The 72089-nt window shown below is 36.1% G+C and overlaps 1 protein-coding gene across 1 annotated transcript; it reads left to right on the top strand.

Moving 5' to 3' along the window:
- The first annotated feature begins 15706 nt into the window (after positions 1–15706).
- Positions 15707–51498, top strand: LOC124890529 (ctenidin-3-like). Its single transcript, XM_047402351.1, has 4 exons — positions 15707–15756; positions 16027–16176; positions 50312–50637; positions 51404–51498. The coding sequence occupies exons 1-4, from the start codon at positions 15707–15709 to the stop codon at positions 51496–51498; spliced, it is 621 nt and encodes a 206-aa protein (XP_047258307.1).
- The last annotated feature ends 20591 nt before the right edge of the window (positions 51499–72089 follow it).

Here is a 72089-nt window from a genome sequence, read left to right as displayed (position 1 = left end):
ACATGAAAAATAACTAACTGAGTAATATATATGCAACTGAATAAGAGTACATGTATATCTTAAACTATTGTAAATACTGATTATGCAATACTATGCACGTAACTACGTATACTGTAACTGAGATTATATTAACACTGGATACTGAGTTCTGATAACTAATGACTGATATCTGAGTTTATTGATAACTGTATTATTGTTAACTAGGTGACTATTTCTGATAGTCTTGATTCTGTAGAACTAAACTGAGTTGGGTAACTGTGTCTAACAGTCCTAGTTCTATATAATAGAATTGAGTTCTCTATTGATTTTGAAACTGAAACTATAACTGTGGGAGTGTTCATCTAACCGACATACCCCAATTATAAACTGAGTTGGGGTCCAACCTGTGACCCTAGTTGGAGGGGTGTTTGCACCTTGCTAAGGGATACTAACAATGACTGTGAGTTAACATTATCTGGCAGGAAGATATTTCATCAACCCTTACTAGCAAGAAAACTCGTATGAGATATATCAACCCTTATTTGGTAGGAAGATATCTCAACTGACGCTGGTTATGTATTTCTATAACACAGGGATTGCTGCTAACGGTCAAACCCGTCAATGATAGGAATGCCCCCATCCCTGGGTTTGCTTGGTGCTGAATCCTACTCCTAACTAAATACACACTAAACTAATTACTGGACTATACCAGGATTGACTGAACTATTATTCATCATGCTGTCTAATTGAACTGGACTAAGTTTACTTAGTTCTGTTAACTAACTGAATACACTAAGTTCCATGACTGACTGAGTACTAATGTATGTGACATCACTAAGACTATTCTGTAGCTACTATAAATCTAGGTAAACAACTAGATTGTCAGGTATTAGATACCCCCAGGACTCAATAGCATAAATAGTAAGACATAGCACAATCTTCAAAGCATGATAACTAGACACTTTTTCACAATTCATTCATTGAGACATTTTATCAAACACTTGCATAGAATGAACTTGTGCACATACTATTATGTAATGATTTCACCATTCAACTCACATGAACATTCCATCATACACTTGGAGAGTATAATTCATGCACAAAATAATGAACAACATGTAGGCATCAAGATTACAGTCCGAACTTACAAATTCAAGGGGTTTTTAACATGAAACTACAACACACTACACACATGTCATTTAGATCACATAAAACTTGTAATTAATCATGCATTAGAAACCCAAATAGCACCATAATCATAAATACAATCCACTTCAATCATGTAATTCATGAAATCCTTCTACTTGTAGATTTAAAAGAGGTTCTTGAACTCCAAGGGTGAAAGGAAACCCTTGGATGAACACCTAATATACTTTGGTAATCAAATTCATGAATATTAATGGTGTGTTCTTGAAGCTAGAATTTGAAATTGGATGCCCTAGGCTTTGTTCTTGAGAAAATTTGAGAGAGAATGAGTGATTAAGCCTTTATAAAGGCTTAATATCGTATTTTTGGGGATGACATAAGGTGGGAAAATAACCCAAATATCTCTCTGGATACGAACTTTTAATTACTGAAAACGTGCCTAGTGATGCGCATACTGATGCACCGCATTGATGGTATAGATGCGATGACCTACACATTGCGTCGAGTTTGTGTTGGTTCACTAGAATTTGTACTAAAAGTTGAGAAAAATATTATTCGACGTGATGGACGACACGACGTGTCAAGATTGCACCAACCCACTATTTTGGTCATCAAAATATGATCCAAATGAGGTCCAAAAAATCCAAAACTCACTCAAAGTGACCTATTAACACACCTAATCATGTTTCATTCCAAGGATCAACATAGTAAGGTCATAAGAATCATAAAATAAGATCGCCAACTTATGAAGGCTAAAATAATTTTAAGTATAAAGACTTTGCTGAAATTTCTAAGTTTGGGACCTCTTTTCATCCTCTAAAGGACTGAGTTAAGCTTAGGATTTTGTGGTGTCTTACATTATCTCCCCCTTGGGAACATTCATCCTCAAATGAGACTAACTAAGCTGAGAAAACTTATAGATTGAATTTCCATACTGAACATGCACAACTGAAGTATGATTTCATGACTAAAACTACTAATATATTGAGTTTTCATACTGAACATGCATAACTAAATCATGAATGAATTCTGAAGGCATGACACATTATGGATTTGTTTCATAAAGGTATGCATGACATGAGAATCTTATGCAACTGGTATCGATACAGACTTTGTAAAGGTAATCTGAGCATGGAACTGAGTAAATTTAAGAAAAACGGTTACCTTGAGCTGAGTCTGAGTTTTTGGAGAAAAGGTAGGGATACTTGGTCCGCATAACTACTTTTGCTTCCTAAGCATCTCTCTAATCAGACTAATGCAACCAAAGAAATTTCACTAGAGAAACTTCTTTGATCCTCAGTCTACGAACCCGATGATCGAGGATTTCAACTGGGATTTCTTTATAAGAGAGACTGCTCTAAATATTTATACTTTTATAGGGACTACAACTATTGGGTCACCTATGTACTTCTTTAGCAAGGAGACATGAAACACTATATGCATTGAAGCTAAGTCTGAAGGCAACTCAAGCTCATAAGCTACCTTTCCAAAATGGATGAGAATTTGGTAAGGACCAACATATCAGGGACTGAGCTTCTCTTTCTTAACAAACCTCTTCACTCCCTTCATAATAGAGATTTTCAAATACACATAATCACCAATCTTAAACTCAAGATCCTTTCTTCACATATCTGTAATCAACTAAACTTTTTTTAAGATATCAAATACCAATCAGGCCCTATCACTGTTGCCTCACCCACTTCAAAACAATCGATAGGATATTTACATCTCCTCCCATAGAGCACCTCAAATGAAGCCATCTAAATACTAGAATGATAACTGTTGTTATACGCAAACTCAATCAAAGGTAAGTGGTCATCCTAACTACCCTTAAAGTCAATGACACAAACTCTTAACATATCTTCTAGAGTCTTAATGGTCCTTTCTACTTGACCATCTTTCTGAGGGTGAAAGGTTGTACTGAGGTAAACTTGGGTATTAGACCTTTCTAGAAGGCTTTCTAAAAATAAGAGGTGAATTGCGTACCCCTATCTAAAATTATGGACAATGGAACTTCATACTATATGACCAACTCTCTAACATAGAGCTCGGCATAATCCTCAGCTGAATAAGAGGTATGAACTGGTAATAAATGAGTTGATTTGGTCATCCTATCTACAATGACCCTAATCAAATCATGATGACGATGAGTATGGGGCAATCTTATCATAAAATTGATGTTTACCTCCTCCCACTTCCAAGTCAGATTACTAAATTCCTGCATAGATCCACTAGGCTTTTATGCTCGGTCATAACCTGCTAATATGTCAAGCACTTAGCTATAAACTCTACAATGTCTCTCTTTATCCCACTACAATAATAACTTTCCTGCAAGTCGTGGTACATCTTCGTGGTCCCTAGGTGAATTAAGTATCATGCCTCATGCGCTTCTGCAAGAATCCACTATCTCACACCATCCATTTATGGCACACATAGTCTTCCTTGGCAGCGTAACAGACCATCTCTCACTTGGGAGAAAACCTCTACATTCTGATCTCTGACTGGCTCCTTTAGTTTAACTAAACAGGGATTCGTTTCCTACTTTTCTTTTACTTTGGAACCTAGAGATGATTCCAAACTATTTGGCACCCATGTGCTACCCTCTGCTAATTCGACTAAGCGGACACCTAGTTGGGCAAGCTGATGAACTTCCTGAACTAACTTCTTTTTACAATCCTCCACGTAAGCAAAACTACCCATAGACATCCTACTGAGAGCATCAACCACTACATTAGCCCTGTCTGGATAATAAAGAACACTCATGTCATAGTCTTTCAACAACTCTAACCACCTTTTCTGACACAGGTTTAGGTCTTTTTGAGAAAACACATACTGCAGACTTTTATGATCTGTGAACACATCAACATATACTTCATACTAATAATGCCTCTAAATCTTTAAGGCAAAAATGACACCTGCTAACTCAAGAGAATGGGTGGGTAATTCTTTTCATGGCTTAAGCTTTCTAGAGGCATAGGCTATAACCTTATCTCTCTGCATCAAAACACACCCCAAACCAACTCTGGAAGCATCAAAATATACCACAAACCCATCTAAACCATCGGGTAAAGTCAAACTGGGTGTATTGAGTCGAGTCTTAAAATCCTTAAAACTATTCTCACATGAATTCAACCACTGGAACTTGACTTTCTTTTGAGTCAATCTAGAATTGGGGGATGCAATAGATAAAAATCCCTTAACAAACCATCGGTAATAGCCATCCAAACTTGAGAAACTCGTTATATCTAATAGAGTACGGGTATGGGCTAGTTCTTCACTGGTTTGGTCTTTTGGGGATCAATTCTAATGTCATCAATGGATACTATATGACCAAGGAAAGATACGAACCTTATCAAAAAGTCACACTTACTGAATTTGGTGAACAACTGATCAGTCCTGAGAGTTTGTAATGCTATTATAGGATGGTCTACATTATCATGTTCACTGTAGGAGTAGACAAGAATGTCATCAATAAAGACTATGATAAACATGTCCAAGTACTGTTTGAACACACGGTTTATCAACTCTATGAAAGCTGTTGGGGCTTTGGTAAGACCAACTGACATGACTAAGAATTTGAAGTGACCATACTAAGTTCTGAAAGCTATTTTTGGAATGTCACATTCTCTAACTCTAAGCTGATAATAGTGTGATCTAAGGTCTATTTTAGAAAAGTAACTAGCACCCTGAAGTTGGTCAAACAATTCATCAATTTTGGAAAGTGGACACTTGTTCTTGATCGTGACTTTGTTCATCTGATGGTAGTCAATAGACATTCTAAGAGAACTGTCTTTATTAAGCACGAATAGAACTGGTGCATCCCAAGGGGATATGCTGGGTCTGATAAATCCCTTATCTAGGAGATTCTTCAACTGTTCTTTTAACTCTTTGAGTTCTGCTGGAGTCATTCTGTATGGTGGAATAGAGATGGGATGAGTATCTAGAAGAAGGTCTATTCCGAAGTCAATTTTCCACTTGGAAGGGAATCCAAGAATATCTTTGGGAAACACATTTAGAAATTCACATACTACTGGAACTGACTCAAAACTGGGAGTTTCGAAACTAGAATCCTTAACTTGAACAAGATGATAGACACACCCCTTGGATATTATTTTCCTTGCCCTTAGGTAGGAAACAAGTTGATCACTCAGTGCCAAAGTACTATCCCTCCATTCTTGGACCGGTTCCTTCAAAAACTAAAAATAGACAATTTTGTTTCTGCAGTCAACTGAAGCATAGAATGAATAAACCTAAACATGTTGAGAATGATATCAAAATCTGTCATCTCTAACTTTACTAAGTCTACTAAAGTAACTTTTTAAGATACCGTAACCAAACAGTTACTATATACCTATCGGGCTATGATAGATTTACCTACTGGGGTAGAGACTGAGAAGGCTCTGCTAGGATTTTCAGACTGACTCCGAAGTCAACAGCTATATAAGGAGTTATAAAGGACAAAGAAACTCTTGGATCTAGCAAAGTATAAATATGTAAATGATAAACTTGTAACGTACTAGTGACCACATAATGAGAACTTTCCTGATTCTGTCGGGACTGAAGTGCATAGAGTTTGTTTGGGCATTGCCTACTGGTGGCACTGGAAGCAACACCCAACTGATTTGGGCAATTGGACTGAGCTGGGGGACGATTATGCTGACTCTGCTAACCCACATGAGGAAACTCTCTGACCCTATGGCCTTCTTTGCCATATTTAAAACATACATCACTGCCAGCTCTATAGACATCCTGGTGTTTTTTTCCATACTTCTGGCAAAGAGGATTTGTTAGAGTACTGCTAACACTAACATAGGGTTTAGGCCTGGTGCCCTATCTTTATTGTTATCTCTAAATTTTGGCACTGGAGCACTGGCTGAGGATGGAGCTGGAACTGAGGATTTTGAGTGAAATTGAGAATTATTACCACCATTTGACTTAGGGTGAGTAAAGTTGAAGCTACCTGTTTTAGCTTTCTTATTCTTCCTCTCCTTCTTCTTATTCTTAGCCTCCTCTATTGCTGAGCATAGACTATAAGCATGTATATATCCTTCTCTTTAATCAGCATTGTGGTCTTACACTCCTTGACTATAATGTTGGACACACCCAACATAAACTTACTCATGTTAGATCTGCTATCTGCTACCACATGAGGGGCATATCTTGCTAATAAAGTAAACTTGAGAGAATAATCTTTCACTATCATGTTGCGCTATTTTAGATTAATAAAATCCAAAAATTTAGTTTTTCTCAACTCCAATGGGAAGCACCTATCATGGAAAGAAGTAGCAAACTCCTATTATGATATGGGCCCTACATCTTCGCCCTTATCTGCTTTTCACTACTTAAACCATGTATGAGCCAAATCATGTAACTGATATGCAGCTAACTCTACACTCTCACTGGAAGAGACTCTATGATATTTATGATTTTCTGCACTATGTTAAGAAATTCCTGTGGGTCCTCCTTAGGATTTGACCCTATAAATAATAGAGGATTCATTTGGGTGAAGTCCCAAATTCTAGCTGTAGCAGTACTGATACTAGGTTGGACTAAACGGTAGCTAGGCATTCATTTCAGGCTACCACAAAATGAGATAGAGTAGTGAAAGCTGCTCTGAATTTGATGTTCCAGCTTTTGATGGAATATTTTTGCATCTTTTTTTGGGAAAATTGGATGTTTTCAAGAAACCAAGGTTGCATTTGATGTGGGTTTTTAGTGTTTCAGGGAAATGAGTTAGCTAAAGGAAAAGACTCTAGAAAGTGGCAGAAAAGTGCTTCTAATGATTTAAATGGTGGATCGTTACACCTTCGAAGGACCACTAACCTTACCATCAAGTCTTATGCATAATCTGAGGTTTCAGAACTCTCAGCAACGGACCAAATGGTGGACCGTCAGATCTATGACAGACCACCAGCTTGGTTGTCAGTTTTATCCAGAGCATTGCCTCCTGAAAGATTCAGCGATGGACCACTATCTTGGCCGTTAGTCTTATCCAGAACATTGCCTCCTGAAAGACTCAGCAACGGACCAATTAGTGGACAGTCAATCTTTCGATGGACCCCCAGATTGGCCATCAGCCTTATCCAGAATGTGACTATCCATGATCAGCAGCGATGGACCAAATGGTAAATCGTCAACCCCTTGACGAACCACCAATTTGGCTGTCAGTTTTTATGCGGTTCTCTGAATTCAAATTTTAGATTCTTTTTTACCATGGAATATATAAATACCAGTTTTAGGTTTTATTATTAGGATCTGTCTTTCATTTTTCATTTGTTATCATAGTCTCCATATCTAGAAACTCTTTGTAACCTAGTATTTTGGGGGATTTAAGCAAATCTTGGGGATCTAATCATTTCATCTCTATTGAAGATTTAACAACAAATTCTTGTAACCTTTGTAAGTAAATCTTGAATTAATTTATGAATAACATAATGATTTCTTCTCTTTCTATTATGGAGATATGTGGATAAGCTCGCATAACTAGGGTTATGGGAGCCTTGATGTGAAAAGATGAATTGGGTTGTGAATTTAGTAGATTCCCATGATTAGTTGATATTGCATAAATCGTTCTTCACTTTAATGACTTTTCGTGGTTGCAGACTTGAAAAGTGAACCGAAAAACATCACTTGTTCAAATGGAAAAGTGTTTGTTGGGAAAAGAAAGGGTTTACACAAATCTTTAACCTTTGGATAGAGGGTAGATGCCTTAACCGGATCAACTCATGTGAGAATGCAGTTGAATAAATAATATATTCCTTATGTGTGAAAGAATTATGGAATAAAATTACTCATTTAGGTTGAGAAACTAATGGGTAAACCATAGAATTCAATTACTCGTGTAATTAGAATTATTCATAGGGAATTCAAAATAGTTCACTGCCATAGCTATTTAACTATCTTGGTAATCATAACCCTAGTTTGACTACTCTTACTGAATTGCTATTTTTTTATACAATTAACAAGTGGATTACTTTCTATGACAAGAATTTTTATTCAATTGATAAATCAAAAACCCCCTTTTTCTTCAAGAACCTTCGACCAACAGTCTAATAACAATCACAATACTTAGTAAACATAGTGTTCCCTATGGGATTCGACACCCGACCTAGTTGGGTTTTATATTTGTCAGCGACTGCTTACACTTTCATAAGAAGATTGTAATTTAGGTGTATCAAATTTTCGCATTGTTGCCGGGGAATACGGTTGTCAATTAAGTATATGATTGCTAATCGACCCTTTGGTCAAAGTGTCCTAAAACTTTACTTTTATTTGTTTTTTTTGTTTGTGCAGGTTGATAATTATGTATGCACAATACACGGAGATCAGGTGGACTATTATTACCAATTCATCCAGAGCCTTAATTGATTGGTATAATGCTGATCCATAAGAGGCAGAATGATTAGCCGCGTTGGATAATGCTCAAGTAAATTAGGAAAATATTGATAACCCAGGTCGGGTGACAAATCCTGATGATGAGAACCTAGGGGATGATGACTTATTGGATCTTGTAAACCCAAGGCATGCTGGGAATATTGTTGCACATATGAATCACAATGCATATTGGAATCTCCCTTTCAAGGAAATACAGGATCACCAACCTGTTCAGTATGATCTCAATGACAATGATGATGGAATGGATAGAGAAAGAGCGACTGGAGCTATTATTCCTTAACCTCTAGCACCTAGAGCAAAATTCAATATCATCAGTATGATGATCCAACTCCTGCATCTAAAGAGGTTATTCAGCGGTCTGCCAGGAGATAATCCTAACATGTATTTGGTGAATTTTGTCACCATTTGCAAATCTTTTGCTAATCCTGGAGTAGATCAGATGTTATTCGCTTGAGGTTATTTCTATTATCTCTGCCTGGGAAGGAAACATTGTGGCTTAACGAATAATGCCTAATTCTATAACCAACTAGAGGCAGTTGAAGGAGGATTTCCAAAAAAGGTTCTTTTCACCCTCGAGGAGAGTATAGTTGAGGGATGAGATTAGTAATTTTAGACAGCTCCTAACTGAAGATCTTCACAAAACTTGGGAGAGGTTTAAAAAGAAGTTGATCCAGTGCCCAAACCACAATATGATGGATATTCATATGATGAAGACTCTTTATCAGGCTTTGAATTGTATTACAAAACTAGTTATTGATAATGCTGCGGGGGGATCATTTATGGATCTTAGTTTTCAAGAGGCCTCAGAGATGCTTGATTGGATAACCAAACAAAGTAGAGCTTGGCATACCATGGATTTTGTGGTAACAAGCCCTACTATTTCTGTTGGTATGACTACAGAACAATGTAAGAAAGAGGAAGAATGCAATCAATATATGAAATATTTGAATACGCAAATGGACTTGTTGACCAAGCAATTATTATCTGCAAAGACTGAAAAAGTAAAGGCTTTTGCATCCCATGGTTGAGATAATTCTGATTTAGAAGAAGAGGCAAATTATTTGAATAACCAGGGGGTTTCTAAGGCAATAGCCAAGGAAATCAAGGTTGGAATTATTACGAGAAGGATTGATATAAGGAGCGGGATCAAGGAAACTGGAAAAGCAAGAATGATAGAAGTAGGCTGTACCTACCTCTCGAAAGTAGAGATAATGCTGCAACTAGCACTGGAAAGATGTCCATAAAGAACATGATGGTGAAACTGTTAAAAGGAGTTTAGGCTACCAACTGTGGGTTGACTACTATAAAGACTGATTTTTCCTCTATGAGTCAGTTGGTAAACTCACACTCTACTTCGATCAAACAGTTGGAATAGAAAATAAGCCAACTCTCTACAGCATTAAATTAAAGAAAAAGTGGAATGCTACTAAGTGATACAATTTAGAACCCTCAGAATGACGGTTCATGCATGGGTATTACCACACAGAGTGGTAAGGTTTTATCAGGCCTATATTTGGGCAAATCTATAAACAATGAGGTGGTTGAAGAAGATGTAAAGCTTATAGAAGGTAATCTAGTAGAGTCTGAGAAGCTGGATGACATTGATATCCTTTGTAATCATCAACAGGTTGATGAGTTTGAAAAAAAAAAGAAAAGAGAAAGGAAGTAGTGATTAATACTCTACCAAAATGACCACCTCTCTTTCCTCAGAGATTGAAAAAGAAGGTTGATATATGAAGTTTAGTAAATTTATGAAAATATTGAGGCAGCTGACTGTGAATGTTTCTTTGGTAGAGGCACTTAAACAAATACGAGGATATGCTAAATTTATGAAGGATCTTGTGATGAAGAAAAGAGAAGTAAGTTACAAACCAGCGGATAATCTCTATCATTGCAGTGCTATTTCTATAAGGTTTTTGGTACAGAAGAAAGAAGATCTAGGAGCATTCACTATTCCTTGTACGATTGGGTCTCTGGAAATTGCTAAGGCCTTATATGATCTGGGAGCGAGCATCAATCTGATACCGGTAGCTATTTATAAAAATTTGGGTTTGGGAGATCCCACACCCACCAATATGCAATTTATGATAGCAGATAGGTTGGTAATATAACCTATTGGTATTTTGTATGATGTATTGGTGAAGGTGGATAGCTTCATATTTTTTGAGGATTTCGTAATTCTAGATTGCGAGGTAGACTTCGAAGTGCCCATAATCTTGGGTCGACCTTTCCTCATAACCAGAAGTATACTGATTGACTTACAAGCTAATGAGCTCTTATTTAGGATGAATGATGAAGTGGTACGCTTTGATATATGCCAATCGATGAAGTAGCATATGTAAATGAGTGTGTTCTCAATTGTTGACATATATTATCAGGATGAATAGGAAGTGCCAATAGAGGAAAAGTTTGTTGTCGAGCCTTTTGTTGCAGTGCTTATGAATTTTGATCATGAAGTCATTGAGAAGTATGAAGAGACTGGTTGTGCTCTAACAGGAATGTGTTCATACTTTTATACTTCTAAAAATTTAGATCTTGATCTTTCTAATTAACCAACACCACTAGCTAAGCCATCTGTTGAAGATCCACCAATGTTGGAATTAAAAAAACTACCAGGGCATTTGAGGTATGTATTTTTAGGAAATGGAAACACGCTACCCATTATTATTGCAGTTGATTTGGGCGAGCAGCAGATGGAAGCACTTATTTTGGTACTTTTGTGGTACAGGAGAGCAATAGGGTGGACTATTGCAGATATTATTAGCATTCCCCCTGGTATTTGCACTCATAAGATACAACTTGAAAAAGATTGTACTCCGACCATCGAGCACCAACATCGTCTTAACCTACCAATGCAAGAGGTGGTTAATAAGGAAATTATTAAGTGGTTAGATGCAGGAGTGGTTTATCCTATTTTTGATAGTAAATGGGTGAGCCCAATTCAATGTGTGCCTAAGAAAGGGGGTGTGACTGTTGTTGCAAATGAATGGAATGAGTTGATTCCACTCAGGCCTGTGACTGGGTGGAGAGTTTGCATGGACTACCGCAAACTAAATTTATGGACTTTTAAAGACCACTTCCTGATGCCCTTCATGGATTAAATGCTTGATCGATTGGCAGTAAGGGGTGGTATTGCTTCTTGGATAGTTATTGTGGATATAATTAAATATGCGTTGCTCCTGAAGATCAGGAGAAAAAAATGTTTACATGGCCTTTTGGAAATTTCGCATTTAAGAGAATGCCATTTGGGTTATGTAATGCCCCTGCTACCTTCCAATAGTGTATGATGTCTATTTTCTCAGATATGGTTGAAGACACCCTGGAGGTGTTCATGGATAGCTTTTCTATGGTAGGAGGTTCGTTTGAGTTGTGTTTAGTGAACCTGAGTAGAGCCTTACAGCGACGTGTAGAATTCAACCTTGTGCTTAATTGGAAAAAATATCACTTCATGGTGAAGAAGGGCATTATTCTCAAGCATAAAATTTCAGCAAAAGAGATTGAATTTGATCGAGCCAAGGTTGAGGTTATGGAGAAGCTACCACCCCCCATTTCAGTGAAGGGAGTGCATAGTTTCCTTGGATATGCTGGCTTTTATCGGAGGTTTATAAAGGAATTCTCCAAGATTACAAAAACACTTGGCAAAATCTTAGAGAAGGAGGATAAGTTTGTCTTTGATAATGGTTGCATGAAGGCATTCAAATCCCTTAAAGAGAAGCTGGTTGAGGCCTCTATTATTGTCACACCAGATTAGTCAAAACCATTTGAGATCATGTGTGATGCAAGAAGTGTTGCCCTTGGAGCAGTGTTGGGATTGAAGAAGGACAAATTGTTTCACCCAATTTATTATGCCAGCAAAGCACTGAATGGAGCCCGAAAGAACTAAACTATCACCGAACAGGATCTCCTTACTGTAGTCTATGCTTTTGGGAAATTTTGAGCTTATCTGCTAGGGACCAAGGTGGTGTTCCACACTAACCACACAGCCTTGAGTTATTTGATGGCTAAGAAAAACGCAAAACCAAGGTTAATTAGATGGGTGTTGTTGCTCCAAGAATTTGACTTTGAAGTCATACATAGGAAGGCTTGCGAAAACTAAGTTGTAGATCATCTGTCTAGGATGGAAGGTGAGCAAGTAGTTTGTGAGGATGTTGAGATAAATGATGCATTTCTTGATGAGGAGATCTTATCTACTTCTATGGAGAGAGTGCCTTGGTATGCTGATTTTGTAAACTATGTGGTGAGTAAGGTCATTCTAGAAAATCTTTCTTTCCATCAAAGAAAGAAATTCCTTCATGATATGACACACTACTTCTGGGATAAGTTGTATCTTTTTCAGCGATATGCTGACAACATTATAAGGAGATGTGTGACAAAAGTGGATGTATTGTGCATATTGGAAGCATGTCATGCTTCCCCAGTTGGAGGTCACCATGTAGGTGACCAAACTTCTAGAAAGGTGTTGCAGAGTGGTTACTATTAGCCAACGTTATTCAAGGATGCTCATGAGTTTATGATAAAGTGTAACCAATGTCAGAGGTAGGGGTCGATCTCTAAGAGGCATGAGATGCCTTTGACTAAGATGCTTGAAGTAGAATTATTTGACGTCTGAGGCATCGATTTCATAGGCCCTTTTGTAAGCTCGTATGGAATGAATTACATTTTAGTTACTGTGGATTATGTGTCAAAATGGGTTGAATTCATTGCCTTGTCTGATAATGAAGGGAAGAAAGTTGTTGCATTTCTCAAGAAGAACATCTTCTCTCGCTATGGAGTACCATGTACTATTATAAGTAACAGAGGATCTCATTTCTGCAACAATGTGTTCCAGGCAGCTTTGGTAAAATATAGGGTGAAACAACATAGAGTAGCAACTCTATACACCCCACAAACTAGTGGGGAAGTGGCGGTGTCAAATCAGGAGATTAAAGCCATCCTAGCCAAAACAGTGAACGCTAATAGGCAAGATTGGTCTCAAAAGTTAGATGATGCTTTGTGGGCTTATCGAACTACTTTTAAGACACCAATTGGTATGTTACTATATCAGTTAGTCTATGGAAAAGCATTTCATTTACCAATCTATCTAGAACACAAGGCTTTATAGGCTCTCAAAAGGGTAATCCTGAATTGAAAGGAGGCAGCAGAGCTAAGATTGGGGCAACTGAATGAGATTGATGAATTTTATCTCGGGGCTTATGAAAGGGAGATCTTTACAAAGAGAAGATGAAGAAGTACCATGATCGAAAGATTGAAATAAGAGTTTTCTGGAAAGGAGATGGTGCTTCTATTCAACTCCAGACTCAAATTATTTCTGGGTAAACTTAAGTCCCAGTGGTCAGGACCGTTTAAAGTAAGTCAAGTCTACTCATCTGGAGTAGTTGAACTTGAAAATGAAGACAAAACCATCTTCAAAGTTAACGGGCAATGAATCAAGCTTTATATCAGTCCAAAAGACTTGATAAAAAGTATTGATACCTTCTATCTTGATGAAGTCTAAGCAATCGAGATATCTGAGTCATGCCGCGACGATAAATCAGGCGCTAGTGGGAGGCAACCCACAAATTGTTATTGTAACCATAGTTAGAGTTCATATTATGTGTTTGTGCATTTTTTATGTATTTGTGAAGTGTGCAGGACAAAAAATGCACTAAAAAGGGGGAAGGAGGGATATAGTTGAAGATAGGACACAAATCTAAGCTACTGGAACAAAATTGATGGTTGATTTGGCGGACCACCAGTCATCTAACGAACCAACATTTCAACCATCAGAAAAAGGCAAGAAAGTTCATTTATTGGATTGAGTTGATGATATAAGTGGTGGGATGTCACAATCTTGGTGGGCCATGAAATCAACCGTCAAAATCAAGGTGGGTAACCTACGTTCTAGTAAGGTATGGCAATCAAATTAGCAAACCATCAAAATCTTGGTGGTCTATCCCATTGACCGTCACAATGAAGCAGAATCACCAAAATATTGGTAAAGAGCGACGGCCGGGGTGGTAGCCCATCGTACTTATGACGGACCATCAGTATCTCCTTTGTCTTAACCCTAATTCTAAATTGGATCAGTTTAAATCTATACTTTTATTAAGTGATCCGTATTTGACCCAAACGAGTGTTTAGGAAAAATTGAACAGTTCCATTCATTGTAACTATTTTGTATCCTTTGACTATTCCTCTACCTTAGGATTTAAAGAATCTGAAGGGAGTTCTTCCATCTAAGACTCCCCATCTCCTTCAAGTTCCCTTATTTAATCAAGCTTAATCTCTCCCTCTCTTTATCATAAACAAAGAGTGAAAGAAGTGCTAAAGTTCTAAGCTAATTTTTTCCCCTGAAGTTCCACGCAAGTAGATTACTACAAAACCAAGGTGTGCACATAACCTTCTCTTTTTGTTCTCTATAAGAAATATAAAAGCATGATTTCTTTTCTTGGAGTGCTTTTTTGTGTTGAGTATTGATGCTTTGATTTGAAACTTTAATGTATCCTTTTGGGTGAAGTTTGAATAAATTAAATTGCTTAAAATGAGAAGAATGGTGCTTCAAATGTGAATTTCATGTTGTTGCTATAGCTAAAAATTGATCTGGCATATGAGTTGCTCGACGTAAAGTCGAATCAAAAGCTGTAGCTGAAGATGGAGTGGCAACGGCCAAACTAGTGGATCGTCTACTTTATGACGAACCACCAAATGGACTGTCAAAGGACTCATTGAAATAACACTTACTAGATAAGCCACGACGAACAAGCTGGTGGATCATCAACTTTGTGACAGACCACCAAATTGACCATTGTAGGGCTCTAAAATTTTTTTGCACACTGGTTAAGGCTTGACGACCAAACTAGTGGACCATCCCATCACTTTTGAACCACCACTTTGACCTTCAAGACATAAAATGCAATGATTTGACTATTTTTGAGCTTTGAATTAATTTCTTACTTCTTTTTTAGGCATTATGGCTCCCAAACTTCCACAAATCAGAGGCAGAAGGTTTCAAAGGAGAAGAAATAAATCCGCACCTGGCTACAACCCCAGAAAATATGAAATAGAAGATTTCGTTCTCTCCCAATTTGAGGACAAGAGTGAGAGTAGCACTAGCAGCACTAGTTTAAGCCCTGATGAAACAATGGTTGCTAAAGCTCAAACATAGCCTGTAAAGGGTGAAACTGAAGCTGCTAACTTGGGAGAACAAATGGAAGTTCCATATGTGGAAGCTGAACTAGAGGATGCTAATATTATCAGGCGAAAGGATCCCCAAATTTGAGATATAATTAGGTGGTAGATTGAAGGAGTGCAAAAAGAATTCTATGATGGGTTGACACCCACAGTAAGAGGGATCACAAGGTTATTCTTGGAAGAACATCAGATTATGAAGATGGAGCTTCTTAAATAGACTGAGTTGAAATGTCATTTCAATGAGTATAGACTAGCATAGATGAGCAGTCCACCAGGAGAATATCAACAAAACTGGGTAAGATAATTCTTTGCTAATTATCTTTTTATGGTGAAAAGGGACTGCTCAAAGGGGACGCCAATCCCAAACAGACCAGACAGAGAGTCTGTATTGGTTCGAGGGGTCATTGTTGATATCTCAGGCCGAACAATCAATAGAATGTTGTTTGGGCCTGGATACGAGGCTCCACCCGCTGTCCCTGATTTTGAGTAAAGAAAGAGAAGTGCATCCACTTAGAGACCTTGGGTAGCTTTATTGTTGACTGATGACGATAACCCTTCTTGGTTGATGAACTCATGAGAGCACATTCAAAAATCAACCCTTAGCTTCAAGGCTAAGTTTTTGTTGGTTGTTGTTCATTTGAGGTTAATGCCAATAAAAAGGGATGGGAACTTGGATCATCACAGAACTGTGTTGGTAGCTATCTTGGTTTCAGGGCTGCCAATGGATTTTGGCCAGTTAATTGTAGATGATTTGTTCATGAGGTCACATAAAATAACGAGTTCAGTGCCTTTCCCATGTTTAATCACTGAGTTATGCAAGTGTAATATCCGTTCTTTTTCTTAACTTAAAAATCATCTCAAGGATGTTAAAACTTTCTTTGAAATAAGAATTCATTCTTATACATTGGTATTTCCATAATTTTCACTCCCTATCACGTGAGAAATTGAATAAGATTTCCATCGATATATAATTCGCCCAAATTCGACACCCGAGCGAAGAGTTAGAGCCTTTTTAGTGAGACAGTGTTTGACCTGAGCCTTCAGCGCATCGTAAATATAGCTCTAATGGCAATTGTCAAATTCCAGTGTTGCTCTGTGATACTGGAGCGTCGTGCCAAACTTCCAGGTCATAGAAGAGGTTGCAACACTATAGCTCTGCATCACTCCACCATGTAATTTCTCATTTGACAATTTTCATTGACACGGCACGATAACGCCGCGTCACGCCAAGGGCCCAACTCAGGAAATTTTATTGAAAATTTAATGACGTGTCCAGGGTTAAAAGGGTTAACTTTCTACTACTATATAATCCCTTTAACACGTTATTCAGCCATTTTTCACAAAAAATATATTAGTTTCTCTCAAGTTTATCTCAAGAACAAACTAGGGTTTCTATTGAGGATTCAAATTCAAGATGGTTTCACCATCAGTATTTACGAAATCACGAACTAAGGTATGCATAGTGTTCATTCATGGACTCCTTTCATTCATGAAGTCCAAGAATCCTTTTTAACTACAAGTTATGGATTTTCTTCATGTTTTCATGCTTTGTATGTTCTCTTTTATGTGATAAATGAGGAATTGATTTCTATTCCATGATTTGATGATAAATTCCACGTGGGTTGATTACTATAGATAAATATTGATGAAATCTCATGAATAAAACCTTGTATGATGGAACTGGAATTGAAGCATGATGTTTAATTGTTGTATAATGTGCTTTACATGTACTATGCCTAAAATATGTTTGATTAAATGCCTAGATGAAGGAAATTTTCCTAACTAGCATGATATCATGGAAATCCCCATGTATGTACAAGATTATGCCTATTAGTGATTTGATGAAATGTTTCAATAAATGTATTGTGGTGATTATCATGTATTCAAGAATATCCAGTCATGTCAGTTTTCTTCCATCGAGTCCTGAGGGTACTTGTACCTGAAATATTAGCTGTGTGCCTAAAGCCATGTCATGTTTTTCATGATACTCTGAATCAAGCTATGAAATCTTAGACTTTAGATAGTCTTATGACTTACGAAAACTCTCCATGATCTCATGACTCAGTCAGTTGTCAGATATAAGTAGTATTTTGTCAGTCACGGAAATTCAGTAACTCGGTCCATGCTTTAGTTGAGTTCAGTAAATCATGTTCAGTATCCATTCAGATGGGAGTAAGAATTAGCACCGACTAAACCCAAGAATGGGGACTCACCTGTTATACGAGGGTATGATTCCTAGAAGAAATCCTTGCATTCCAAAACTATGTAGCCAGCATAGGTTGAAACATCATAGCCTGCTATATAAAGGTAGATGAGGTGGCTTAACTTGTTATGTGACGGTTCCCACCATTCTCGCTAGATTTACCTATTATATGAGGGTTACTCATATGTTGTCCTTACCAGTGGCGCAGTATTAACACCCTTCCAATCAGCGCATAGATCAAAACCTAGCCCAGCTATTATAGCATATTTGGGGCATGTCAGTTAGATAATAATTTTCATAGTTTCATGTTATAAAATCAGGACTGTCAGATACAGTCAATCAATCTCACTAATATAACTCAGATAGTTCTTTGTATTTCAAAACTGTTAGATACAGTTAACTCAGTTACAGTATGGAACTCAGATAGTTCCATCAGATTCAAGACGGTCAGCTACAGTCACCCACATTATTAGTTACACTCAGATATAGTCACCCATGTTATCAACATTATTCATATATAGTCCTTCATGTTATCAGTCATATTAGTTACTAGAATGTCACGTTATCTATGTATACAAACTTAGAAATCATGAAATCACGTTGTCAGTTACAGTTACGTATTTAGGCATGTATTCTCACATTCATGTTAGATAGTTAGTTTGCATTATTCATGCATGTAAATCCTTGCATATAGCCTACCTTACATGTATACTCGGTACATATGTACTGACGCATTCACGCTATAGTGCTTTCTTTTTATGTTACACCATGGTTTAGAGACACTAGTTCTAGATAAGTAGTAGATTCCAGATTCAGCAGTCATAGTAGAATTGAGTCCTTATCCTTTGAGGAAATAATGATTTTCTATTATCTTATTGATTAGCTTATTAGTTGGAGTTAGTTGGGGACATGTCCCATCAACTCCTTATTTAGATTCTTCAGACAGTAGAGGCTTTTAGACTATATACAGACTAGATATAGACTATCATATTTTAGAATTCAATTTTATTTTGAGTATTCTATTATCCCACACAAATGTTCTGTTATTCAGTTATGTTCATGATTAAACCCTATGGACTTTCAGTGCATGTTTCCACATTATTATGTTATATTATGCAGTATACAGGTATAGATATCAGTCATGGGTTAGCTTGTGGTCCTTCGAGGTCATAAGCATCGTGTAGTATTCCGATTCAGCAAATTGGGTTGTTACAAACTTGGTATCAGAGTCTAAGGTTCAATAGAGTCCTAGGAAGTCTGAAAGCTGCATCTAGTAGAGTCTTGTACATAGGTGTATTGCATGCCACATTTATGTGTAAGATGCTATGAGATGTTTAAGAACAGTTTCCCTTCTTTTAGTATTGATGTCGTGCCAGTGAGCATAATCATAAGTTAGTCTCTCAGTCTAATCTGCTTCTTCTCTTTATTTCAGAACATGCCTCCTAAGAGAAGAAATTAGTCAGCCCCTTAGCCCGAAGAACCTTTGGGCGATCATGTTTCTCATGTAGAGTTCAGGACCGCATTTACCACTCTTGCTCAATCAGTCGTTGTTAGTAATGAACAACCAACAGTTATTTTGGCCAACCCAGTGACCAACTCAGCTACAATGGGGATTCAAGACTTTACCCAAATGAATCCTCCAACCTTTCTCTAGTCTATGGTAGATGAAGACCCTCAGGAATTCTTAGATCAAGTTTAGAAAGTGACAGACGCCATGGGGGTGAATACTGTTGAGAGTTCTGAGCTAGTTGCATAACGGTTGCAGGATGTGGCTCATGGTTGGTTCAAATAGTGGAAGTCTGAAAGATCAGATGATGTAGGTCCTATAGAGTGGTAGGAGTTTGTCACTGCTTTCTTAGACAGATTCTTTCCCTAAGATCTTAGAAAAGCCAAGGTGATAGAGTTTATCAACCTCAGGCAGGGAAATATGATAGTGAAAGAGTATTCTTTTAAGTTTACTCAATTAGTCAGGTATGCCCCTCATGTGGTTGCAGACAGTAGATCCAAGATGAATAAGTTTGCTTCAGGGGTAAACGACAGCGTGGTTAATGCATGTAGATCCGCCTTGCTAAACAGTGACATGACCTCAGCTAGACTTATGACCCATGCTCAGCAAAAAGAAGAGCAAAAAATTAAGCAGAGGGAAAAGCAGAATAAGAGAGCGAAGACAGGTAGTTTCAAATTTGCTCAGCCTAAATCAAAAGAATGAAACCATTCTTAGTTTCATCATTAGTTCCAGCTCCCTCTAAGACCCAGGGCAGTGTTCGTAGTACCCACACCTATCTTTTTTGCTAGACATGTGGTAAGCACCATCAGGGTGTGTGTAAAACGGGTAGTGGCATTTTTTTTGGTTATGGAAAGCTAGGCCATAGAGTTAGACACTGTCCTCAGCCAGGTCCTCAGGGTCAACAGAATCGCTCTTTATCTCAGTCCGGTCACCCTAATCAGTAGGGTGCCACTTTTAGTGCTACTAGTGGGCAACGCCCAAATTTTCTCTGTTCTCTTTAGACTCGACAAGAATAGGAAAGTTCTCTTGATGTAGTTAATGGTATGTTATAGATCTTTCATATGCATGATTATGCTTTGCTAGATCCACGAGCTTCCTTGTATTTTGGTACTCCTTATATAGCAGTTGATTTTAAAATCAGTCCCAAAATTCTAGGAAAGCCCTTCTCAGTCTCTACCCCAATAGGTAAAACCATCATAGCTCGGCAGGTATCAGGAACTGCCTATTTATGATATTTCAGAATGTCACTTCAGCAGACTTAGTTGAATTAGAAATGACTGATTTTGATGTCATTCTTGGCATGGATTGGCTTCATTCTTGTTATGCCACAGTCGACTGCAGAAACATAACAGTTCAGTTTTAGTTCTCGAATGAACCCGTCCTAGAGTGGAAGGGTAGCGTATCTTCTTATAGGGTAACTTATTTCCTACCTTCGGGCAAGGAAAATGATATCTAAGGGTTGTGTTTATTATTTAGTTCATGTTAGAGATTCCAGTTTCGAGTCTCCCAGTCTCGAATCAGTCCTAGTAGTGAATGAATATTCAGATGTCTTTCCCAAAGATATTCTAGGAATTCCTCTTGAAAGGGAAACAGACTTTGATATTGATCTTTTCTAAGACAGTTAGCCTATCTCTATTCTATCATACAGAATGGTACCAGCAGAACTCAAGGAACTGAAAGAACAGTTGAAGGATCTCTTAGATAAGAGATTCATTAGACCCAGCATTTCCCCGTGGGGTGCACCAGTCTTATTCGTGTGCAAGAAAGAAGGTTTACTCAGAATGTGTATAGATTACCGTCAACTCAATAAAGTCATGGCCAAGAATAAGTATCCTCTTCCTAGAATTGATGACTTATTTGACTAATTTCAGGGTGCCAGTTATTTCTCTAAGACAGACCTCAGATCCGGCTATCATCAACTCAGAGTTATAGAATATGACATCCCAAAGACAGCTTTCTATACGCGGTATGGTCACTTCGAATCTCTAGTCATGTTATTTGGTCTTACAACACCCCAGAATCTTTTGTAGACTTGATGAACCATGCGTTCAAGAAGTACTTGGACATGTTCATCATAGTCTTTATAGATGATATTCTGGTCTATTTCCGCACTGAACGAGATCATGTAGACCATCTCAGAATAGTATTCCAGACTCTCAGAAATCATTAGTTATTCACCAAATTTAGTAAATGCAAATTTTGGCTAAGATCAGTAGCATTCCTTAGCCATATTATTTTCAGTGATGGCATTAGAGTAGATCTTCCAAAGACCAAAGCAATAAGAAACTGGCCTCACCTTGTTTCTCCATCAGATATCAGGAGTTTCTTGGGTTTGGCTGGCTATTACGGACGGTTTATTGAAGGATTTTCTTCTATTGGATCTCCTATGTCTAGATTGACTCAAAAGAAGGTCAATTTCAATCGTCAGATTCATGCGAGAATTGAAGACTCGACTCACCTCAGCTCCAGTTCTAGCTCTTCTAGATGGTTCAGATGATTTTATAGTTTATTTTGATGCATCCAGAGTGGGTTTAGGTTGTGTCCTCATGTAGCATGGTAAGGTCATAGCCTACTTCTCCAGATAGCTTAAACCCCATGAGAGGAATTATCCTACTCATGATCTTAAGTTAAAAGCAGTAGTCTTTGCCTTAAAGATTTGGAGGCATTATTTATATGGTGTTCATGTAGATGTCTTCACAGATCATAAGAGCCTTCAGTATGTCTTTTCTTAAAAAAATCTCAATCTTCATCAGATAAGGTGGTTAGAGCTCTTAAAAAATTATGACATGAGTATCCTCTATCATTCGGGAAAGGCCAACGTAGTGGCTGACGCTCTCAGTAGACTATCCATGGGTAGTATTTCTCATGTTGATGATAGTAAAAAGAAGTTAGTCCAAGAAGTACACCAGCTTGCCAGACTAGGCGTTCACTTATTTGATTCTTTAGAAGGTGGTGTATGTGTTCAGAGTAGTGTAGAATCATCTTTAGTTTCCGAGGTAAAAGAAAAGTAAGATAAGGATCCTAGCCTTATCAATCTAAAAGAGTTAGTTCAGAATCAGAAAATAAAAGTTTTCTCCCAAGGGGGAGATGGTGTCCTCCATTGTCAGGGTCATCTATATGTTCCAGGTGTAGATGACATAAGGCAGTGAATTCTTGCAGAAACACATGGTGCGCATTAGTCTATTCATCTAGGGGCCACTAAGATGTATTGCGATTTGTGAGAAATCTATTGGTGGAGTGGGATGAAAAGAGATATTGCAGAGTTTGTGGCTAAGTGCTCTAAATGTTAGCAAGTTAAGATAGAGCATCAGAAGCCTAGTAGTCAGTGCTATACAGGAGTTCAGTATTCCTACTTGGAAGTAGGAAGTTGCAAACATAGAATTCATGACGGGTCTACCTCGAACTCATCATCAACATGATTCAATTTGGTTCATTGTAGATAGAATGACCAAATCAGCTCTTTTCCTTTCAGTTCATACCTCTTATTTAGCCGAGGATTATGCCAAGCTCTACATTAAGGAGCTGGTTAGATTACACGGTGTTCCATTGACTATTATCTCAGACAGAGGTATCTAGTTCACCTCTTAATTTTGGAAATCATTGAAAAAGGGTCTTGGTACTAAAGTTCATCTCAGTACAACATTTCATCCTCAGACAGATGGTCAAGAAGAAATGTCCATTCAGACGTTAGAAGATATGCTAAGGACGTGTGCAATTTATTTCAAGGAAAGTTGGGATGACCACTTGCCTTTGATTGAGTTTGCATACAATAACAGCTATCATTCCAGTATTCAGATGGCTCCATTCAACGATCTCTGTGATAGGAGATGTAGATCTCTGATTGGTTGGTTTGAAGTTAGTGAGGCCTCAGTCATAGGTCCTGACTTAGTATTCGATGCCTTAGAGAATGTTCAGTTAATCAGAGAAAGACTCTAGGCTTCTCAGAGCCGACAAAAGTCTTATGTAGATGTTCATAGAAAAGATCTCGAGTTTGAGATTGGTGACTATGTCTACATTAAGATCGCTCCTATGAAGGGAGTGAAGACATTCAGAAAGAAGGGAAAGCTCATTCCCCGATATATCGGTCCCTTCAAGTTTCTTAGTCAATTCATCAAGGTAGCTTATAAGCTTAAATTGCCTTCAGATCTAGGCTCAGTTCATCCAATTATTCATGTCTCTTTGCTCAAGAAGTGTATAGGTGACCCATCATTCGTAGTCCCTATTAAAAGAATAAATGTACAGAACAGTCTCTCTTATGAAGAGATTCCAGTTGAAATCTTAGACTATGAGACTCGTAGATTGAGGAACAAAGAAGTTCCTCTAGTTAAAGTTCTTTGGTGAAATCAGTCTGTCGAGGGAGCTACTTGGGAAGCAGAAGCAGATATGCGTACCAAGTATCCTCACCTCTTCCCCACCAACTCAGATCAAGCTCAAGGTAACAGTTCTCCTTAAGCTTACTCAGTTTCATGATTAGTGTACATCACAAACTTAGTAACCAGTCTCATGCTCATGTTCCCATGATAACCTTGGTATCAAGTACCACTGCATATTCAGTAATGCATTCATATATCAGATCAGTTTTATAGTTATGCATAAGACATGCATTCTCATTGTGAGAAAACCTAGTTTTTCAAAAATTTCAGTTATGCATTTATGAACCAGTTACGCATGGATTAGATATGCATGTTCAGTATGTTATGTTAAGCTTGTCAGTCACATCCGTCATGAGATCATGTTCCAGTTATTAATGTTCAGTTCATGTTTAGTTTATTGTTTTCCATCTCAGTCAGTCTCATTCAAGGATGAATGTTCTCAAGGGGGAGATATTGTAATACCCATGCTTTTTCATAGCTTGAAAATCATCTCAAGGATGTTAGAACTTACTTTTAAATAAGAATTCATTCTTATACATGTGGTATTTCCATAATTTTAACTTCCAACCATGCGGTAAATTGAATAATCTTTCCATCGATATATAATTTACCCAAATTCAACACCCGGGCAAAGAGCTAGAGCCTTTTTAGTGAGACAGTGTTTGACCTGAGCCTTCAGCGCGTCGCATAGATAGCTCAAATGGAAATTGTCAAATTCCAGTGTTACTACACAATACTGGCGCATCGCGCCAAACTTCTAGGTCGTAGATGATGTGGAAATGTGATAGCTCTGTATCGCGCCACCATGTAATTTCCCATTTGTCAATTTCCAGTGACACCGCACAATAACACCGCGTCGCGCCAAGGACCCAACTCGGGAAATTTGACTAAAAAATTAATGACATTTCCAAGGTTAAAATGGTTAACTTCCTACTACTATATAATCCCTTTAACACATTATTCAGCCACTTTTCACCCGAAACATATTAGTTTCTCTCAAGTTTATCTCAAGAACAACTAGGGTTTCTATTGGGGATTCAAATTCAAGAAGGTTTCACCATCAATCTTTACGAAATCATGAACTAACGTATGCATAGTGTTAATTCATTGACTCCTTTCATCCATGAAGTCCAAGAATCCTTTTTAATTACAAATTATGAATTTTCTTCATGTTTTCATGCTTTGTATGTTCTTTTTTATATTGATAAATGAGGAATTGATTTATATTCCATGATTTAATGATAAATTCCATGTGGTTTGATTAGTATAGATAAAGATTTATGAAATCTCATGACTAAAACCTTGTATGATGGAATTGGAATTGAAGCATGATGTTTAATTGTTGTATAATGTGTTTTACATGTACTATGCCTACAATATGTTTGATTAAATGCCTAGATGAAGGAAATTTGCCTAACTAGCATGATTTCATGAAAATCCCCATGTATGTACAAGCTTATGCCTATTGTACATTTGATGAAATACTTCAATATATTGTGGTGATTACCATGTATTCAAAAATCTGGGGGTACTTGTACCCAAAATATAAGTTGTGTCCCTAGAGCCATGTCATGTTTTTCACGATACTCTCAGTCATGCTATGAACTCTTAGACTTTATATAGTCTTATGACTTAGGAAAAATCTCCATGATCTCATGACTCAGTCAGTTGTCAGACATCAGTAGTATTTCATCAGTCATGGAAATTCAATAACTCAGTCCATACTCAGTTTAGTTCAATAAATCATGTTCAGTATCCATTCAGATAGGAGTAGGAATTAGCACAGAGTGAACCCAAGGATGAGGACTCACTTGTTATACGAAGGTGTGATTCCTAAAGCAATCCTTGTGTTTCAGAACCATGTAGCCAGCATAGGTTGAGACATCATAGCCTTCTATATGAGGGTAGATGAGGTAGCTTAAACTGTTATGTGAGGGTTCCCACTATTCTCCCTAGAGTTACTTGGTATATAAGGGTTACACACATGTTGTCCTTACGAATGGCACAGTATTGACACCCTTCCAATAAGGGCATAGATTAGACCCCAGCTCAGCTATTATAGAACATTTGGGGCATGTCAGTTAGATACTACTTCCCAAAATTTTATGTTAAAGAGTCAGGACTGTCAGATATAGTCAATTAGTCTCAGTAATAGAACTCAGATAGTTCTTCAGATTTTAGGACTGTCAGATACAGTCAACTCAGTTACAATACAGAACTCAGATAGTTCTATCAGATTCAAAACTGTTAGCTATAGTCACCCACGTTATCAGTTATACTCAGATATAGTTACCCATGTTATCAGAATTATTCAGATGTAGTCCTTCATGTTATCAGTCATATCAGTTACTAGCATGTGATGTTATCAGTATACAGACTCAAAAATCATGAAATCATATTTTCAGTTACAGTAACGTATTTATGCATATATTCTCACATTCATGTTAGACAGTCAGTTAGCATTATTCATTCATGTAAACCCTTGCATATAGCCTACCTCACATATATACTCGGTACATATATACTAACGCATTTGCACTATGGTGCTTTCTTTTTATGTTAAACCATAGGTATAGAGAGACGAGTTCCAGATCAGCAGTAGATTCCAGATTCAGCAGTTAGAGTAGAAGTGAGTCCTCATCCTTCAAGGACATAATGATTTTCTAGTATCTCATTGATTAGCTTATTAGTTGGAGTTAGTTAGGGACATATCTCATCAACTTCTTATTCAGATTCTTTAGATAGTAGAGGCTTTTAGACTAGATGTAGACTATTATGTTTTAGACTTCAGTTTTGTTTTGGGTATTCTATTACTCCACATAAATGTTACGTAATTCAGTTATGTTCATGATCAAATCTTATGGCCTTTTAGTGAATGTTTCTATATTATTATGTTATCTTATGCAGTACATAGGTACAGATATTAGTCATGGGTTAGCTTGTGGTCCTTCGCGGTCATGAGCACCGTGTTACATTCCGGTTCAGCAAATTGGGTCACTACGGCAAGTAAGCCGGTGTACCACTGATTTGTAGAGTTGACAGTGAATTATAGGCTACACATAGAGAGGACATTGAGAATTCGAAAGATAAATCAAAGTTAGAGATGTATCTCACCAAGACTCTAGCTTATCATCCTTAGTCTGCACCAGCTCCTAATGCTACAGAAATACTTGAAGGTATCTCTTTACCCATCACCACTATGTACCACCTAATTATGTACCCCAAGGTACATTTGCACGGTCAGGTTTTGCACAGTCTATGGGTGGAGCAGATTTTGCTGAGTATAGGTTCAATCCAGAAAACTTTGCTAAAGTGGAAAAGACTCAAAAGAGATTTTAGAGACAGCTAAAAAAGTGAGTTGGAGACTTTAAGCCATTTATTGATGAAATTGTAGCTGAAGTAGTCAGGCCACTTCAAACTATCCAAGTTAGGATGGATAACATAGAATCCTGCATTAACAAAAGGCTAGATTTATTATCTCTCCCTAATCTTGCCAAGCTCATAGCAGAATTCGAGCAAGCAAAGGCTGACATAGCAGAGTTAAAGGGAAAGCAGTCATGGCAGTCTGTGTTTGATCTATTTTTAGTGGTAAGCAATGATGATAAGGGCATTATAGATCTGATGGGAAGACCCGTGAAGGACAAATAAAAGTAGCAAATGGATGAAAAAGCTACAAGAAAAGAAGAAAAGAGGAGGAATAGAGAAGCAATGTTACCGGAGGAACAAGAACAACATGCTATTAAGAAGGCTAAAAATAAGTCATTAAAAGATGAAGAAAAAAGGAAAAAGAGATCAAAAGAAGAAGTAGCATGAGTATCTACAAGAGCCGCCCTATCAAGGGGGCAAAGTGCAAGTTTAGTCTGAGAGATAATCCCTCTGATTGTGGAGGGTAAGGTTGTGAGTGCCCTTACTACCATAGGGGCCAACATTGCACCAGGTGAGGATGCAGACATCTCACCACACTTGACAGATGACTCAGTCTGAATAACAGGCAAAACAAGTATACTCAATCCTTTGTACCTTACTTTGAATTCTGTAAGGACAATGCATATGATTTTGTGTGGGGGTGGGTGTAATTGTCTCATGGTTGGGTTGTGTTGCTGATATTCTGAACCCTATCATGCATTATCTAGTACAAGCGGCATGTCTAGGGTATTCTAGTTCTGCATGTCAGATTTCATAAGCTTGTGATATAAATATCTGTGTTTCATGTTATTTACAAAATGCTCAGTTTCAGTACCTTTGTAGATATGAATAATGAATGATGTTGTCATAAGACTATGAACATGTGTGTATAATTATTTTCTTTATTCATGAAAGCATGTGTACATAACCTTTAGTAAATCTGCATTTGGCACTAATTTGTAAGAGGTGCATGAATCATGTGATGAAGATTCCAAGGGTAGCAGAAGAAGTTTAACTCAGTTGCCTGTGGGTGTGAGAATTTATCTTCTGTTCTTGCATAGTCTAATGCCTAGAACTTGCCTGAGTCATTGATACTATCTTCTAGCTGATTCACTAAGATAGGATGGCAGGCCTCATTGTACCTTCAGTCCGTTGAGCCTAAGTAATTAACCCCACCAAAATTATTTCTCCCTCACTTGAACCCGTTAAGAGCTTTTAGTAGTTTTCTTCTTGACTAGTAATGTTAATTAACTCTCTGTAAGACTTTAGCATTCAAGGTCAACTCTTGCCCTGACCAAATACTGGGTATTGTGCACCTTAATTTAGGAAAAACACCTAAATTGAGGGTGGCTATTGTCAAAATGAAAGTGCCCCGTGTAAAGTTGATTTAGAACTTAGTTAGAAGTATTTGGCAATGATCTGTCAAAGTTATTATGCACCTTAGTTGGGTACATCGGCATAAGTTGAGGGTGGTTGATCTCTTTCTAAAAATAAGTAGAAATGAATAATGAAGAGTGAAAATAAGCTACTTAAAATAGAAGATTGGAGTTTCAAGGATGCTAAAGAAAGGAGAGTTAAGTCTTAACGAGTCACTTTACCCAAAAGTGTATCCTCAACTAGCCTGAAACCTCATTGCAAGCGTAGAAAAGACCTATTTGATCTTAGCAAATCAACTGTGATGGTGAGTCGTATGGCAAGGGCAAGTCTATGGGTATTTGGACTATGCTTGTAACTTCATTATGAGTGTAAGAGCTTAGATTATGTCCACATGATATAATGAGTGGTGGACTTCTTTGTTTTGAGGGAAACTGGAGTTTTACTTTGGTTTGCTTTTCTCTGTGGGACATAACGTCCATGTGTGTGTGCTGAATTATAATCAACACTGGGTGTAGATCCTGATGTGTTAAATTCATGTGAGTGAAATAATGAGTGAATTATTGTGACAAAATGATTCATTAGTTGGTTGCTTGTCATGATATTGTTCATGTTCATAATTAGGTGTTGAGATTCTGGAGGCCAAGCAATGATATTAAGTTGAGGGTGTTGATGTTTCATTTTTTGACAAAACATTTTTGCATCTTTTATTAGGAAAATTGGATGTTTTCAAGCAACCAAGGTTGCATTTGATGTGAGTTTTTTGTGTTTCAAGGCAAGGAGTTAGCTGAAGGAAAAGACTGTGGAAAGTGATAGAAAACTGCTTCTGACAGTTGAAATGGTGGACCGTCCACTTTCAAAGGACCACCAACCTTACCGTCAAGTCTTACGAATAACCCAAGGTTTCAAAACTCTCAGCGATGGACCAAATGGTGGACCGTCAGATCTGTGACGGACTACCAGATTGGCCATCAATCTTATCGAGAACATTGCCTCCTGAAAGATTCAACGACAGACCAAATAGTGGACTGACATTCTTATCCAATGGGTAAACCTTGGAATTCTATTACTCTTGCAATTAGAATTGTTCATAGGGAATTCAAAAGAGTTCACAGCCCTAGCTATTTAACTATCTTGGTAACCATAACCCTAGTTTGACTACTCTTACTGAATTACTATTTTTTTATACAATCAACAAGTGGATTATTTTCTGTGACAAGCATTTTTATTCAACTGATAAATCAAAAACACCCTTTTTCTTCAGAAATGTTCGACCAATAGTCTAATAACAACCACAATACTTAGTAAAGACAGTGTTCCCTGTGAGATTCGACACCTAACCCAGTTGGGTTATATATTTGACAACGACCACTTAAACTTTCATAAGAAGTTTGTAATTTGGGCATATCAGAATTCTGTGTGGAAGACATGCTCATCCAGGGGATCTGCCTGAACGACCGAAGGTGCTGGCTAATTTTCAATTCTTTTTTCGTTAGTCCTTTTTGGAGGCATATTCTATAAATGAAAATAAATATTGGATTGAACAGAGAGTTTAACTTGAGCTCATGCTCACTCGCACGATATGGATACTAAAGGAAGGGAATTTGTTCCTAAAATGCCTCACAGCCTCTTGTCAATAAGTGTGGCACGTTATAAACCCATGCACAAGACTCTACTAGACGTGGCTTTCATACTCCTTAGGAATATGTTGAACCTTATGCTCTGATACCAAGTTTATAATGCCAAAATCTGCACCCATGATGTAACACGGTGCTTATAATATTGAAAGACTACTAGCTAACCCGTGACTGGTACCTTCTATATATACTGCATAATAATACTGATGTAAATGCAGAAATTGAATTGAAACTGCCATAAGGTTCACAACATAAATTAAATACTGATAAAAGAATACCGATTACTAAATATTTGTCTACAATAATCTAGTTTAAAAGCCTCTAACTGTTTGAACATAGAGTTGTTGGGACAAGTCCCTAACTAACTCCGACTACTAAACATGTTGAACTACTGAAATACTGGAATGATAACTCTATCCTCGAACTATGAGGATTCACTACTAAATCTGTTGCAGATAGTCTGGGCTGCTAAGTACGGTTATGAGCCCATGCATCTGAACCTATGATATAAGACATCACAGAGCAAAATAAAGAGTATGTGTCAATACTTTAAATGTACTAGTATGCTAAGTCAGGTTGACTAATATGCAAGTGTCCATATGTATGAATAATGATTGACTGAGTAATATATATGCAATTAAATAAGAGTACATGTATATCTTAAACTACTATAAATACTAATTATACAATACTATGCACATAACTACGTATACTATAAGTGAGATCATACTAATATCGGATACTGAGTTTCGATAATTGAATGAATGATATTTGAGTTTATTGATAATTTTATTACTTTTAATTGGATGACTATTTCTGATAGTTCTGATTCTATAGAACTAAACTGAGTTCTAAATTGAGCTGGGTGATTGTGTCTGACAGTCCTAATTCTGCAGAACTAAACTGAGTTCTATAATGAGTCTAAAACTAAAATTGTAACAGTGGAAGTGTTTATCTAACCAACATACCCCAATTATAAACTGAGTTGGGGTCAAACCTATGACCCCAGTTGGAAGGGTCTTAGCACTTTTCCAAGGGATACTAACAATGATTGTGAGATAACTCTATCTGGCAGGAAGATATTTTGTCAACCCTTACTGGCAGAAAACTCATATGAGATATATCAACCCTTATATGGTAGGAAGATATCTCAACCTATGCTAGCTACATAGTTCTGTAACACATGGATTGCTACTAAGGGTCAAACCCTTCACTGACAGGAATGTCCCAATCCCTGGTCCGCTCGATGCTAAATCGTCCTCCCAACTGAATAGACACTGAACTGATTTATAGACTATACTAGGTTTGACTGAACTTTTATTGATCGTGATGTTTAACTGAACTGGACTGAGTTCACTGAGTTCTGTTAACTGACTGAATACAGTAAGTTCTATGACTGACTGAGTACTAATGTATGCAACATCACTAAGACTATTCTGTAGCTACTGTAAATCTAGGTAAACAGCAAGATTGTCGGACATTAGGTGCCCCTAGGACTCGATAGCATAAATAGTAAAACATAGCACAATCTTGCAAGCATGATAACTAGATACTTTGTCATAATTCATTCATTGAGATACTTTATCAAACACTTGTACATCATGAACTTGTGCACATACTATTATGTCATGATTTCACCATTCAACTCACATGAACATTCCATCATACACTTAGAGAGTATAATTAGCAAAATAATGAACAACATGTAGGCATCAAGATTACAATCCCAACTTTCAAATTCAAGGGGTTTTTAACATAAAACCACAACACACTACAGACATATTATTTAGATCACATGAAACTTTTTATTAATCATGGATTAGAAAATCAAATAATATCAAAATCATAAATACATTTCCACTTTAATTATGTAATTCATGAAATCCATCAACTTGTAGATTTAAAAGAGGTTCTTGAACTCCATGGGTGGAAGGAAACCCTTGGATGAACACCTAACATACCTTGGTAATGAAATTCGTGAAGATTGATAGTGTGTTCTTGAAGCTCGAATTTGAAATTGGATACCCTAGGGTTTGTTTTTCAGAAAATTTGAGAGAGAATGAGTGATTTAGACTTTAGAAAGGCTTAATCTCATGTTTTTAGGGCTGATATAAGGTGGGAAAATAACACAAATACCCCTCTGAATGCAAAATTTTTAATTACTAAGAATGTGCCCAGCAATGCGTATACCGATGCATTACATCGATGGTACCGACGCAGTGACCAATGCATCGCATCAAGTTCATATTGATTCACTGGAATTTGAACTGAAAGTTATGGAAAATATCCATCGACGCAATGGGCGACGCGACGTGTCGAGGTCGCGTCGACCCACTATTTTGGTCACCCAAATATGATTTAAACAAGGTCTGAAAAATCTAAAACTCACCCAAAGTGACCTATTGACACACCTGATCATGATTCAGTCTAAGGATCGACATTTTAAGGTCATAAAGGTCATAAAATAAGATCAACAACTAATGAAGGCTAATTAATTCTAAGTATAAACACCTAGCTGAAATTTCTAAGTCTGGGACCTCTTTTCATGCTTTAAAAGACTGAGTTCAGCTTAGGATTTTGAGGGATCTTACATCAGAATGATCGCTTTCAGAGAAAATAACAGAACATTAAGAAAGCAACTTTGTAGGCACCAAGGGTTAAAATGATGTACAGTAATGAAGGAAACTTATGCCAAGAACTTCTGAAGTTGAGAAAAGGAATCAAGCCAAGGCGGTAATTTCTGAATTTTAACTTGCATCCCATATTTTTGTGTTATGGTTTTGATAAGGTCAAAGCAATGGAAACAAAAAGGTATGAAGATGGGTATAATCCCAAGCCTTTTTGTTTTTTCTGGGATTGATGTAACCAGAAACACAAACTAAAGGCATATTATGCAAGTGTAACTTATAAAATTTCCACCTTGGATTGATTTCTTATTTCATCTTCAGAAGTACTTGGTGCAAGTTTCATTCTTTACTGTACATCATTTCTACCCTCGGCGCCCACAAAGTTGCTTCCTTGGTGTTTTGTTAGTTTCTCTGAAGGTGAACATTCCGACCATGCTAATAAGTCGTAATTACCTAGCAAAGCGGCCAGCTGCAATATTTTTCTTTTGAGAAAGATGGGTGATGAATTTTTATTTTTTTGATACAGTTTCTTATTTGTATGTCATTTAGATTTTTCATGGTTTAAGTCAATTTCATCATCTAGATTCGCTACATGTTCCTTGGTACCCTGTGTTTCTTCTTAAATGAGGTCTGAGATGATATAATCTTTGTCAACTCCCTTTTCCCTCATAGGTATTATCCTATGATACCTTCTGTCGTATAATTTCCACCCCAAGCAACTCAACCATATAAATTTAGTCTTGGCCAATAACTATATTGATTTTCATACTTTGTGACAGCAGTATAACGCTTCGGAGGCATTTCAAAAGTCCATTGAACCCTTAAAATCAGTCCAATCACTATTGAATCTTCTTACAATGACACTAAAATTTTATCCCTTCACCAAACCTTACACATAAACATTTGCCAAATCATTATTAAACTATAATAGAATATCGACATCACCTACAAAGTCCCTCAGCGTTATCAATTTGAACCTGTCAAACTTAACTTTAAAATTGCAAATATCTTCTTTGAATGATCAATGTCGAATTGATAAAAAATAGCATTCACAAAATCAGGGTACTCTATGTGTGTTTTCATGATAACATGACCAGTAATACATACCTCCCACACATGAAGTGGTTCCATCTGCAAGCATTTTATTCCTCTGAGCTCATCTTTACTCTAGCCTTTTGTGTTGGTTAGTCAAAAGATGATAAACTTTCACTTCCTTATATGTTCAAACAAGAGAAAAAAACTGATGTCAAATAAGAGAAAAACAAAAAGAAAATTAACACAAAATTAAATAAATACAATACATTACAACAGCGTTCCAACAGATGACCCATCTATTGTTACGGATTCCCTATCTATTAAATAGATGAGCCATTTATTGCAATAAGTGATGCATTTGTGGCAATAGATGGTTGACACTTTGTAACATATGGGTCATCTATTGGAATAAATCAAACCAACCTTGTTAGTGGTTTGATTGGTTCCAATAGTTACTTCTTCTGTAGCAATATATGGGTCATCTATTGGAAGAGCTTTTGGATTTATTCCAATAGCTGATTCATCAGTAGCAACAGTTGGAGAATCTATTGCAACACCACCAACACTAACATCAACAACAGCATCAACAGTAAAGAAATAACACCATGTGTTCCAACACTATTAACAACATCAACCACAACATTAACAAGAAACAAACAAAAGACCTACAAAAAATAATACAGCCAACAAGACTTTTTAAGTTCTCCCAACAGATGAATTTTTTCACATATTTTAATAAAAACAACGGTTCATTTATTGAAGGCTTAAAAGACACCTTTCCTTTAATTTTCTTAATAAATAGGAACTGGGTAGTGGGTATATAAATAAAAACAACAGATGTAAATAACTAATTTAAATAACATGCAAAGAAGAAGACGAGAAGAAAAGAGCAATAATGACCCTACGTTCAATGTCAAAATCAAAGGGATCAAACACCAATTTCAGTTGAGAAAATATATAGATCGGTTGAAATTCGAAAGGATCCTCATGCGAAAGTGGAGGTAAAAGAGAGAAAAGAGATAAAAAAAAAGAGACGATTATGATTACCATAAAGAGGAGAGAAAAAGAAAGAAGAGAGATGAATTAATTTATGGATGAAGGAGAGATAATTCTAGATATGGGTTTAAATATTCATTGATAAATTTGTGGGTCAAGAGAAGGGAGTGACATTTAAAAGACAAGGTAAGACAGCTCAATGAGGCGATTTGTGAGTTATCCAAGAAATATTTTTTATTACCTTAGTATTTTATATATTTTTATTTCAGAAAGAAAATAATTTAAAATAAAAAAAATCTCTAAACAGATAAGTCATCTATTTCAAAAGATGTCAATATTTGTTTGATAATTTTCAACAGCTCATTCTTTTGTCACAACGGATGGAAACGTCTATTTGATAATTTACAATAGATAAGTCATTTGTTGAAATAGGTTGAACATCTAGTTTAACAAAATTTCAATTGACTTCGTAGGCCCAACTACAATTTCAATTGATTTAGCTAGAATTACGGATGAGTTCATAGGGTCAACTACAATTTTGATTGAGTCGTTGCAATTGCATGATATTGATATCGTGTTCCTCCTGAAATGAGTGATCAATCGGTAAATATTAGTTGAAATGATACATATTAACTTATTATTTGAAATACCAAAATTTATTTAGCTAGAATTATGGATGATTTTACAGTTTCAACTACAATTTCAATTGAATCGTTGCAATTGCATGATGTTGGCATTGCATTCCTCCTGACATGAGTCATCAATCAATTAATATTAGTTGAAATGATTCATATTAACTTATTATTTTATATAACTAATTTGATTTATTTAGAATTATTTATGATTTCATAGGATCAACTACAATAGCAATTTAGTCGTTGTAATTGCATGATGTTTGCATTGTGTTCCTGATATTGTAGTTGCATGATGTTTGCATTGTGTTCCTCCTGACTCGAGTCATCAATTGATCAATCTGAGTTGAAATAATTCATATTAACCTATTATTTTAAATATATAAATTGATTTATCTAGAAATATGTATGATTTCATAGGGTTAACTATAATTTCAGTTAAGTTGTTCCAATTATATGATGTTGGAATTGCGTTACTCTTGACCTGAGCCGTCAATCGATCAATTTGAGTTGAAATAATTCATATTAACTTATTATTTGAAATACATAAATTTATTTATCTAGAATTATGGATGATTTCATAGGGTCAACAACAATTCTCAATTGAGTCATTGCAATTGTATGATGTTGGTATTGCATTCCTCATGACCAGAGTCATCAATCGATCAATTTTATTTGAAATGATACATATTAACTTGTTATTTGATTTATCTAAATTTATTTAGCTAGAATTATGGATGAGTTCATAGGTTCAACCATATAACACCCAAAAATTGGGTCCCGAGATGTCATACAATGCTCCAGACTGTGAGTAGCCTTAAGCTAACCCTGTAAGCCTTCTACTTTATCTAAAACTCATAATAGAGAAATAAATACATATAATAAAAGCTAAAATGCGAAATTCTTTCCAAGTTAAACTAAAATTATTTGAATATATTATGTGAAAATATTAAACTCAAGAGTCTGATCAAGCAATACTGGAAATCTGAATCATATTTAGCAGTCTGAAAAGACTCTACTACTAATAACTAGAAAGTCACTGGGATAAACCCCCAGTTGACTCAAATTGTCTGTGAATACTGTTCATCTATACTATTAAGCTGAAAAAAACTGAAAGGCTAAGTCTCCAAACTATGAGGACTCACCAACTGTTGGGATGTAGATGGAGATGCTTGTAATCACTCATGTTGCAGAAATTGAGCACCTTAACCACATTATGAGACAATATAGAACATAGACGTATATGTGAATCAGTACTTCTAGATTGTACTCAGTATATGGGGTGAATACAAAAGTAAATCAATATCTCAATATTATTATAAATTTATAAAAGAATGCAAGCTAAATATAAATGACTCATATAAGTTAGAATATCTAAAACTAAAAATCAAAATCATGAATAGCAAAACATTTTGCAAAATCTAGTGAGTCATAACATTTTGTTTCTAAAAGCTGTACTGGTATTTTGTCTTTAAATCATGCTGCCTAAGTGTCGAAAGGCCTCACTTTTATATCTAAAATCTAAAATCTGAAACCTCATAACTGATGTCACATGTAAAGCAATATCTGAATAAATTTGTGAGCCTTTACACTTCATTTTCTAAAGCTTTTTTGTGATTCTTTACTCTTTTCTGTAAGTTGTAGGGAAATACTTTTAATAACTATTATGAAAGTCTGTACTGTTAGGGAGGTTCTTCTAACCGACATACACTATGTGAGCTATCATAGTTTCTAACATCTAGTTTCCTTATGGGAAAGATTCACACTGGGGAGAGGTGTCATACTTTTTTCAAGGAGTACAACCTAATATAAGTGATCACATTTGTAATTGTTATCCCTATAGAAATGGGAATAGTCTAATAATCTGTACCAACGTTGGCTCATAGTTTTGGTGCATGAAAACATACCCAACTCGGTGCTAAATATTACTCCCTTTAATCTGTATGCTCATTCTGTAGGAAATCCACTTTTAAAAACTAATATAAGGGTTTACAATGAAAACCTATTGTAAATTTGTTTGCTGTAAATTGTAGCTAAATTTGTAAAGTGGATTCTAAATCTAAGCTGAGATCAAAAGATCAAATCTTTGTTCAAAATCTGAATATAACAAATAATGGGATGCTTAAAAGCATAATCTTTTTGAAATAACAACATTTAAACTAGGGCTAATAACCCATGCAACTATTTAATGTCAAATCATCATAAAACTCATGCTAAGTAATGAAAATATTGATAATGTAAGTTTAAATCTTGAAATTTTTGTAATACGCATGAAAATACAAAAGTGGACATACAATTCATTATCTAATTCATTTGAAATCTCATAATCTTGCAAATAGCAATATTGGGCATAACCCTAAATCAAAACTCATATAAATTCATAGAAAAATTACTTCCAAAGCTAATTTTAGGCATAAGGATGAAAGGATTATCCTTGTAGACAAATCCCACATACCTTGATTGATGATTAAATGAAGAAACTTGAATGTTGAATCTCTATGTGTGCTCTTGAAGATAGATTCTTAAAGTTCTTGAATTGGAAATTCTTAATTTTGAGCTATCTTGGAAAAAGAATGATGAAATTTGAATTTCTTGGGGATGAAGGTTTGATGTTCTAGGGTTTCTTTAGGTGAAAGTTGATGAAAGGTATGCATAAAGTGCTTAGGATAGGTTAAATTCTGTGTTTTACATGAATTGGGGGTTGGAGAAATGACTAGATTGCTTGTTGTAAAATTTAACTCGAAACTGAAAAATCTCAAATTGGCACACCACCACGACACGAGATTTAATGGTGGCTCACTGGATAAGGGACTATTGCCATTTTGGGCTTTAGCGCAACACGGTGTAATCGCGTTACGCCACTGGAAAAAGGATGCATCATGATCGCATTGTGCCACTTGAAAAGAACGAGTGCCATTTTGCACTCCTCCGCTATGCAGTGTCAGTCCATTTGGGAATTTTTGCGCGATACAAGCTAATCGCATTGAGCTACTAGAATGGGACGAATGGGAACTGTAATTTCTATACTATGTAGGCTAATCATGGTGCTTCACTGGAATTGGGCAATTACGATTTTGTCCTTCACTGTGACGTGGTGCCTGTCGAAATTTCCTACTATTTTCACTAAAATCGCCATAACATCTCAGTCGAGTATCGGATTAAGGAAACATTTGTATCCTTGGAAAGCTGGTCCAATTATATACACATTGGTGGGTCTAGAGCTTAAAAATTCTACATGTATCAAGAGTTATTAATTTTCAAAGCTAACCTTGACATTCTAGATGCTAAACTGAGCTAGGAAAGGTATGGGGTAGTACATTTTCTCCCCCTTGGGACATTCATCCTCGAATGAGACTAGATAAGCTGAAGATTATGAGGAACTGGGGCTATATATACTTGCATGCAAAACTAAAACAAATTGCATGACTGAATCTAAAACATACTAAGCGACTGAACTATTCTGTGAGTGCTTGAATTGATATGAAGATAAGTATATAACTAAATTTGAGACTGGAAAAGAACTGAATTAAAGAAGACTATTAGCTTCGGTTGAATCTGAGTTCTTGGAGAAAAGGTAAGAATACTTGGTACGCATGTCTACTTCTACTTTCTAAGTAGCACCCTCAAGGGACTGATTTTTCCACAGAACTTTGACCAAGGGAACTTCTTTGTTCCTTAGTCTACGGATCTAATGATCAAGAATCTCTACTAGGACTTCTTCGTATGGAAGGCTATTCTAAATATTTGTGCTTTCTAGAGTGATTACAACAGTTGAATCATCCATGAACTTCTTCAATAAGGACACATGAAACACTTGATGAACTATTGATAAGTCCGCAGGTAGCTCAAGCTCATATGCTACCTTCCCAACACAACTTAAAATCTTGTAGGGGCCTACATATCGAGGACTAAGCTTAGCCTTTTTGACAAATCTCTTTACCCCCTTCATGGGCAAAACCTTCAAATACACAAGATTTTCTACTTCAAACTCAAGATCTCTCCTTCTTACATCTGTATAAGATTTCTGTCAACTCTGAGTTGTTTTCAATCTCTCTCAAATCAACTGAACCTTCTCCATGGCTTCAAACACCATATCTAGCCCAATCAATGCAGCCTCACTAACTTTGAACCAACTTACTAGTGATCTACACCTTTGTCCATAAAGAACTTCAAACGAGGCTATCTGAGAACTAGAATGGTAATTGTTATTGTAGGTGAACTCGATCAATTGCAAGTGGTAATCCCAAGTTTCTTTGAAATCAAGGACACGTGCCCTCAACATATCCTCAAAATTCTGAATGGTCCTCTCTTCCTGACAATCTATCAGTGGATTAAAAGCTGAACTGAGATAAACTTAGGTACCAAGACCCTTTTGAAGGTCCTTCCAAAACTGAGAAGTAAACAAAGTACCCCTATCTGAGTTGATGGACTAGGGAACTCTATGCAATCTAACTAACTCTCTGATGTACAACTTAGCATAATCTTTAGTTGTGTAGGATGTGTGAACTAGCAAGAAATAAGATGGTTTGGTCAATCTATCTACAGTAACCCATATCGAATCATGTTGTCGATGTGAATGGGGTAATCCAGTCACAAAGTTCATATTTTCCTATTCCCACTTCTAAATGGGAATACTAAACTCCTAAAAAGTGCCACCAGGTCTTTGGTGTTCGACCTTAACCTATTGACAAGTTGCATACTTGGCTATAAATTCTATGATATCTCTCTTCATACTACTCCATCAATAGACTTTTCACAGATCGAGGTACATCTTGGTGGCTCCTGGATGAATGAAACAACGCGCATCATGCGGTTCTTCCATAATCTGCTACCTCAAATCATCAACATATGGCAAATACAATCTACTCTAGTATCTTAACACACCATCTCCCCCTTGGGAGAAAACCTTTACCTTTTGGTATTTAATTGACCCCTTCAGTTTGACCATACTAGGATCCCTATCCTACTTCTATTTCACATCAGACACTACAGAAGATTTTGAACTACTCTAAAACCAAACATTCACTTCACTTAAGTCAACCAACCTCACACCCAATCTAGTTAACCTATGAACTTTTCAAGGTAATTCTCTATTATCATTCTCCATATGAGCAATACTGCCCATAGACAATATACTAAGGGCATTTTCCACTACATTGGCCTTGCCCAGATGATACACCACACTCATATCATAATCCTTCAATAATTCTAACTACCTTTTATGATAAAGATTTAATTCCTGCTAAGTAAATACATACTGCAAACTTTGGTAGTCCTTAAACACATCCTCATGAACACGATAAAGATAGTGCCTCCAGATTTTCAATGCAAACACAACAGCCACTAACTCAATGTCATGGGTAGCATAGTTCTTTTAGTGAGGCTTAAGCTGTCTAGAGGCCTAGGCTATAAACTTACCCTTATGCATCAAAAACACAACCCAGACCAATTCTAGAGGCATCACAATAGACAACAAACCCATCTTTATCATCAGGTAGTGCTAAAACTAGGGTTGAAGTAAGCCGACTCTTCAACTCCTAAAAACTCTTCCCATAGGAATCTGACCACTAAAAATTAACTTTCTTCTGAGTCAATCTAGACATAGGGACACTGTAACGCCATAAAAATCTCATCCTAGAATGATACACAGTGCTTAAGGCTACAAGTATCCCCAAGCTAACCCTTTGAGCCTGCTACTACTTCTAACACTTACTTTAGGATAGATAAGTCAAGTAACAACACTATATCTTATCAAATCTAAGTTGGAATAACTGAAATAATCATCTAAGAAATCAACACTAAAAATTTGGAATTCAACTACTAATTTAGTCCGGCAAGCCTCTACTTACTACTGAACTAGAGAGTCATTGGGACAAACCCCCAACTGACTCGACTAAACTAAAAGCCATAAAAATTGATATCAAAATTGAAAATCTGAGAAATAGGTCCTTGAACCATGAGGACTCACCTACTACGGAGTGTAGATAATGATACTCGGGAATCACTATCGTGGCTGAGACTGAGCACCTGAACCTACATTATGAGACAATGTAGCACATAGACATATATGTTGATCAGTAATTTGAGGATGTACTTAGTATATGGGGCTATATACATTAAGTAAACAATATCATTACTTTTTATGAAACCATGCATGGAAATATGAATGACTCACATATCTTGAATAAGTATAACTCACATATATTGAATAAGTCCAAAATATAAATCTCATAAGTCATGTACAATGAAACATGTAATATAAATCTCGTGAGTGATTATACTTAGTTCTAAAATCTGTATTCTCCTCTTATTGTCAAAGCTTGTAAACCAAAAAGAAATCTTAAAATAATAACTTTCAAACTTATACTTTTATCTTAAGGAGAATAAAGAACATCTTTTGAAACTTTAGGAATTCAAAGACTCATGACTATGAAACTATGGGACTCTTTGGGTACTTGGGAGTTTCTTCTAACCGACATAAACCATGTGAGCTGACATAGAGTCCAACATCTTGACCATGTTGGGGAGAGCTGTACTACCCTTGCCATTGGAATAGAACCTTAACTTTAGTGATCACTATCATAACCCACTTGGGGTAAATTATCATCCTAAGGTGGCTCGTTGTTTTGGAGAATGAAACCTTGGAACAATACCAACTCGGTGCTAAATACTACTCCCATACTTAGGCTCAGAAATTTAGGAAATCCACCTTAAAATAGTATACTAATGTATAATGAAAGCCACTTATGCTTTTCTTTGCTTCAAATCATAAACAATATGGATTCCTATCTTAGGTTGGGGTCAATAGCGATCTTTATTTAAGAATAAAAGTACTTGCTTATTGAATCGTGCTAAAAACATAGCCTTCAAGAAACATCACAACTCATACTTGACTTAAAGCATCAACATGTACTCAAATGATCTAAATTTCATAATAAGATTTAATTCTTGACTTCAACTTTGGAAACACTTAAAAATATCAATTTTCAATGGGGAATACAATTCATAACATAGATCCTCAATCCAAGGCATAGTTAATTGAGATAACAAGAAATTTTAAGACTTGAACAATTTCTAAAATGATAAACTCAAAATAGAGTAAATTGGATATAAACTCACCGGTAAAAATATGAAATTCTTTAATAAAATCAAAGCATTAGGCACGAGAACAGAAGAAGTGTTCTTGTTCAAACCCCACATACCTTAAATTAGAAGCTTTGAATGAACTCTTGCTTTTGAGACTCTATTTGTACTCTTGTTGCGTGATTCTTGAAGCTCTTGGTTTGGGGATTCCAATTATTAAAGAAATTTTGAAAACTAACGGTTAAATTTTATGTTCTCTTGAGTTTTGGGTTGAAACCCTTGGATGAATTCTTAAGAAATTTGAGAGATGAGGTTATGTTTTGGTGTTTTGGGGCTTTAATTTCCTGTTATGACTGAAAAGGGGTAGGGCAAAATGACTTAATTGCCCCCTTAGACATGGATTTTAAAAGATGAAAAACTGGGCATCGACGCTTTAGGCAATGCGGCATGTCATTGGCAATGATGTGATACTCAATGCATCGCACTATGATTGTGTTGAGCCTCAGTACTTTGACTGGCAGTTCCTACACAAAAATTTGACCAACGCGATGGGCGACGCGGCGCACCAAGATCACATTGGTCCACTATTTTAGGACACCAAACAAGGTCTAAATGCGGTCCGAAAAATATGAAACTTATCCGGGAATACCCATTGACCTCTCGGATCATGAATTAGCTAAAATGTCAACTATCGAAGGTTGGGAAGGTCAGAAATAAAATATTCAAAGTTTGAAGGTCTTGAAAATGACTAAGTCTCAATACTTAGCCAAATTTCTAAGTATAAGGCTTCCTTTATCATGCTCTAAAGGCTTAGACAACGAGAAAACTTGCGGGGTCTTATAGACGCAATAGAAAAAAAACCTTCAACAAAGCATCTATAATATCCAGCGTAACCCAAGAAACTTTGGATGTCTGATAGAGAGATAGGTCTAGGTCAGTTTCTTACAACTTTTGTCTTTTAGGGATCAACTATAATGCCATCACTGGAAACAATATGACAAAGGAAAGCTATTGATCTTAGCCAAAATTCATATTTCCTAAATTTGGCAAACAACTAGTGATCTCTAAGAGTTTGTAACACAATTCTAAGGTGGTATACATGATCATCATCACCATGAGAATAGACAAGAATATCATCTATAAAGACTATGAAAAACATATACAAAATATTGTTTAAACACTCTATTCATCAAGTTCATGAAGGCTGTTGGGGCATTTGTTAGTCCGAAGGACATGACTAGAAACTCAAAATGACCATAACGGGTTCTAAAAGCTATCTTTAGAATATCATATTCCCTTACTCTAAGATGATAATAGCCTGATCTAAGGTCTATCTTTGAGAAATAAATTGCACCTTGGAGCTGGTCGAATAAGTCATCAATCCTAGGAAGCGGATATTTGTTTTTGATTGTGACTTTATTCAGCTGATAATAGTCAATGCATATTCACAAAGAACCATCTATCTTTTGCATGAATAGGGCGGGAGCTTCCCATAGAGAGACACTGGGCCTTATGAAACTTTTATCTAATAAATCTTTAAGCTATTGTTTTAACTCTTTAAGATCGACTGGATCTATAAGATATGGAGGAATAGAGATAGGCTGAGTATCTGGGAGAAGATTAATACCAAATTCTACTTCCCTATCGGGACATACCCCTGAAAAATCTTCGAGAAAGATATCAGGAAAATCATTGACTACACTGACTAACTAACTGTTAGATTCTCACACATAGTGTCTTTGAATCAAATTAGATGATAGATGCACCCCTTTGACATCAACTTTCTAGCTTTAAGATAGGATATGAAATGACTCTTGGAAGAAACTAAATTAACTTCCGACCCAAGGACTGGCTCATTTGAAAACTGAAACCTTACCACTCGGGTGTGACAATTTATGGATGCATAACAGGAATAGAGCCAATATATATCAAGAATAAGGTTAAGCTCGACTATATCTAAGTCTATCAAATTTGCTAACAACACACCAATAGTAGGATAAAAGACATGAAGCATACTAGTAAAAATATCCAGTGAATCCTCCTACTCTTGATGGGATGGTAAAGTATAAAACTAATTCTAGCGCTGACCACCACCGGTACTGGATGGTGCACCATGAAGAGGGACTGGGAGACCTAGAGGGGCTGGTGAGCTAGTAGCCTAAGTCTAGGGACGAACATCCTTGTTTCCCTTCTTAGCATGTGGACACTCTTTGATTCCATGTCCCTACTTACAACAACCATAACAATCTTTTTGTCCCAACAAACACTCACCAGGATAATTCTTACCACAGTTAGCACAAGGAGGATAATTGGGTTTTCTACCTATATTATTTTGAGATTTGGACATAGAAATCTTACCCCACTACTCTTACCTAGCTATGGAGGTAGGAGAATTAGATAAAGATGGAAGTGGAATAGACGAATGATTTTAGAACTGCAAACGATTTCCCCTACCATACTTTGTCTGGCCATACTCAAACTGCTCGATTCTAGACTTTTTATTTCCCCTCTCTCTTTCCTTTACCTTTTCTAACTCAATCTATTAGGCATGAATCATCAACTTAGTAAGATATATGTCTCCAACAAGCATGGAATTCCTACACTTCTGGACTACCAAACTACATACTTCAGTAATAAACTTGCTCATACTCGCCCTAGGGTCAGCCACCGTATCATGGGCATACTTAGACAACTGTTGAACTTAAGGTAGTATTGTTTCACTATCATTGAGCCTTACCTCTGGTTCACAAACTCTTCTACCTTAGCTTCTCTCATTTTATGCAAAAAGAATTTATCGAGAAATGAATCCTAAAACACCTGCCAACTCATAGGAGATGCATTCTCACCTCTACCATTCTTTTATATGGTCCCAATCATATGCTACATCCTTCAATCTATAGGATGCTAACTGTACACTCTCCTTCTTATAAATATGCATAATCTGGGTGATCTTCTTCACCTCATCTAAATAAAGTTATCGATCCTCATCGACTTTTGACCGAAAGAACTCAGGCAGATTCATTCTCATAAAATCTCGAATTCTGGCTGCTGTGAAATCCCCATTTTGCTGAAGTAAGACTGTCCCTTGATGGTTTCCCTGAACATTAGCAGTCACACTTTGGGATAATGCCTAAAAGGTAGCCCAAAATTTAGCATGGGATACATTCTCATTTAGAGGATCAGCAAGCTGGGGTGGCTGGTTATCATTTCTATAGGCATTAGCTCAACGAGGAGGCATATTCAACTATCATGTAAAAGCATGAGTAAAAATAAGATAGAGATATTGTAAGCGTGATAGATCATAAAAGAAAGAGATGATTTCAATAAAATGTCTGGTAGCCTCTTGCTCATAAATATGGCGGACTTCACACCCATGATTAAGACTATATGTAACACGGCTTGTCTGACTCCCTAGGACTCTTATAACCTTAGGCTCTGATACCATGTTTGTAATGCTCCAAAAATTGGTCCCGAGACATCACATGATGCTTAAGACTACGAGTAGCTTTATTCTAACCTTATAAGACTTTTACTAAATTTGAAACTCATAATAGAGAAATATAGACATAAAATCAAAGAAAAAATATAGAATTTTGTCTGGGATAAAGTAAAATTAACTAAATATAATGTCTAAAAATACCGAACTCAAGAGTTTGATCAATCAATACTAGAAATCTGAATCATATCTAGTAGTCTGAAAAGCCTCTACTACTAATAACTAGAGAGTCACGGGGACAAACCCCTAGCTGACTCAAATTGTCTATGAATACTGAATTATCTATACTATTAAGTTGAAAAAAATTGAATGGATAAGTCCTCGGACTATCAGGACTTACCAACTATCGGGATGTAGATGAAGATGCTCGAAATCACTGACGTTGCTGAAACTGAGCACCTAAACCTACATTATGAGACAATGTAGCACATAGATGTATATGTGGATCAATACTTCTGGATTGTATTGAGTATATGGGGGTTAATTCACAAGTAAATCAATATCTCAATATTATTATAAATTTATAAAAGAATGCATGCTAAATATAGATGACTCACATAAGCTGGAATATCTGAAAACTAAAAATCATAATCACGACTAGCAAAACTAGTTGCATAAATCTAGTGAGTCATAACATCTAATTTCTGAAAGATGTACTGGTATTCTATCTATAAATAATACTGTCTAAGTGGAGGAAGGCCTCACTTTTATATCTGAAATCTAAAATTGGAAACCTCATAGCTGATGTCACATGTAAAGCAATATTTGAATAAATTTGTGAGCCTTTACACTTAGTTTTTTAATAGATTTTCTATTATTCTTTACACTTTTCTGTAAGCTGTAGGGAAATACTTTTAAAAAATATTATGCAAGTCTTTACTATTAGGGAGGTTCTTCTAACCGACATATACTATGTGAGCAATCATAGTGTCCAATGTCTAGTTTCCTTATGGAAAAATATCACGCTGGAGAGAGGTGTCATACTTTTGCCAAGGAGTATAACCTAATCTAAGAGATCACATCTGTAACTGTCATCCATATAGAAATGGGAATAATTTATACCTAGATTGGATCATAATCTGGGGTATGTAAACATACCTAACTCGGTTCTAAATACTACTCCCTTTAATCTGTATGCTCATTCTGTCGAAAATCCACTTTTGAAAACTAATATAAGGGTTTATAATGAAAACCTCTTATAATTATATTTAATGTAAACTGTAGCTAAATCTGTAAAGTGGATTCCATATCTAAGTTGAGATTAAAAGATCAAATCTTTGTTCAAAATCTGAATCTAACAAGTCATGGGATGCTTAAAAGCATAATCTTCTTGAAATAACAACATTCAAACTACGGCTAATAACCCATGTATCTATTTTATGTCTAATCATCATAAAACTCATGTTAAGTAATGAAAATATTAATAATGTAAGTCTAAATCTAGAAATTTCTACAATACGCATGAAAATACGAAAGTAGACATGCAATTCAACATTTAATTCACTTTAAATCTCATAATATTGCAAATAGAAATATTGGGCATAACCCTAATTCAAAATCTTATATATTCATAGAATATTTACTTCAAAAACTAATTTTGGACACAGTGATGAAAGGATTATCCTTGTTGAAAAACTCCACATACCTTGATTGATGATTAGATGAAGAAACTTGAATGTTGAATCCCTATATGTTCTGTTGAAGATAGATTCTTGAAGTTCTTGAATTGGAAATCCTTAATTTTGATCTATCTTAGAAAAAGAATGGTATAATTTGGATTTCTTGGGGATGAAGGTTTGATGTTCTAGGGTTTCTTTGAGAGAAAGTTGATGAAAAGTATGCATAAAATGCCTAGGATAGGTTAAATTCTGTGTTTTAAATGAATTGGGGCATGGAGAAATGACTAATTTCCCTTTGTAAAATCTAATTCGGAACATGAAAATCCTGTATTGGCACACCACAGCCACGTAGGGCTATTGCAGTGGCTCACTTGATAAGGGACCATTGTTACTTTGGGCTTTGGTGCGATGTGGTGTAATGGCGTTCACCACCAGAAAAAGGATTCGTGTCATTATGGCCTTTGGCGCAACGTAGCGTGATCGCGTTGGGCCACTGGAAAAGGACGAGTGTCAGTTTTCACTCCTCTGCAATACGGTGTCGGTCTATTTAGGAATTTTGGCATGATACAAGCTAATTGTGTTGAACTTCTAGAATGGGACGAATAGGAACTAGAATTTCTCCATGACCCGAGCTAATAACGGTGCTTCACTAGAATCAAACAATTGTGATTTTGTCCTTCACTGCAACGCAGTGCCTGTCAAAATGCCCTATTATTTTCACTAAAATCGGCCTAACTTCTCAACCGAGCATCAGATTAAGGCGAAATTGGTATCGTTAGAAAGCTGGTTCAATTATCTATACTTTTGTGGGTCTTGATCTTTAAAATGAATGAAAATTCTATATGTATCAAATGTTATTCATTTTCAAAGGTAACCCTTAATATTCTAGGAGCTAAACTGAGCTAGGTAAGGTATGGGGTATTTAAACTACAATTTTAATTGAGTTGTTGCAATTATGTGATGTTGGTATTGCTTTTCTCCTGACTTGAGTCATCAATCGATCAATCTTAGTTGAAATGATTCATATTAACTTATTATTTGAAATACCTAAATTGATTTAGCTAGAATAGATAATTTCATAGAGTCAACTATAATTTCAATTGAGTCATTACAATTGCATGATGTTGGTATTACATTTCTTCTGACCTAAGTCATCAATCGATCAATTTTAGTTGAGACGATTCTAACTTATTATTTGAAATACCTAAACTAATTTAGCTAGAATTATAGATGAGTTCATTGCGTCAACTACAATTTCAATTGAGTCATTATAATTGCATGATGTTGGTATTGTATTCAGCCTGGCCTGAATCATCAATCAATCAATCTGAGTTGAAATAATTCATATTAACTTATTATTTGGAATACATAAATTTATTTAGCTAGATTTATGGATGAGTTCATAAGTTCAACTACAATTTCTATTGAGTCATTGCAATTACATGATATTGGTATTGCTTTCCCTCAGACCTGAGTAGTCAATTGATCAATCTTAGTTGCAATGATTAATATTAACTTATTATTTGAAATACCTAAATTGATTTAGCTAGAATTATGGATAGGTTCATAGGTTCAACTACAATTTCAATTGAGTCATTGCAATTGCATGATGTTCGTATTATGTTCGACCTGACATGAGTCATCAATCGATCAATCTAAGTTGAAACAATTCACATTAATTTATTATTTACAATACCTAAATTAATTTATCTTGAATTATGGATGAGTTCATAGGTTCAACTATAATTTCAATTGAGTCGCTCCAATCGCATGATGTTGGTATTGTGTTCCTCCTAACCTGAGTCATTAATCGATCAATCTGGGTTGAAACAACTCATATTAACATATTGTTGAGCTAATATTAAATACATTAGTGTTCCAATTGATATTAGTTCAATTTATTATGATGAAATGATTAGAATTTATCTCTTTTAAAAAAAAATAATTAAGATCAACTCGGACAAAATTAACATTTTTAGAACCTGTCATTCTTTTTAAAAATACAAATCATCCATTTACGGGAAAAATATTTTATCATTTCAAACCTCTAGTTCTCACTCTTTTCTTTCTCTCTCAATAATATAAATAACAACTACTCAACATATTGCTCAACCCTTCTCAACAAATCTATTTTCTTCCTATTTTTGACCTCATAGTTGTTAATTTTGACTTCATTCTTACTTTTATCCATCATTTTCTTTGTCTTTACAGGTAACAGAGTTCGATAAGAATTTTGCATTTTTTATTTTTTCTAAATATTAGGGATTTTTAGTTAATGATGAAAAAAAAGACTTTTAGTTGTATTATCTTTGAGAATAGGGTAACCATTTTAAGTTTTGATGCTAAAAATATAGGAAAAACATGGGAAACCTTAGTTTTTATCGCTATGTTCCATTGACTATCATGATATTATTGGATAGTGTTTGTGGTGTTGTTGGTGGGTGTTGGTGTTGGTGGTGTTTGTGGTGTTGTTGGTGGTCTTGGTGGTAATGTTGGTCATCTTGATGGTGGTGGTGGTGGTGTTGGTATTGGTGGTATTGGTGGTGATGGTGGTGATCGCAGTGTTGGTGGTCTTGGTCATAGTTGTGGTGGTCTTGGTATTGGTATTAGTGGTATTAGTGGTGGTGTTCTTAGTGGTGGTGTTGGTGGTCTTGGTAGTTGTATTGGTGACGTTGGTGGTCGTAGTATTATTGGTAGACTCGGTGGCATTGGTGGTGGTCTTGGTAGTCTCGATGGCACTGGTGGTTGTGTTGGTGGTTTTAGTGGTGGTATTGGTGGCATTGGTGGTGGTGTTAGTGGTCTCAGTGGCATTATTGGTTATCTTGGTGGTCTTACTAGTGGTGTTGGTGGTCTTAGTGGTGGTGTTGGTGGTCTTAGTGGTTGTATTATTAGCGTTGGTGGTAGTAGTGGTGGTCTCAGTGGAATTTTTGCTGGTATTGCTGGTCCATTTATTGCAACAGGTGGAACATTTGTTGGGAGATATTAAATAGGTCTTCAAACAGATGATTTATCTATTCCAACTAATTGGTTATTTGTTGGAATATTTTTTGTATGGTGGAGTATAAAAATTTATTGAAATTTGTCTTACCTTTTTTTAAAAATCATGAAAACATCAATGGTAATGTATATATTTTTTTCCTGTTGTTTGAATTTAAAAGATGTCTCCTAAAAGAAAAGAAACTAAGCGGGGATTAACTTCTAACCACCTAACAAATAAGGTTAGGGTATAGATGGATTCGGAGGAACTTCCTGAACAATCTCAATCAGGGAAAAGTGAAGCTGAGGAAAGTTATGAAAAATGATATTAAGGTGGTGGAGAAGGGTATGTAGAGGCTTGTCAGGAAAATAAAAGTATGGAGGAACAAGAAGAAGATAAACAAGAATAGGAGGATGTAGAAAATAGGAAAGATGATGATGATTAACATGATGATAATGCATCACTAATGGGGTATGCATATAGATCGAAATCCCAGCATGATCCTGTCAAAACTATTAGTATTGACAGGTTTTAAGTTGCGATTTTGATATATGACGCTGCATACTAACTGGTGATTTTGTACATAAATCTTAATTGGGGAAACCTTTTGATGACTTTAGGAATACTACGAAGAAGGACAAAGTAGATAAATTGTTAAAGAAGAGCTGTTTTGGACACTTTCTTAATCTTCGTGGGGACAATAATGTCCGTTTCTAAATGAGCATAGTATATGTTCTTCTCAAGCACAGGATCAAGTACGTGGGGGATGTACAGATTAAAAGGGGTTAAAAGATGGATGAAATTTGGATCAACTATAGCGGCATGGCAGTTTGTTTTGGCATGAAAGAGTTTGCCATAGTGATAGGCTTGAGATGTGATCGTTGAAAGAACCTCTTATCAAGGAAACACCCCTCCCCCCAAAAAGTCCAAGGCAAGTAGGACAGCCAAACCACCACCATCAAATAAAGGGAAGACATAGTCAAAGCGACTACCCACCAAAATCAACAAACACAAGGAAAAAGTAGATGGGCTATTGGACATTGCTGGACATTGCTACAAAACCATGATATTTTAGAAGATCTCAAGGATAAAATAAGTACAAGGATCAATTGTGCTTAGTTTGGTTTGCCATTCCGTTATATTGGAAAGAGACGTCTACAAAGTCATAGAAGATGATTTGTTGGGGCTTGCTAAGGATCTTCAAAATTTCAACAATTGTCCCTTGGGATATGACAACTACAAGTTGACTATCAAATATTTATTGACAAAGCTATCACCAAAGATGATCACATTGTAAGAATTTTCCTGGGTTTTCATGGTAAATTTAATCACTATTTGTATACTATTGTACAAGTTTATATTGAATATTTATTATGATTTTTTTGATTGCTTCCCGTTTACATATTTTAGGCTTGGGTATTTAAAGTCATTCCTCCCCTCCAAAAGCAACTCAAGGATTACCCGAATGAGGTTTCTCATCCAAGGATCCTTAGATGGTTGGATGCAAAGAGCAACACGAGAATGAAGGAGGTTTATCTCTTTAACCCTCTGGATGATGCAGTGTAACACCCCGAGTCTGTACCCTGGATGCTACACACTGCTCATAATCACGAGGGACCACAAGCTAACCCATGACTAGTACCTGTTGTATTAACTAAATAATAACATTGTAAATATGCAGAAATTAGGCGAATATCTAGCCATAAGGTTCAATACTATAAATAAATATTGAATATGGTATATCAATACTAACACTGAACATCTTTCTAAAAATACTCTAGTCTGAAAAGCCTCTACTGTCTGAACATGGAGTTGATGGGACAAGTCCCCAACTAACTCCAAACTACTAAAATAAACTAAAAAGCTAAAATAATAATCATATCCTTGAACTATGAGGACTCACCACTAACTCTGAATGCTGGATATCTAACTGTTAAGTATGATCGGGGGTCCATGCGTCTGAACCTATGATATAAGACATCATAGCACAAAAGAAAGGTATGTGTCAGTACTTGGAATGTACTGTTATGCTAAGTGAGGTAGGCTGAGATGCATGGGTTCATATGCATGAACAATACTGACTGAATAATGTGAGTATAACTAAATGAGAGTACATGCACGAATACGTAAACTATAACTGAGGTCATGATAACACTGGATACTGAGTTTTGAATTACTAATTTACTCATATCTGAGTTTACTGATACTGTATTACTGATAGCTGAATGACTGTATCTGACAGTCCTTATTCTGTGGGAATGTGCTAAGTTTTATACTGAAATGAGTGACTGTGATTGATAGTCCTAATTTCTGTAAAACTAAACTGAGTTCTATTCTGAAGACTAAAACTAAGACCGTGGGAGATAATCATCTAACCGATATGCCCCTTTCTAAATAGATTGGATCCAACCTATAACCCCAATTGGAAGGGTGTCAGTACTGTCCATGGGTAAATACAACTTGGGAGTTAACCCTCTCTGACAGGAAGCTCTTTTGTCAACCTTCACTGGTAGGAAAACTCGAATGAGATGTGTCAACCCTAGTATGGTAGGAAAATATCTCAACCTACACAGGGATTTCTACTAATGGTCAAACCCTCTATTAATAGGAATACCCCTGTCACTGGATTCACTTGGTGTTGAATCCTACTCTTAACTAAATAGACACTTGACTGATTTCTAGACTATACTAGGCAAGACTGAGTTGTTACTAATTTTACTATTTAACTGAACTAAACTGAGTTTACTAGATTCTATTAACTTACGGAGTACTAATGAGTTCTATAAACTGACAGAGTTCTGAACTGAATACTGAACTTAGACTGGACTGATACTTAGTGTACTGAGTTTTTCCTAAGTTCTATAATTGACTGAGACTACTGATTATGACATGACTTAGATTATTCTGTAACTGACATTTTCTATAGGTAAACAGCTAAATTATCAGGCATTAAATACCCCCGGGACTCAATAGCATAAAAAGTAAATCATAGCATAAACTTGAAAAGCATAACCATGTGCACTTGATCATAACACATTCATAGAGACATTTTATCAAATACTTGCATGACATAACTTAAACATAAGCTAGCATGACATGATTTTCCCTTTCTAGTTTACATGAGAAATTTATCAAAAATGTGGGGAACTAATCCATAATTTATCAAAAACGTGGGGAACTAATCCATACACATGACACTAAACAACATATAGGCATCATAATTCAAATCCCTATTTATAATTTCATGGGGTTTAACATGGATTCACAAGATTCTATACACATATCAAATAACTCAACATGAATAGTCGTAAAAACATAGATTAGAAACCCAATTAATTATTATAATCATGAATATAGTCAAACCCAACATGAAACTCATGAAATCAACACACTTGAAGTTTTAAAAATGGTTTCTTAAACTCCAAAGGTGGAAGGGACCCTTGTATAAACACTTTACATACCTTGGTTGCTAAATTCTTGAAGAATGATGGTTAAATCTTGAGCCTTGAGTTTGAAATTTAATTTCCTAGGGTTTTTTTTCGTGAGAAATTTTTGAATAGAGAATGAATAAAGGGGATTAATTTAATGTTTTGGGCTGATAGACATGGGTAAAAGACCAAAATAACCTTGAGGATTGTGCTTTTGATTACTAAAAATTGAATTAGCGATGCATAGACCGACGCGCAGCATTGTTGGCATCGACGCGATGGCCAACACATCGCATCGAGTTTGCATCGGTTCACTGGAATTTGCATTGGGGAGATGGACGAAAATATTCATCTATGCAATAGGTGACACGATGCATCGAGATTGCATCGATCCACTGGTTTGGACTTCCAAACATGCCTCAAAGGAAGTCCAAAAAATCCAAAACTTGTCCGCGGATACCTATTAATATTCCTGATCATGATTCAACATAAAGATTGATACTTTAAGGTTATAGAGTTTTGTCAATGTAATGCCTCGAGTCTGTAACCTGGACCCTACATAGTGCTCATAATCCCGAAGGACCACAAACCAACCCATGACTGGTACCTGCTATAATAACTGAATTATAATATGATAAATATGTAAAAAAATAGGTGTAAAACTTGCGATAAGGTTCAATACTGTAAATAATACTGAATATGGTATCACAATACCAAAACTGAACATCAATACAGAAAACTAAACAACTATCTAAAAATACTCTAGTTTGAAAAGCCTCTAAACTGTCTAAACTGTGGAGTTGATGGGAAAAGTCCCCAACTAACTTCGACTGCTAAAAAGGAATTGAAATGCTAAATAAATAATCACATCGTCGAACTATGAGGACTCACCACTAATATGTATGTTGATAATCTGAACTTCCAAGGGTGCTCGAGAGCCCGTGTGTCTGAACCTATAATATAAGACATCATAAGACAAAAGAAAAGCATGCGTCAGTACTTTGAATATATTGGTATGATCATTGAGGTAGGATGAAATGCATGGGTTCATGTACATGAACAATACTACCTAAATATCATGAGTATCATTAAGTAAGAGTGCATGCATATGTATGTAAACAGTACTGAGATCGTAATAACACTGAATACTGAATCTGAATACTGATTAACTGATATATGAGTATACTGATACTAAATTACTGGTAACTAAATAAATCTATCTGACAGTCTTGATTCAGGGGAACTATACTAAGTCCTATACTGAGCTGAGTGACTGTGTCTGACAGTTCTGAATCTACAAAATTGAATTGAGTTCCATACTGAAACTGAATATAAAATTGAGACTGTGGGAAGTAATCATCTAACCGACATGTCCATTCTCTAACTGATTTGGGGTCCAACCTGTAACCCCAGTTTAAAGGGTGTCAATACCTTGCCACGGGTAAGGACAAGTACTGAGTCACCCTCATCTGGCTAGTGCTTTGAATAAGAATGTTGGTACCCTCAACTGGCAGGTAGATCAACTCATCAACCCTCAACTGGTAGGTTGATGTATCAACCTACGCTGGTTACGTAGTTCTGGAATGCAAGGACTACTTCTAAGGATTACACCCTCTACTGGCAGGTAGGTCCCCATCTTTGGGTTCACTCGATGCTGAATCCTACTCCCAAATGAATAGACACTGTACTGAATTCTAAATTATACTAGGCTAGACTGAACTATTACTGATCGTACTGTATAACTGAATTGAATTGATTTTACTGTACTGAAGTGGACTGATTATGAGTTCACTGAGTTTTTCTAATTTCTGTAACTGACTGAGTTCTACTAATCGTGACATGACTAATACTACTCTATGACTGACCATGGCTCTAGATAAGTAGCTAAATTTTCAAGTATTAAACACCCCTAGGACTCGATAGCATAAACTTAAAAGATAGGGCATAATCTTGAGACATTTTAACTAACTACTTAGTCATCATTCACTCATTTGGTCATTCTACCAAACACTTGCTTGACATGAACAACTAACTACTTGGTCATCATTCACTCATTTGGGCATTCAAGCAAACACTTGCATGACATGAACTTGCATACATGCTAACATGATATAATTTAACTATTCAACTTACATGGACAATACATGGACAATTCATCAAACACTTGTGGGGCATAATATATGCACATAATACTAAAACAACATGTAGACATTGTGATTCAATTTCAATTTCACAATTCCAAGAGTTTCAATATGAATTCATATGCTAAAGCAGACATATCAATTAACTCTATATGAATCTTGAAATAAATCATGAAATAGAAACCTAATTAAATAATAATCATGAATATACTTTAATTCAAATCATGGAAATCATGAAATCACTCTACATAAGCTTTAGAAGAGCTTCTTGAACTCCTAGGGTGTAAGGAACCCTTTGATTAACACTTCGCATACCTTATTTGATGAATGGTAGAAAATTAACGGTGGAATCGTGAGCCTTGAATTTTAATTTAATTCACCTAGCATTTTTGTTCTTGAATAATTTCTAAAAGAATGACTATAACTTGCTAAATGAGAGCTAAATTTTGTGTTGTAGGGGCTGAAGGGCGTGGGAAAAAAACTTAATAAACCCTAAGGACACATCATTTTAATGATTATAAACTAAATCATCGACACGCAGGCTGATACACCGCGTCATTAGCATCGAAGCGATAGCTAATACACCTCGTTGAGTCCGCGTCGGCTCACTAAAATTAGATGCTGGGAGCTGGGGAAAACATTTATCAACTTGATAGTCGAGGTGAAACATCAAGATAGTGTTGATTCACTGGTTTAGAATTCTAAAGGTGCTTCAAACGAAGTCCAAAAAATTTGAAACTTGTTCGGGAACACCTATTGACATTCCTGATCATAAATTAACTCAAGTATCAACATTTAATGGATGTGAAGGTCGCAATAAGATTTCCAACTTTTGAAGGCTAAAATAACACTAAGTCTGAATACTTAGCTAGAATTTTCTAAGTCTGGGACCCCTTAACAAGCTTATAGGACTGTATTAAGCTAAGAATTTTACGAGGTCTTACATTATCTCCCTATTGGGAACATTCATTCTTGAATGAGACTGACTAAGCTGAGAATACTGGTAGACTAAACTTACTGAAAATGAACATCTAAAACATGATTATTTGACTGTCATTATTGACATACTAAATTTTATGTTGAACCTGCATATCTAATGCATGAGTACATGACTGAGTTGATCCATGAATGCATGACTGGGATTACTAATAAGCTGAGTTTGTTATATTGAACATGCATATCTGATACATGAACACACATGACAAAACTAACTCCTCAACATATGACTGAATATGCAATGGTAACTAATACCAATCTTGTAATGGAAAATCTGAGTAGAAAACTGAATAAGCTTAGGGAAAACTATTACCTTGAGCTGAATTTGAGTTTGTAGAGAAGAGGTAAGGATACTTGGTCTGCATATCTGCTTCTGATTCCCAAGTATCTCCCTCAACTGACTGATTCCACCAAAGAACTTTAACTAGAGGGATTTCTTTGTTGCTCAGTCTATGAATCTGATAGTCAAGGATTTCAACTAGAATCTCTTCGTAAGAGAGGTTGTTCTAAACATCTATGCCCTCTATGGGGACAACAGCTGATGGGTCACCTATGCATTTTTTTAGCAAGGAGACATTAAACACTGGATGGACTGAAGATAGATCCGAAGGCAACTTAAGCTCATAAGCTACCTTTCCTAAATGGCTGATAGTTCGGTAAGGACAGATATATTGGGGACTAAGTCTCCCCTTCTTGCCAAAAAACTTCACTCCTTTCATAGGAGAGATTTTCAAGTACACATAGTCACCAATCTTAAACACAAGATCCTTTTTACACACATCTGCGTACGATTTTTAACGGCTTTGAGCTGTCTTAAGCCTTTTCCTGATCAACTGAACTTTCTCTAAGGTATCAAATACTAAGTCAAGCCCTACCACTGTGGCCTTACCCATTTCAAACCAACCAATGGGAGATTTACACCTCCTCCTATAAAGCACCTCAAACTGAGCCATCTAAATACTGGAATTATAAAAATTGTTGTATGCAAGCTCAATCAAAGGTAAGTGTTCATACCAACTACCTTTAAAGTCTATCGTACATGCTCGCAACATATCCTCTAAAGTATGAATGGTCCTTTCTGCTTGACCATCTATCTGAGGATAAAAGGATATACTGAGGCAAATTTGAGTACCAAGACCCCTTTGGAACGCTTTCTAGAAATGAAAGATGAAATAGGAACCTTTATCTGAGATGATGGACAATGGAACACTGTGAAATCTAACCAATTCCCTAATATAGAGTTTGGCATAATCCTCAACTGAGTAAGACGTATGGACTGGTAGGAAATAAGCTGATTTGGTCATCCTATCTACAATGTCCCAAACTAAATCATGCTGACCATAAGTATGAGGCAAACCCATCAGAAAGTCTATGTTCACTTCTTCCCATTTCCAGGTGGGAATGCTGAACTCTTACATGGACCCACTAGGCTTCTGATACTCAATCTTAACCTGCTGATATGTTGAGAACTTATCCACAAACTTTGCAATATTTTTATTCATCCCACTACACATATATATATCTCAAATCACTGTACATCTTATTAGCCCTTGGATGAATAAAGTAGCGTGCATTATGTGTTTTTGCAAGAATTTGCTGCCTTAAGTCATCTACTCCTGGAACACATAGTCGACCCTGACAACGCAAAACACTATCTCCTCCTTGGGAGAAAATGACTACCTTTTGATCTCTGACTGATTCTTTCAACTTGACTAGACTGGGATCCTTATCCTATTTTTCCTTCACTTCGGAAACTAGGGATGATTCAGAACTACTCTGCACCCATACACTACCTTCTGCTGAATTAACTAAGAGGACACCTAGTCAGGCTAGTGGATGAACTTCTTAAGCTAGATTCTTCCTACTGTCCTCTACATAAGAAATACTACCCATAGAAATTCTACTAAGAGCATCAGCCACTACAATGTCCTTGCTCGGATGATCCAGGACACTCATGTCATAGTCTTTCAACAACTCCAACCCCTTCTATAATGGAGATTTACGTCTTTCTGAGAGAATACTGTAGGCTCTTATGGTCTGTAATCACATCAATGCAAACTCTATACAACTAGTGCCTCCAAATCTTTAAGGCAAGTACTACTGTTGCTAGCTCAAGATCATGAGTAGGAAAATTCTTCTCATAGGGTTTAAACTGTCTAGAGGCATAGGCTATGAACTTACCTCTTTCCATCAAAACACACCCCTAACTAACTCTTGAAGCATCACAACACATAACAAAGTCGTCTGAACTATCTACTAAGGTTAACACTGGAGGTGTAGTGAGTCGACTGTTCAACTCTTGAAAACTCTTCTCATAAGAATCTGACCACTGGAACTTGACTTTCTTTTGAGTCAATGCAGATATAGGGGATACAAAAGATGAAAATCCCTCAATGAACCATCAGTAATAGCCGGCCAAACCTAAGAAACTCATAATATCTGATTGAGAGATAGATATAGTCTAGTTTCTCACTACTTTAGTCTTTTTGGGATCAACTCTAATGCCATCACCATAAATGATATGGCCAAGGAAAGCTACTGACCTCAGCCAAAATTTTCTCTTACTGAATTTAGAGAATAACAGATGATTTCTAAGAGTCTGTAGTACTATTCTGAGATGGTTTGCATGATCATGTTCACTGTGGGAGTCGACGAGAATGTCATCTATGAAGACTATGATGAACATGTCCAAGTACTGCTTAAACACATGGCTCATCAAATTCATGAAGGATGTTGGGACATTGGTAAGACCAAAGGACATGACTAAGAATTCAAAGTGACCATACCGAGTTCTAAAAGCTATTTTTGGGATGTCACACTCCCTGAATCTAAGCTGGTGATAGCCTGATCTGAGGTCTATCTTAGAGAAGAAAATGGTACCCTGAAGTTGGTCAAATAAGCTATCGATTTTGGGAAGCGGATACTTTCTCTTGACTGTGACTTGATTTAACTGACGATAGTCAATACACATTCTGAGGGAACCATTTTTCTTACACACGAATAAAAGTGGTGTACCCCACAGGGACACACTGGTTTGATGAATCCCTTATCTAGGAGATCCTTTAACTGCTCTTTTAATACTTTGAGTTCTTCTGGATCCATTCTATATGGCGGAATAGATATGGGCTAAGTATCTAGAAGAAGATCAATTCTGAAATTAATTTTTCTTTCCGGAGGAACTCTGGAAAGATATTTGGGAAACACATCTAGGAATTCACATGCTCCTAACACTGACTCAAGAGTACGCATTTCTGAACTAGAGTCCTGGACTCAAACAAGATGGTAGACATATCCCTTAAATATTATTTATCTAGCCGAAGGTAAGAAATAAGCTGACCCCTAAGTGTTGAAGTACTACCCCTCCACTCTAGGACGGACTCATTTTGAAACTGAATTTGGACAAATCTATTTCTGTAGTCGACTAAGGTATAGTAGGAATAAAGCTAATCCATGTTAAGAATGACATCAAAATCAATCATCTCTAATTCAACTAAGTCTACTGAAGTGACTTTCTAGAATATCATTACTGGGTAGTTCCTGTATAACTGCCTGGCTATGATGGATTTACCTATTGGGTAGGGACTGATAAAGGCTCTACTAGAATTTTGGGACTGACTCTAAAATCAACTGTTATATATGGAGTAACAAAGCACAAAGAAGCTCCTGGATCTAGCAAAGCATAAACATACAAATGGAAAACTTGTAATGTACCAGTGACCATATCAGGAGAACTCTCCTGATCCTGTCAAGACTGAAGAGCATAGAGTCTATTTGGACATTGCCCACTGTTGGCACTGGAAGCAACACTCTGCTGATTCGGGCGACCAGGCTGGGCTGGGGGACTGTTATTCTGACCCTGAGAACCTGACTGGGGATAATCTCTGACTCTGTGACCTGGCTTTCCATACTCAAAAAACACATCTCTACCTGCTCTACAGATACCCTGGTGATTTTTGCCATACTTTTGATAAATGGGATTGGTTCGAGCACTCTAACACTACCCTAGGGTTTAGGGCCTAGTGCCCAATCCCTACTGCCGTCTCTAAATTTTTGTATACGAGCACTGGCTGAGCACAGAGTTAGGACTGATGATTTTCAAAGAAACTGAGAAAGATTCCCACCTTCTGACTTAGGCTGAGCGAAGTTGAAATTACTTCTTCTCGCTCTCTAGTTCTCCTTCTCATTCTCTTTATTCTTAGCTTCCTTTATCTACTGAGCATGGACCATAAGCCTAGACATGTCCATCTCCTTAATAAGCATTACGGTCCTACACTCCTTGATCACTCTGACCGACACCCCTAACACAAACTTACTCATTCGAGATGTGCTTCTGCCACCACATGAGGAGCATATCTAGTTAATTAAGTAAACTTCAGAGAATACTTTTTCACTATCATATTGCCCTACTTCATATTTATAAATTCTAAAACCTTTGCTTCCCTTAACTCCAGTGGGAAGAACCTATCTAGAAAAGCAGTGGCAAACTCCTCCCACTATATGGACCCTACATCTGCGGCCCTTTCTTCTTTTTACTATTTAAATAATGAGTGAGCCACATCTTGCAACTGATATGCGGCTAACTCCATACTCTTGACAATGGTTACTGCCATAATATCAGTAACCTTCTGCACCTGATCAAGAAATTCCTGAGGGCTCTCATCTAACTTACACCAGGTAAACGATAGGGGTTCATTTGGGTGAAGTCCCAAATCCTGGCAGCAGCAGTATTGGCCATTGGGTTGGCTAAAACAGCAGCTGGGCATTCATTCTGGGCTGCCACAGAATGTGCTAGGGTGGTGAATGCTACTCTGAACTCAACGTGGGAGACGTATTCGTCTAGTGGATTTGGCTGGATGGGCTGGGGTTCTTGATGGTGTCCTGTTCCCCTTCCCTTAGTCCTCTTTGGAGGCATATTTTTGTAAATAGAAGAGAAAGGATTAGACTGATAGTTTAACTGGAGCTCATGCTCACTCGCATGACATGAATACTGAAAGAAGGGAAACTTTTACTAAAATATCTCGTATCCTCTGGTCCATAAGTGTGGCGCGCAACACACCCATGCACAAGATTCTACTAGATGTGACTTTTAGAATTCCTAGGACTCTGTTGAACCTTAGCCTCTGATACAAAGTTTGTAACTCCCCGAGTTTGTACTCCAGACGCTACATGGTGCTCGTAATCCCGAAGGACTACAAGCTAATGCATGACTAACACCTGCTGCAATAACTGAATAATAATATAATAAATATATGGAAAATAGGCAAAAAAAACTATCCATAAGGTTTAATACTATAAATAATACAAAATATGGTATCACAATACAAAAACTGAACATCAATACTTAAACTGAACAACTGTCTGAAAATATTCTAGTCTGAAAAGCCTCTAAACTGTTTGAACTGTGGAGTTAATCTGACAAGTCCCCGACTAACTCTGACTACTAAAAATAAACCAAAATGCTGAAATAAATAATCACATCCTCAAATTATAAAGACTCATCACTAACACTGTATGATGAGAATCTGAACTTCTAAGGGTGCTCGGGAGCCCGTGCGTCTTAACCTATGAGATAAGAATCATAGCGGAAAAGAAAAACATGCATCAATACTTTGAATGTACTAGTATGCTCAGTGAGGTAGGCTGAAATGCATGGGTTCATATGGATGAACAATATTAACTGAATATCATGAGTATAACTAAATGAGAGTACATGCATGAATATGTAAATTATACTGAGATCATAATAACACTGAATACTAAATCTGAATACTGATTAACTGATATCTAAGTATACTAATAATGAATTACTGGTAAATTAATGACTGTATCTGACATTCTTGATTCTGGGTAACTATACTAAGTCCCATACTGAGCTGAGTAACTATGTCTGACATCATGAATCTGTGGAACAGAACTGAGTTCTATACTAAAAGAGATTCTGAAACTGAGACTGTGGAAAGTAATCATCTAAACGATATGCCCCTTCTCTAATTGATTTAGTTTCAAACCCATAATCCTAATTGGAAGGGTGTCAATACTATGCTACGGGTAAGGACAAGTGCTGAGTCATCCTCATCTGGCAGGTGCTCTAAATGAGAATGGAGGTACCCTCAACTGGCAGGTAGATCACCTCATCAACCCTCAACTGGTAGGTTGATGTCTCAACCTACGCTGGCTACGTAGTTTTGGAATGCAAGAACTGCTTCTAAGGATTACGCCCTCTACTGTAAATTGAGTCCCCATCCTTGAGTTAACTCGGTGCTTAATCCTACGCCCAATTGAATAGACGCTGGACTGAATTCTAAATTGTACTAGGCTAGACTGAACTATTACTGATCGTACTGTATAAATGAACTAAACTGATTTTACTTAACTGAAGTGGACTGATTCTGAATTCACAAAGTTTTCCTTAGTTCTGTAATTGATTTAGTTCTACTAATCGTGACATGACTGATACTACTCTGTGAGTGACCATAGCTCTAGACAAGAAGCTAAATTTTTGGGTATTAAATACCTCTAGGACTCGATAGCATAAACTTAAAAGATAGAGCATAATCTTGAGACATGGTAACTAGCTACTTCGTCATCATTCACTCATTTGGGTATTCAAGCAAACACTTGCATAACATGAACAACTAACTACTTAGTCATCATTCACTTATTTGGGCATTCAAGCAAACACTTGCATGACCTGAACTTGCATACATGCTAACATGATATAATTTCACTATTCAATTCACATGGACAATTCATCAAACACCTATGGGGCATAATATAGGCACATAATACTAAAACAACATGTAGACATCGTGATTCAATTTCAATTTCACAATTCCAAGAGTTTCAACAAGAATTCACATACTAAAGAACACATATCAATTAACTCTACATGAATCTTGAAATAAATCTTAAAATAGAAACCCAATTAAGTAATAATCATGAATACACTTTAATTCAAATTATAGAAATCATGAAATCACTCTACATGAGCTATAAAAGAGTTTCTTGGACTCCAAGGGTAGAAGGAACCCTTGGATGAACACTACACATACCTTAATTGGTGAATTCTGGAAAATTAACGGTGGAATCTTGAGCCTTGAATTTATTTAATTTACCTAGGGTGTTTGGTCTTGAGTAATTTCTGAAAGAATCAGTATAACATGCTAAAATAAGGCTAAATTTCGTGTTATGGGGGCTGAAGGGTGTGGGAAAAAAACTTAATTAACCCTGAGTATGTGGCTTTTAATGACTATAAACTGAATCATTGACGCACAGGCTGACGTACCACATCGTTGGCATCGACGTGATAGCCAACATGCCACATCGAGTCCACATCAGTTCACTGGAATTGGACACTGGGATCTAGGGAAAACATTTATCAACATGATAGTCGACGCAACGCATCAAGATCATGTTGATCGTTGCATCGACTATCATGTTGTTTCACTAGTTTAGGATTGTAAAGGGCTTCAAACGAAGTCCAAAAATCTGAAACTTGTCCGTGAACACCTATTGACATTCATGATCTTTAATTAACTCAAAATATAAACATTTAATGGATGTAAAGGTTACGAAATAAGATTGCCAACTTTCAAAGGCTAAAATAACACTAAATTTGAATACTTAGCTAGAATTTTCTAATTTTGGGACCCCTTAACAAGCTTAAAGGATTGAAATAAGCTATGAGTTTTACGGATTCTTACAGTGAAATAGAGTCGCCAACTTATGAAGGCTAAAATAGCACTAAGTTTGAGTACTTGGCTAAAATTTTCTAAGTCTGGGACCCCTTAACAAGCTTTAAAGGACTGAGTCAAGCTTAGGATTTTATGGGGACTTATATGTAGTAAGTCTTCTTTCAAGTAATATAATTTGACTCAAAGAATGATATTGAAATAAATGGTTCATATGTTGCAACAGATGAATAATTTGTTGTAATTTCTCTTAATAGATTACCTATCTGGAGTAATAGATTAGTAATCTGTTACGACAGATGAGTCATTTTTCGTAATAGATTACCTATATATTGCTTTGGTTCTTTGAACCTGACTTAACATATTACCCATCTACTGCTACTGATACAATAGATAGATAATCTGATGCAACAAATGGTTAATCTATTGCCACATATGAACATCTATTGAAACTTAAAGATTATTTATTGCATAAGTTGTCTTTGTTAACACATTACCCAATTGACTGCAAATTATTAATCGATTTCAACGTATCTATATTTTTTTAGGTTGTGCATCCATGGATTGTGCCTACTGATTAGGAGTTAGGAATGACTTCTTTTATTACTCTAGGTACTGTTGATACAACAGCAGACCCAACGGTGGAATTAATAAAGAAGGAATTTGCTGGAGAAATAACCATAAGAAGAGTAGTTAGGCAATATCATCCTAATGTTGAGGCTTTTCATGACCAACCTACTGCAACAGATTTGGGTGCGACTTCTGGGGGTATTGCTGGTGGAGTTATTGATGTTGGTGGCAGCCATGTTTTTGTTGCTTCTAGTCGTGACGATAAGAATGTTAATTCTCAAGAAAAAATAAAAATGTTTGAAATGACCCCTTACACTAGTTCCTTTCACCCTTACACCGGTCCCTCTAACCCTTATAGTAGTCCCTCTCACCCCTCTTCACCCTCATGTTCTCATTGTAAATAAAAAGAGTGCATGACAGAAAGGTTAAAATCTTTGAAAAAGTAGAGGCTATCACTAAAGCTGTCGAGGAATTGAAATCTAAGATGGGTGTCATACCATTAAAGAAAGTGAGTGAGCCACACAATCCTACAATTATGGTTAGAAGAAGAAAAGAGCAATTAGAGATATATTCTCAAGTATGAAACCAAAAAAACTTACAACTCCTTCCTCTCCAAAAGTTGTTGAAGTTCAAGGATAATTAAAGAGGGTGTACATATACGCAAAGCTTGATGCCAAACAGAAGGCTATTCTGAGAAAGACAATAAATTCCAAGAAACGTGCAAAAACCTTCACCATTAATAGCTCTTCCCCTAAGACTTCAAAAAGATGACAGATATAGATTTGTGGTACATGGACAAGGTATGTTTACTTTTCCTAACCTAGCATTCTAATCTACTCCATAAAGAAGAAGCTACGCAACAGATGTGTCATCTGTTGCAACAGCTGGATATTCTAGTGCAACTGGTGGTGGTTCTATTGTAATAGATTACCTATCTGTTGCATAAGTTGTATTAGATGGGTAATCTATTAATAGATCCATAACATCTTTCCACTTTATTTTTTATTTTTAAAAATACTAACCTATTTAAAAAATTTCTTCTTATATCACAATATGTTTATGAAATTCTCTGCCTCAAGAAGGGTAGGCAATTAGCATGCCTGGAAGCTTATGATGTTGCCACTGGGTAATGGACCTCAACTTCTACAATAATTTCAACGATAGGTACAATAATCTCATTAAGCTAGGGTCAACTCCCAGTGGCCCGAGATTTGATTCGTTAATCTTTAGGTTCCAATGGGATAAAGATATGATTAATTATTTTAGAGAGAAGAGGCCATATCCATACAATAAGTACTGGACCAAATCAAATAGGATTCTTACGATCATAAATGTAGAGAAAAAACATTTTTTGGCTTTTGAGATACTGCTCAAGGAGAAAATAATAGAGGTTTATGACTACAACTTGCTTTTCTTCGACGAGAAATATTTTTTTACCAAGATACATCCACTGTTGGCATTGCTCCCCAATTTGTTGAGGCAGAGTGGACTGATGAATTGTTTTTCATCAAAAGTGTTGAAGCAAACATGAGATTTTAAAGGCCGAAACAAGGACAATGTCCTTCTAAAATATGAAACTGATGTTGCATATGGGTCGTACGTGCTTGCATACATTGAATGTTTGCTAAACAGCACAGAAATAACCAACCCAACGACCTTTCTATGCGATAATACTATGTCAAGAATGCAAGAGGTCTGGGCTTATGGAGTACTAACTAAATGCTTGGAGCTTGTGTTTAAACAAGAAGATGTATATACACAAACACCATGATAATTTTTTATATTTGATGAATTGAAATTTTTATAATGCAACAGATTGTCTATCTATTGTAACAAATAGTTGAGCAATCTTTTATGACAGATATTTTATCTGTTAAAATAAGTTAGTCATCTATTGCATTATGCAGATGTCTATATCTAAGTCTATCTATTGTAACAGATAGGTCACCTATTAGAACAAATCAAAAAAGTAGGAAGACTTGTTTGATAATATCATACAGATGACCTACATATTGCAACATATGTCTAAATCTATTTGATAATTTCCAACAGATATGTTGTCTATTGCAATAGATATATTATATGTTATAATATTTGAAACTAATATTCCATTTCAATTAATAAGTTCAAATCTAAGGATAAAATAAAATTCATAGACAAAATAAAATAAATTAAAGCCTTTAGAAATTACATGAAAGAAATCAACAAATAAATATATAGGTATAGATGATCTACTCAACAAATAAATTAATAATTTAAGTTTTTCCAACAATAATTCCTAAGTAGAGGTAAGTTTATTACTTTGATAGACTCAAGCTATAAAGATCTACTCAACAATTTAAGTTTGTTATTTTTTTGGACCCTCTTTAAGATATTGAACTCTTTAAACGGGTAATTATTCCATTCTTTTGGACTGACAGGCTTCACTTTTACTTCATCTTTGGAAGTAGTTGATAGATTATCAACTATGAGATTCTGCTGTTTAGTAGTAGCTTCTACTGTGACATCCACCTGAAAAGCCAAAATTGTCAATGCTAATCTTAGAGATACAAAAAAAATGGAAAAGGATAACTATCTATTTTAGCAAATCAAATAGGTCTTCCTCCTATTTTAAATTATTCCAAATAGATTATTTATCTGTTACAAAAAATGGATCATCTGTTAGGACAAATTAAAATATAAGGAAGACCTGTATGATAATTTCCAACGGATGACCCATCTGTTGCAACATATGACTCATTCGTTTAGAAAAAAAAGTAGAAAGTCTTGACTTAATTTGTCCTAGCAGATGACCCATCTATTGCAGCAGATAGGTCATCTGTTGATAAAAACTAAAATAATACGAAGACCTATTTGATTTTCTAAAACAGGCGAGGCATATATTGCAACAGATAATGCATGTGATACAATAGGTTAGTCAACTGTTGTAACAAATGTATATATCTATTTGATAATTTTAAGAAGATGTGTCATCTATTGAAATAGATATGTGCTTATTTATTTGCTGGATATATGATATATATTCACCTTCTTCAGTTCATGTTGCTCTCTTGTGGCCCTTGTAAATTGATCAAAGGTGCAAGACAAAGACAAAGGAGTTGTAATTTTTCTTTTTTGATGCTTGATGATGCCTTTGAAATTTCTTTCCTTCTCCTCTTAGCCTCCTTAATCTATAATGGAGTGTATGGATATGAAATTCTATTTGATGGAATGACACCCCTCTTAGATGTCAATTCCTTTACAAAAGTAGTTAATGCATTAATAGTATTAATCACTCCATCATGTTTCGCCTTGCAGTCTTGACATTTGCATATAGAACATTCGCTAGGAGGGGCAAAATCTGTATAACCAGTATAATCATAATCATAATGGTTTGTTGTTTCGAAAACTTAAAGAGGAGCATCATTAGCCCCAACAGCAGCACCACTACCACTACCACTACCAACAGTTCCATCACCACTAACACCATCAACAACAAGAAGCCCATCCTCCAAAATTATTTTTTTATGATGGCTTTGCTCCAAATAGTTCCTTTTTTATTCTATCAATGACCTTAGGGTCTGATAAAATTTGTACGGATCATAAAGTAAGAAAAATGGCATCTTCGACTCACAATTGGTCAGAACAGGCCACAGATGCACAATCTAAAATAAATCAGTACATTTATTAAAATGATGATTAGATCATTTAAAAAAATTATCAATTAAAATAAAAACTTAATAATAATTAGACTTATTGCATTCTTTACGGGGGTGAAGAGATCTAGACATTTTGTATTTTTAGCAGTTTTGGCCGACAACCATCTCAGGATTCTTGGACATAAAACCAATTCTTGTAGTTCACTTGTTGTCTCAAATAAGGAATGGCTTCAAATAGCCAATCCTATAAAATCACGCCAATAAATCAAAAGCATTATTCAATAAAATATAAATTAATCATAATAAAAAAAATATTAACCATGGAAAGCCATACAAGTTGACTGTTTTTTGTATTAACGAAGTCAACAAATATTTGACACTCATTTTGAATCCTTCATAACCCCAAGGATAGATGTTAAATGCCTCAAGATCGTCAGAGTGCCTTATTAATCCAAGTTGTATGTTATTGGTAACATCTCTCGCCGAAAGAATATTATGAATAAACCAAACCAAACACAATGATGGCTTATGCTTCTTTTAAAGTCTTTTACCTTTCAACGCTTCTATCAAATTTTTGACTTTAAAGCTTGGCCCAATGATATGCCCAAATTACACCTCTCTTACAAGAGAGTAATCGGTCGTTGTCAAATATATAACCCAACTAGGTTAGGGTTGAATCTCACGAGGAATATGGTGTTAATCGTGTCTATTTATGAATAACCTGACTAATAGGTGATGGTTTCCTTTAATTGAGGGAGTTTGTATCGATAAAACAATTGATAAAGTTATAACTATTTTCAGAACTCAAAGCTTAAATTTCAATAGTTCAAATCAATGATAAAGAGAAACTAGGGTTGTGATCACTATGATTATTAATCCCATTAAATAATAACTATAGTATTAAGTTCTCGTGACTTATGGGAAACACCAAATTATCAATTTCAACAGTCCATCGAAGTGTCTCTCAACCTACCTATATGTTGAAGTCCCTAATTCTCTCAAACTTAGGAAAGTATTCTATTCATATGATTTTATCTCGAGTTGATCAATCTTGTTACAGCATTAATCATTAAATGAGAACTTACCCTTCCCAAATCCTCGTTGATAATTCGCTACCTTTAGTTTATTTCTCAGTTCAAGCAAATCAACATAAGGTGGGATATATTGTTTGCAACCAATAAATAACAATCATAACAAAGGAATTATCAAGATGTCTCCACAATCACTCAAACTCTAGCCAACTATTAAATCCATGGAGGAATAATCATAGATCCCACAACCCTAGTTGTGGGTTTTAGTTCCACATGAGAAAGAAAGAGATTGAAACAATTATATTCATCATAGAAAGTAATTAAACTTACAAAAGATAAAGTCTGAAGTTGATTCTCTTCCTTGTTCAAGAGCAAAATATCAAAACCCAATCAAAGAGCTGAATATTGAATTCTAAGTTAAGAGAGCTAAAAAAAAAAAAGTAAACTCCCTTGGAATAAGCTCCAAGTATCTAGTGAAAACCAAAAATCTGCTATTTATATATGTACTTTAAAGGAAATTCAAAATAAAAAAATCAGATTTTTGCTCCTTTAGTTGACAACTTGTCCCAAATCTGACGATATGTGTGAGGACAAGTTGTATCTGATGACAAATCTAATGACATGTGTGATGACAAGTGTGGCGGCAATTCAGGAGTTTGATGACTATTAAAAAATGTCGTCAGACAAGCTTCAAAATTCTTGCCTTCTGTCTCTGAGTGACGACATATCTGATGGTTGTTCAAGAGTCTGACGACTATTCAGAAAATGTCATCAGACATGCTTCAAATTTCTTGTCTTCTACTTCTGGGTGACGATATTCTTGAAGGCTATTCATAAAGTTGATGACTTATCAGACAAAGTCCTTGGATGAAATCTTCAGAACTTAATTTCTTGCATCTTTCACCAAAAATCATCCTTCTTAACGTAGCTTTCATAGATTTTCATGCATCTTGACTTTCCTACAAAATGACATGAAATATAATAAAAAACAATAGTAATTACTGAAGAACTTACAATTATTTTAAGTTAAAAGTCTTAAATGTGCTAACAGAAGGCTAGTACATCAACACCCTCAACTTAAAACCATTGTTTGTCCTCAAGAAACTACACAACACCATACTATGATGTTTAACCAAGAGACACATAAGATACCTATGACAGTTGATCATCAATTTTAGTTCAAAATACATTACCCTCTCCATTTTCAATCACTTTAAACCCAACTATGTATATCAATAAAGATCAATAATGTGACATAAGGGAATCAAGATATGGAATCAACTTTGTAACAATTACCATGCCTATATACAAATTCCACTACCTAACTAAGAAGGCAACTAGCAATGTAACCGATGTGCCCTTACAAAAAAGAAGTCCCTCCTCACTCATATATGAAATCAAGCATGTCAATGCAGGGGTGGTCAAGAGACACTCACTTCTCAGAAAGAAATTCCAATCAATGTATGCCAAATACCATAAGCTTGCCCTTATTTTCATCACCGAGGCTTTCATACAGTTAAGCTAAGATCACTATAGGACTTTTCTTCAGCTTGTAATGTAGGCTTGGGGCTGGTATGATATGCAAGGATATTTAAATTGACTAAGCCTCCTTGGCACTACACTATTTTTGGGGTCTCACTTATCAACCTTTAACGAATTTCTCCCTTTCTTTATTAAAGCAAATTTAGGCTGAATGCGGTCCTTCAGTCTTCCATTTTTTTTAGAACCACACTCAGCCTTGCATTTTTTTTCTTATGTTACCTTTCTTCACACTCACATTACATCATGCACCCCTATGATAGCCACCCTCAACTTAGGTGATTTGTCTAAGTCAAAATGCACAATGTCTAAGGAGGACCAGGGCCAAAACAAGTTCATTGTGATACAAATGGGAAGGTAACAGGTATAATAAAAAGAATAGGCATTCAGGCTCAAAATTA

The sequence above is a fragment of the Capsicum annuum genome, unplaced genomic scaffold (assembly GCF_002878395.1).
Source record: "Capsicum annuum cultivar UCD-10X-F1 unplaced genomic scaffold, UCD10Xv1.1 ctg1937, whole genome shotgun sequence".
In the NCBI taxonomy this organism is placed as follows: domain Eukaryota; kingdom Viridiplantae; phylum Streptophyta; class Magnoliopsida; order Solanales; family Solanaceae; genus Capsicum; species Capsicum annuum.
The sequence above is the reverse complement of the archived record's forward strand: the minus strand, read 5'-3'. Positions and strand labels throughout refer to the sequence as shown.

Bases quoted from the DNA above. Each gene is read 5' to 3' on its own strand.
- LOC124890529 (XM_047402351.1), top strand. From the start codon at position 15,707: ATGGAAGTTCCATATGTGGAAGCTGAACTAGAGGATGCTAATATTATC. The intron at 16,177-50,311 runs GTAAAGAAAGAG...TGGTGTTCTTAG, and splicing joins CCCGCTGTCCCTGATTTTGA to TGGTGGTGTTGGTGGTCTTG. The intron at 50,638-51,403 runs GTGGAACATTTG...TCTCAAGCACAG, and splicing joins TGGTCCATTTATTGCAACAG to GATCAAGTACGTGGGGGATG.